Source organism: Polyodon spathula, chromosome 14 (assembly GCF_017654505.1).
Source record: "Polyodon spathula isolate WHYD16114869_AA chromosome 14, ASM1765450v1, whole genome shotgun sequence".
Lineage (NCBI taxonomy): Eukaryota > Metazoa > Chordata > Actinopteri > Acipenseriformes > Polyodontidae > Polyodon > Polyodon spathula.
Window position 1 is genome coordinate 23688894 of NC_054547.1, and position 60948 is coordinate 23749841.

General features: G+C 38.6%; 1 protein-coding gene across 3 annotated transcripts; it reads left to right on the top strand.

Annotated features, from left to right (window-relative positions):
• Positions 1-12033: 12033 nt before the first annotated feature.
• Positions 12034-57352, top strand: LOC121327198 (protein IWS1 homolog). 3 transcript variants are annotated; one of them, XM_041271074.1, is made up of 17 exons: positions 12034-12448; positions 15442-15551; positions 18329-18529; positions 18608-18935; positions 19669-19728; positions 20237-20399; positions 20623-20683; positions 27037-27152; positions 34662-34806; positions 37620-37702; positions 37879-38008; positions 41193-41310; positions 43835-43946; positions 45122-45178; positions 50309-50420; positions 55256-55424; positions 56899-56987. In XM_041271074.1, the coding sequence occupies exons 1-16, from the start codon at positions 12409-12411 to the stop codon at positions 55382-55384; spliced, it is 1965 nt and encodes a 654-aa protein (XP_041127008.1). In that variant the 5' UTR covers positions 12034-12408; the 3' UTR covers positions 55385-55424; positions 56899-56987. The 3 variants fall into 3 exon arrangements, with proteins under 3 accessions (XP_041127008.1, XP_041127006.1, XP_041127007.1); XM_041271072.1 differs by having other exon boundaries at positions 18329-18935; XM_041271073.1 differs by lacking the exon at positions 55256-55424 and having other exon boundaries at positions 18329-18935; positions 56899-57352.
• The last annotated feature ends 3596 nt before the right edge of the window (positions 57353-60948 follow it).

The following is a 60948-nucleotide window of genomic DNA, read 5'->3' on the forward strand; positions in this document are numbered from 1 at the left end:
CTCTGTGGCGTTCTCGGTGGACCATTTTTGATGAAACTGGCTACTCGCGCCCCAGGTTGAAATTTGCAGTCAATTGATCTGCAGTTGCTCGTCTGTTTTGCCTTGCACTTTGAATTAACGGATATCATGATCCTGAAGTATTCTCTTCCGCCCACTGTTGTCCTTTGCTGATGATGTCTTTCCCTCAGAGTTCCATGCCAACATCACCTTAGACACTGTTGCTCGTGAAACATCAGCAAGCTGTCTTGGTCACTGAAGCTCCAGCCAAACGCGCCCCAACAATCACCCCTCTTTCAAAGTCACTGAGGTCTCCTCTTGCAACCAGGCCTGTCCAGCATTTTTATACATGACCCTAAGCATGCTGGAATGTTATTTGCTTAATTATGCATGAGCCACAATTGTGTGGAAGCCCTTGCGCTTTCAATATACTTGGTGTCCTTCATTTACCCAGGTGTTTCCATTTTTTTGTCCACTACCTGTAGGTTTTGTTTTTCAAAAGCACAACTTGTTTTTTAACATGTTTTGCCATAGTTATTGTTCTGGATTTTTAAATTATTTTACATAGCATTTTTAGTTTTAATTTAATTTAACTAGTTTAACAGTAGTTTTCCATGCACAGTAATTGGCTGAACTCTAGCCCCTCCTCCTTCCCTGTGTGCCTTCTGAGCCGGCAAATTGAGGCTTGTTTAATTTTTTTTTTTTATCGACTCGCTTAAAATGGGAAAACCTGGTGGGGAGCACGACAGACGAATTTGAAATGGCAGAAATGACAAAATGACTGCTTCCTAACGCAATTTGTCAAGGCATTGAATAAAGGGGAGGCATGCCTTGATTTGGTATTTTCAAATAACAAAGACAGAATAACAAACTCAGATCACAACATGATCTTATTTTAAGTGCTAGTTAAAACCCGAAAAATAACAACTAAAGCTAATGTTTATAATTTTAAAAAGGCAAACTATGAGGAAATGAGACCAACAGAAGCAGACTGGAGTAAAATACTGAAAACATCCACAGAAAAAGGATGGCCATTTTTCAAAAATGTAGTACTAGAGGCGCAAAACAATTACATACCAAAGTAGACAAGTCAAAGTCTAAAACAAAATGGCCAAAATGGTTTAACAGATCAATTAAAAAAAAAAAAATGTAAAAACGCATTTTACAGAGACCAAGAACAAAGTACATGGAAAGAGTACTTGCAACTGCAAACACAAGTCAAAAGGAAATTAGAAAGACCAAGAGAGATAGAAATCAGCAATGCCAAGGGGTCTAAAACCAACTCCAAAAAGGTTTTTTCCAATATTAATAATATTAATATTAATAATACATTCAAGGAGGAAGTAAAATGTCTAAGAGATACAAATGGCAAAATCATATATGAAAAAAAAAAAATATATATATATATATATATATATATATATACACACACACACACACACACACACACACACACACACACACACACAAACACACTCTACCGGTCAGTTTTAGAACACCTCCAATTTTTCAGTTTGTATTGAAATTTACGCAGTTTAATGTCTCAATGTACTGTGAAATTAAAGCATAGAACAAATAAACAATTGGAGATAAAAAAAAAAGAAATCATGGAATCATTTTGTTTAACAAAATTTAATCTAAATTTTTGACTCAAAGTAGCCACCTTTTGCAGATATAACAGCTGAACACACTTGTGGCATTCTTTCTACAATGGAAATCAAATATTGTTCAGAAAGTTCTTCCCAACACTGTTGCAGAAGTTCCCACAAATGTATTGCACTTCTTTCCCTGTCCAGTTCATCCCAAACCAGCTCAATGGGGTTTAAGTCTGGAGACTGCTAGCCATTGCATGATTTGAAGCCTACCGTCTTGTTCTTTTCTTCTAAGGTAGTTCTGACATAGCCTGGAGGTATGTTTTGGGTCATTATCTTGCTGTAGGATGAACCCCTGACCAACTAGATGTATACCAGAGGGTATTGCATGGCGCTGCAAAATGTTGTAGCCGTTTTGGTTCAGGGTGCCACTCACTCTGTGTAAGTTGCCGACTCTGGATCCAGCAAAAGAGCACCTGACCATCACGCTTCCTCTTCCACGTTTGACAGTTGGTGTCACACACCGAAGAACCATCCTTTCGCCTACTCGATGGCATACAAAAACCCTGCGTGATGAACCGAACATTTCAGATTTTGATTCATCGGTCCACAAGACCTTCTTCCAGTCTTCAGTAGTCCACTGGCAGTGCTTCATGGCCCAGGCAAGCCTCTTTTTCTTATTTTGCCATCTTAGCAATGGCTTTCTTACTGCCACTTGACCTGTCAAACCTGCAGCTCAAAGTCTTCTCTTCACAGTTGAAACTGAGACTTGCTTACTTCGACTACTGTTTAGCTGTTGTCCTGTGAGCCACCTATCACGCAAGCTGTTGACTCTCAAAAACTTGTCTTCTGATTCTGTTGTGGCTTTGGGTCTGCCAGACCTCTTCCTGTCAGAGTTTCCTCCATTTTCCAAGTGCCTTTTGATGGTGTTGGAAACTGTATTCCCTGACACCTTGGCTTTCTTTGCAATTTCTCTAAAGGAAAGATCTACACTTTTAAGGGTTATAATGGTCTGTCTGTCTTCCTTTGTTAAATGCCTTTTTCTCACCATTATGATAGCAATATACTACTTCCTGCAGTACAATACTGTCCAAATAATGCTTAACAGGATGTAGTAACACAGTCTGTTCCAATACTGCTTTTATACAGACAGAGGGTTTGTAAGTAATCAACAAAAGTTGGGACAGCTGTAGGAATTGTTAGCATCAACTTTCAAGGCTTAACTTACTTCCATTGCTGCAGAACAGCTGTAAGTTGTTAACCCATTACTTGTTCCCTGAAAAAGGCCTTTTTGTATAACTCTGAAATGTACATTATTTTTCAGTTTTTGGTAACCTAAACTTTTTTTTAACCTCTGGCAGTTTACCGCTTACCTTTGTACCATTTCAGGTTATTCACTGGACTTGAACTGCTTAAATTTCAATAAAAACTGGAAAAATGGGGGTGTTCTAAAACTTTTGACCAGTAATGTGTGTGTGTGTGTGTGTGTATATATATATATATATATATATATATATATATATATATATATATATATATATATATATATTGTGATGATGTGTATATACCAAACGTCAATTTGGAGGCTTTTGGACCCTGGGGATAGCCACACACATTGTATGATGACAAATGTAACAATTGCTTAATTGTATAGTTAATGTAACAATTGCTTAATTGTATAGTTAATGGGCAAATGCTGATCAGATGCGAGTGATCAAGTTGGGGTTAAAAAGGTTTTCAGTTGGTGTGTTCAGGGGAGAGAGAGAAAAGAAACTGAACAGTGGAAAGGTGTGTCGGACAAATAGAGTTGTCTGTTAACGAAACAAAGGTACGGGTTCTGACAAAAGTGCTTGAATGTGATTTGGATTAGGTGATTTATGGAATTAATTTAAACAGGGGAACAGGCTTACCCTGCCCTGCATTAGATAGAACTACTATTAACCAGTTTAGTTAGCGCCTAAAGAAGGGCTAGGTTTTGTTTTGTGTTTTTGTTTGTTTGAAACATCAGTTTGCTAATAAACGTACGCCACGGCGTTTAAAGAGCACTTCCATTGTATCGTGTGTAATTAAAGAGACAGACACCTGTTTGAAAGAACAACACGGACTCCGGCTGAAAAGGTCAGAATACATCACAATATATATTCAGTTAACATAAATAACTACTTAAGCCTATTAATTAGAAAATAACATTTTTTTTCTGTTTTCATAGGTATATTATGACCGTATCTCAGATGGGGGTGCGTGGTAGTCGTGGTAGATTCTTTGGAAAGGGGTACGGGGCCCTAAAAGGTTTGAAAACCACTGTCTTAAAATGACAGCAGCAGTTGTTGTGTATCGCTGCTGCTGTGCTGACGAGACTGATTTTTAAAGCCATTCCAGATTGATCAACAAGTGAATTACTTAATTCGCAGGTAACCTGGTTAAAGAGAGGGGTGATTAGCAGTGGCAAACGGTGTAACTACTCGAAATACTACACGTGAATATTACGAAATCAAATCAACAAACCAGGGCACAAAGCAAACGTGAATAAAATAATAAACATGTCCTTTCATATACTAAAACGAGTACAACATACATAGAAGTGCTCAAAAGAAAATGTGATTAAATAAATAAACTTGCAAATAATAATAAAGAAAACAAACAACTATGACTACTAAAGTGTAGCCTTACAAATGCATTCATTAAAATTATTCACTATAATATCAGTGACCCTATTTTTCTAAAACAAAAAAAAATCCTCTCTGAGGAAGAGACTTTTTTCAAAGACTAAAAGTAAAAATCTAAATGTAATGTACCCACCACAATATGGCCTAGAGATAGTGACGTTGATGTCCAAAGAATATTGTGGCAACATATCCCATTTGCTGAGCTGACAGAAACCCTCCATTTCAGGGTTGCACAATAACATTTTGTCGGATCCATAATTAATAATTAAACATTATGCTTCTGTGGCAAGATTTATTTAATTGAGCTTCAAGCAAAAAGAAGCACACAAAAATCATATACATTTTTTAATTATATCCAATGTGCTACTGAAGGGAAAATCCCTATTTTAAGTGGTACCTACTGGTAATGTTCAACGGAATAATAAGTCAGGTTGTTACTGTCTTTCTTTTTATAAGAGGAACCAAATGTTAGGGGAAAAAAAACAAAATGATGGTGTTGAGCTTCTCGACCCTGATAAAGAACAGAGTCTGCTTCTGCTGATGTCAAACGTTCTTAGACTGGCTGAAAAAGCTCTCGAACATCTACTTAAATTGCTCCACGAACATTTCCCATGATTAGCTCTGACAACACAATATCCTTTTCAAAAAGCCTATGGAGAGTTTTGACATTATGAACCTAATTTTTACTGTTCATTTAGTTCAAACTACTTGGGAACCAGGCAAAATTGTCCAACACAATGCAGTGCATGTACATCTGATTTTGATGCAGATTTAAATTTGAATAGTGCCTGTTTTTCTTGTGATGAGTGTATCCTCTCAGATTAAAAGAGCTTCTGGAGTATCATAATTTCAATCTGTCCAAAAAAAAGTCAGACTGGAGGGTGTATGTAGTGATATACAATATGGAGAAGAGTACCAGAAGATTGATCGAAGTGGAGAGTTAGAGGAGGATGATCTGACCGTGCTCTGGAACTCTGATGGAATTCCAGTTTTCAGAAGTTCAAAATACCAGATTTGGCCAAAACAGTGTCTACATGTTGTCTCTCTTTGTGACCAAGGCTTTGTCATTGGAAACAAAAGACACACAAAGTAGGGAACATCTTTCAAAAGTGTATTTACTGGTTTGTAGTTCTGATTTTGTTGCCCGGCCACTTATCAGAAGGTGTGTATGGCTGTGATGTTTGTAGCATATCCTTATAGCAGACCAGAGCCTGCCCATAGAACGGAGGAAGAGCATTATAACATACAGAGAGAGGCAGTGTTTGGGGTTCAGAGTCCATTTCCATCTCCTTTAATAAAGCTTGACAAGTTCCAGGTGATTAATGGCTTTGTACCAGAGTATCAGCATAGTTTCTGCCTAGGTATAACTAGACCACTAGCTGGTTCATGGTTTGATTCTTGTGGTCATGAAAATGGGTGGTACACAGGAACTAAAATTCAACTGATTGACCAGAAGTTGACAAAGATTCAGCCGCCTGTAGAGGTGACTAGAACACCACGATCATTACTGGATTGAAAAAAACTCTGAATGGAGGGATTTCCTTTTGTTTTATGCATTGTGTGTGTTAGATTGTGTTTTGCAAATAAATAAATAAATACATCTGGAATGTTTTTCTTGTAGTTTATGGTATCTATGTTCTTCAAGAAAATGTAAAACTGTGTGATGTGGACTTGGCCGAATTAGCGCTAAAGTCTGATTACAAATTCATGGAAATGAACATGTGACACTTAATCTTCACTTGTTAACACTGTTAGAAACTGGGGACCTCTTTGGGCAACCTCAATATTTTCATTTGAATAATTTAACGGAACACTTTGTAAGTACTTCAGTGGTATATGCATGTCCCAGCATAGATTGTTGAGGGATTCTTAACGCGGAGAAGTTAACCACAGAAGGATAAAAAAAGCATAATGAATGAGGATGGGTAACAGTTCTACTGTGAACTACAGAACAACAATACAGAAACTGCCAATTCTGAACATTTAAATGAAACTGTAAGAGTCTTTGGTCCTCCTGCAGCACAACACAATATTTCTGTCCTGCATAAACTTGCAATTGAGCAATCACTGGGTGTAAGGTCAGACAGTTACTGATATTACAATTGGTTCATCATGAATGGCATGCTGTTTCATTCCTACCAGAGGATCAGAATAAAAGAAACAGCTTGATTGTAGAGTTAAATGATGGAATGATTTGCAAAATTAAAGGCCTTGTAACTTTCAAACCTCCATGACAATTCAGCAGCTGGTCACTGTAGGAGAATATGTAGAGATTCACAATAAAATGTATATATACATTGCAGTTTATCCATACAAATGCATACAAATTGAATTAACTGAGAAAACTCTTGTAATTCCACTTCCAAATCCATTTAGTTAGTTAACCCATTAAGTTTTCCAGCATGCATATTAAACAGCAAGCAGTTGAAGGGTTGAAGAGCATAAACAGCATCATTTTACCAGGCAAACTGAAACTCTGGTGCTTTCAGTTTGGTCTACTGCCAAGACTGCTTTAGCCACTGACTGTGTATGAGGTTTCCTTAACAACAGTCGAGAAGCTGGAAGCTTTAATCAGTTCATATGTCAGAAAATGGTTGGGAGTTCCACACTGCCTCTGCAGAGTAGGACTTTATGGCAAAGGAATACTGCAGCTACCAGTCTCAGCTCTAACCGAGGAGTTTAAGTGCACCAATGCCAGATGCTGTGATGCCAGAATCACTGTCGAGTCCTCTTGGATGTGTCGAAGGCTAGTCGACGAAACACAGAGGATGGAAGGTGCCCACTTGAAGACCGCAATGGGTTGATCCCCAGAGCCAGCATCGCAGCCATTGTGTGTGCCAATGCGCTGGGGAGGCAAAATAAGCTGATCCCTGGAGCCAGCATTACACTTCAGCCATCAACACCAGACAGAAGGATATCTATCATCAGATGGAAAGCAACGCAAATGGATGGGGAGATGCAGATGGATCACATTAGTTTACTGTAAAGCTACATCTTAGTTGGCACTTTTATTGGCAAGAGCAGAGTTCAAATCAGCATGAAGTTTTAACATCTACTCTTATGTAATTGAAATAATTATTAACAGAATAAATAACTGAAGTAACCATTACAACTTTTTCTTTTTTTTTTTAAACTTATGGCCTGCCACATTATTAGTTTATAACTCATTTTTCTTCCTCTTAGCATGATTGCAATACACGTCGGGCAAAATATTTTGGCATAGCTTGGTTTACTTTCTATGGTTATTGTTGCCATAACAACTGTGTATGCCATTTTTCTTCCAAACTGGAAACTAAGGTATATTATGATCAGACCAAGTCGTGATTAGATTTTGCACCAATTTGACCTCTAAACAAATGGCAGCCATTTTTTAAATGTGTTTGTTTTGTGCTCGCTGCCTCCGCTGTGTCATCTTATAATGCTTATAACTTAAAAATAACAGCTTTTTAAAAGGGTAATATTTTAGATGGGTTTTTTATATAAATGTAATGCATCTGTGGAAGGGTGGTGGGTACTTCACTGACATAGGAGACATACAGCTGTACTTGGAAACACCACACAGATGCCCAGTTTTATTTGCAGGGTGTTTTTTTTTTTTTTTTTTTTTTTTTTTTTACTTCTTAGCCCACAGAGGGCGCCGTTGACCATGGTCTGCCTACCAACGATGATAAAAACAGAACCACGGAAATACCACAGGTGGTACAGGTCAAGTGCAGATGCACTTACAGGTGCTCAAAACAATAATCCAAAAAACAAAGATGAAAAGAAAACACAATAATCAAAACTACAAACAAAAGGTGCTGCACTCAGAGTTACTCCAGCTGTTGCTACCCGCACGGCCCGGGTCTCCTGTTCTCAGCCTTTTATAAACACACAGGGGTCTGCCCATGGTTTTTTCACTTGCATTCCCGGTTTGTCTCTGAGCTGGCCGTTCTCGGCCCGAGCTTCCGTACCCCTGGTACGTCCTAGGACAGACCTGAGGAAACAGTAGAGGGAAAGCCCACACACTTCTCTGTGTCACTGCCATAACCCACAGGCAGATATTGGACGACTACTGCCCTCTTCCTGCAGGACTATGAATACACCAGCAGAGTCTCCCCCTTTTGCAGCGCCCTAGTGTCTTTAGTTTATGAACAGCTGTACAACATTTTTTGCAGTTCATTTGCAGGTGTTGAGCACAACTGTTAGATGAACATGTCTAACTTTTGGAAACATTAATAGTGTAGCGTTGTCGGTTAACGCAGGCAGGCGCATCACACAGGGAGATGCAATCCACACACAGGCATAGGGCGGGAGCAAACCTGAACCTGCACTAAAGCATCGTGCCAATACCGCAGGGGTGCACCAGTTCCACCACTACCTGTGCGGCCTCCCTTTCATCACCGTCCGCACTGACTGTGCAGCCCTTCAGTGATTACTGACCTTCCGGGAGACGGCGCTCTTGTACAGCAGTACTGGTGCTATGCTGGAGTTGCAAAAGATTCCAGGTTTGCTCCCACCCTCCGCCTGTGCGTGAATTATCTCGGAGGAGTTTGGTGATAAAATGAGTGATCAGGAGAGGATTTATCTGTATGCATGTCTATAAAAAGGTATGTGAAATACAGCGAACAAGGGGTGGGGTTTGGCTGGAGATGCAGTACAGATTTCCTTTTGATATGTAGGGCCTTTTGAAACTATTTCACTCTGGTGGGGGAAAAAAAAAATGTAAAATAAACAGCGCAGGTGAAAATAAAATTGGATCCAACGCACTTGACAAGCGCTGAATAAAAGGACCGCTAAAGGGTTAACCGTTTAAAGTTTGGCCTGTCTAAGCCCAGAATTACAGCGTGTGGCAACCTTTCCACCACCCCCACTATGAGGTGGCTTTCTATCAGTACTATCGATACATATGCTTTTAGGGTAGGGTATGTCACCATATTTCTATGAATATAGGAAATCACCACCTGGCCTTGTGGCTGCCACAACACACCGCTATAGAGGGCTGATTGAATTAAGATCTGTGCACACCCTGAGTTCACTAAAGCCTGGGTACTCGCCTTACCAACCATCACATCAATACTACAAGACCCCCCCCCCCCAGCTGAAGGAGAGGTGGTGGGACCTGCTGCTTGGTGGGGAAGGAGAACTCAGTAGTCCTGTTCGACTGGAGACCAGGGAGTCCTCGTAGTCTTCCACCAGTTTGACTGTGGCCTCTAGGGTGTCGGGGTTGTGGCGTCGAATCCATCCTTGGCTCTTGGCACCAACCACATGGCAAAACTGCTCCAACTCAATGGCTTCAGCTATTTGCACTCCTGTTTTGTGGGCGGGCTGAGCCAGTGAACCATGTGGTCACACAGTTGTTGAGCAATCACCCTGGGGCGGGTCCCCCAAAAACGCACCTGATGTGTTTCCACTGTGATGTTCAGGGGTTGGAGCGTTGCCCTGACAAGGTCGTACTGGTTAGCCTCCTCATTAGTCACTGCCTGACAGGTGGCGTTGTCTTCCCCACTTTAACAGGAGTCCAGCTGACTGGCCCAGCATTCATTAGGCCATAACGTGGTGGTAGACCGCCACTCAAAGGCAACCAAATACCCCTCCGGGTCATCCTCTGCTGTTATTTTCTGCTCCCCTGCTTTAGAGGGTGCCATCACAGGTCCTGCTAGTGACTGGGGTGTGTTTAGGAGTCCAACCCTCTCAATCAGCGCTGTGTATCATTCCTCTTTCCATCACTCCTTCTCCTCCTGTCCGAGCCAGTGCGTGCGACAGCACTGTTAATGCAGTGACATCCATATCCGTGTTTTGACACCATGTGTGAACAGGTAGATTGCAGTGCGCAGGTGTAGATGGTGCCGTGCTCAGGAACAACACAAGACAGTTAAAGTTGAACGAAACAGCTCCTTTATTTGGCGGTGTTGTGGGCTCGCAATTCTACACAATGTGTATTGCAAAGGTATTACCAAGGGGTACAGTCCCAAAAAACAAATAAAACAAACAAACATGGTCACAAGTCCAGAACGAGTGCTTATCAGTGTATGCGGTGAAGTACAGTGAATGGTGAACAGTGGTGAAGTGTTGTCCGAGTGTAGAGCTGGCCTCGTAACGACAGCTCCCAGTGATTAACCGTCTAACAATAACAAACAAGTAACAATTAGACAGACAGAATACAGCACGTAAACTCTCAGTTCACTTTTACTCCTTCCTGGTTCTTTTGTAAAACCATAACAAAAGGACCAGCTCGCTTCGTCACTTCCCCCGAAATACCCTTAGTCACGCCCCCTTCATCAGGAAGTGCAATCACATATCCTCCAATCCATGACTGACACATCACCTACCGTATTTAAAGCGATGACTTCTGGTATTGTGACTCCACCCCCTTCCTGGATGGCCAGATTCCAACTGACCCTGGAATGAACTGCCAAACCATCCAGCGCAGGGCACACTGTTCCTGTGATCCAGTGCCCACACAGGTCGGGACTAGGATTCATTTGCTCACACAAATGTATTTCTGTACAAGTTAAAATACCACGTTTGAAATGAAATAAAACTAGGAATCTAAAGATCAATTACAAATGACAGCATGCTAGTTGTTCTTGTATCATTCATTGTTCATTTTAAAATATAAAAATGCAGTCATGGTTTTATAATTGAATTAAGAGGATAGTGGTTTTTATTATATATTTTAAACTTTTGGTTGAATATTTTATTAAATGTTGTACATTTTAGTTAGAGAACCTATATAAATATTTTGTCAAAAACACTGCACACTAAAAGGATGGGTTTTCTGATTATATGGGTTGTTTTACCTACATAACAAAGACACCAAGCATACTGCATCTAAAGTAAAAAAAAAACATATTTAAGTGTATCAACAGCACAGTGTTAATATTATGAAAGTATACAAATTATACTTTCAGTGTATTAAGTACACTAGTAGTAATTCAATATAAAGTATATTATGCAAGTATAATAAAAGTACACTTAGTACATTAAAGTATAATTTAAGTATATTAAGAAGTATACCAAGTACTATTTTTTCACAAGGGTATGGCTGAATGGAAGCGTGTGAATGCCTCTGACATCGCACAGCAGTTATGGCTGTGGCGTTTTCTTATTCTTTATGCAGTCAATTATTTGTGACACAGCTGGTAGACTTGGAATTTAAAGTAAAAATGTTCAGCTGAACATCGCAAACCACTTGTTAAAGCATATCGCCAATAAACTAAAAAACAGCTAAAATTAAAAATAAACAGTTAAAAAAAATTGAACCAAATGTTCTAGGAATGCAGCTATTTTGATTACTATATACGTGTCTTCAATTGAAAACAGAAATTGCATAAATGTAGTCAAAAAATACCAAAAAGTACAAGAAATCAAAATCGAGTGTCTGTGGAATTAACAGGATACAAAGGAGATTAATTACATGAAGACAAACAAGTGATGTGTGTGGCATGCAGGAAGAACTATCGTATACAAGAGGTCCATTATAATATCTGATGATAATAAATTAAGTCGCTCACGAAAATAACAGCTAGAAAGACTCAGCAGTTACAGCAGCAGACAACACAGAATTGACCGGTATAGCTAAATGCGGAAGTATGACGTGCACGTAGCCAATTGTGCTTTGCTGGTGGTGACGTGAGTCTGAAAAAAAAAAGTTTCACAAAATCTTACATATAGACGATCTTTGGTTTCTCGTTAATAATAAAGCCAGAAACTTTCTGGCGTTTGTACGAGTACGCATGCGGACCCCTAATATACGTCATCTGTCTGTGCGCCTCGAGTATGGTTTGAATACAGCGCATGTGCAATATGAGGTCAATCCGTCGCCATTTTTGGAAGAGTGAGGAAGCGAGTTGGGGAACTCGCCTTTTAAACTTGGGGAGATCTGGAAAATAAGGAACAGTCCTTCTCAAACACACAGTGCTCGATCACTGCGTTTAATACTAATCGGTCATAACTACAAGCGAGAAACGACCAAAGGTTAAGACTCTGCAACGTGGCCTAATACCTAACCCTGGTTATTGTGGGCTTGCGTTAGAACTGACTATCGAGTGGGGAGCAGAACCCCGCGGCCCTGTCGGATCCAAATACATACCCCCAAAATAGTCCACACTTGTGCGGTGTCCGGGGTGGCAACAGTAACGAGCATAAAACACACAAGGAATACAACAACTATGGATGGAGAAGAGGACGAATTCTCCGGAAACCATTCAGGTAATTACGTTGGTCAAACAGGCATGTTTCTTAACATTAACCTAGCATCATCATCATCATCATCATCATCATAATAAACGTTCGGTTAAAAAGAAAGGCTGTGAATAAGTCAGTGTTTACTGTACCAGTGCAATTGTTTGCGTCAAACCAACAAAACTTGTGACTTTTAAAGTACATATTGTTGTTTAATTTGATATAGGTATTCATTAAGTCTACACTACCAATTTTAGGTAATTTATATTAGTAATCAGATTTGCGTGAAGTTTAAGGTTGTAGTTATGGATAACAGCTAGTTAACAGATCCCCTTCCCTTTTGACCGAAGCTTTTCCATGATTAAAGTTACACACTTAAGCAGTATCATTCGGATGTTATTTCATGGGTAGTAACAGTGACGAAAGCATCTGACAAATAGTCAGGTGCGTCTTATTCACATAAACAGGATTGAACTGCTATGCAATGGTAGCCTCATTTCCACCCCATCACTGAACACTGAAACAAGTCCTCCAATCCTGAATCTCTTGATATCAGTGACAGTGTTCACTGTGACGCTACATAAGTTTATACAGTTCCTCCACGCTACATAAATACTTAACCCATGTTTCTTTGCGCCTTACACCGGAATGAGACTTTTGAAACCTCGTGATTTTACATAGTCTAATAAACTGTATCTTCTCTGTTCTTACTGGTACCTTAACATGACAAACATCTTTCAAAACGCTTTGGAATTTTACTTTACATAGATCTGAATATTTAAAATTACCCAGTATTAATTTTATTGTTCGTTACCAATTTCATTTAAATTAATGGTGAAACATTAAGAAAAGCTAAATTACATCGGATCAGATCATTAAGGCCGTTCGATTACTTTAAATTACCATTAATTAATTTCAATTATAAAATCACTAACTTCAATTACGTGCATTTGTTCATTCAGAAAGCAGTTTTTACTGGTACTTCTATTGTTAAGTAGCACTCAGATTTGAGGTTTTCTTATGTTGCAAGTTTTTAAAAGCGTTAAGCCAGCTTTGATCAAGTTAATGTTTCTTCTGATTAAGTTGCATATTTAACACTTGTAAAATAGGCAGCGTTTTACGGTGTTAAATGCTTGTGCTGTAAACGACCCTACTCTTGATTGTTTAATATATTCTGAACCTACCATTTTAACATTCAGCAGTTTGTTGGATTAATATTCATTGTTTGTGAAATTAAACTAAGTTTAATGTCCACTGCAATTTAAAAGTTTTAATTAAACTTAACTTCTAATGTGGTGTTACAGCAGCAGGTGTAGATGAAGCTCAGTGACCATACAAACACCTGCCTAATACAAACAACTGTCTAATCTTTTCTAGGATCAGCCAACATTGAATCAAGTTTGCAAGCATGTATTAAAATAGCAGAACAAAAAGCTTCAATAAGTTACCACAATATTGAAGTTCTGTAGTTACTGTTTTTTTTTTTTGTTCAAATTTTAGTAATTCCTTCCAACACCATTCCCCTAGGTCAGTTTGATTTACAGTGCATTTCCATGAAGACTCATTACATTTGTGTTTTAAACTCCCCAAACTTTTCTTGTAGACCTGTTTCCATCTAGTTCATTTGTGTCTTTTTACCTGATTTGAATCCCCCTTAAGTCACAAACTTCTCTTCCCCAGCACCTGCTTCCATCTTACGTGATCTCCAGTCCATTGTATCTGGGTTTCTGAGATGGGGGGGCTTATAAAATGTCCCATCTTCCAATAGCAGACAAGCCTGGAGCTATCAGTGGAAAGTCACATTCAAATAGGAGGCCATGTGATTGCAATGTGAGATAGTCGTCTTTGTGCTTAGATAGTAACGAGGCACTTAGTTGAAACTTTTCCACTTATGTGCCACATGCTCTCTTATGCTCAATGTGGAAGTTAATTGTTATTCAGACTTTACATTTAGCCATACAGCTAAAATTAACGTACATGTGCACTAGCAGCTTTCACTTTATATGTAATCTACTTCCATTGGAAACCTGGATTAGGGATTATTGAACTTTATACCATGATTATACTTTTTAAATTTTTTTTTTTATAAGCTGAATACAGTGTTACTGCAGCGTATGAATGTATAATACAATTAGACTGTAGAAAGAATAAAATAATATAAGAGACATAAACCTTTTATTTTCCTGGTACCCCCGTTGTTCTGTTTTGCTTTTCTAAATTGAAATTATTTAATCAACAAGTTTCAAAGCAACTGAGGTGTTTGGCAGCATGTTTCAATACTTTCTGATAAGTCTAATTTAAAATGTCATGTAGCAATGGGCTGCAGCTCCCCTTGAAATTACTACCAAACACCCTTTCTCTAGTTTTGCAGCTTTGTTTGGTTTACTGCTTATTCCAGTTTCACAATGGTTCAGGACCTCAACTAAAATCTTATTTAATTTCAATACTTCTGCATTTTGCTTTTTTAGTATGTGCAGCATTATTGGATAGTTCATGAAATGTGAATTAGATCTGTAGTATTTTAACAGACGTGACAGACTCAACAACATTATTATTATTATTATTATTATTATTTTAACTCAAATCTCTAGTTTCATCGATCTCTGTTTGCGTATGAAACGGTTTTACAAAACCTAAAAAGACACGGTTATCTCTACTGTGGGCTGTCAGAATCAATCAGGTAAGTCTTGTCATAACTTTCTATTTACTATATTGAACTTATTAGCGGATGTTAATATGAACCGTCTACATGCAGAAAAGTGCATAATGAGCTCTTGAAAATGCAGCCGGCCAAGTGTTTAGACATACAGTTAAAAAGCATTCTCACAAAATGCCCTTTTCGGTTCGGTTTTATGTTTTGTCTGTCGTTTGGTTTGGAATTCTGTGAAAATGTCAGTTTCGGTTTGGGAAACTCCTAAACGTTGCATCTCTCCTGAGGAGAATTTGAATTGAATAGATGACCCTGGTTTGTGAAAGCTCAGTTGCACTAACCAGAAGTTTTCTGCTCCCACTTTGTTCAGATGATGGTGCCACTCCAGTGCAGGATGAACACGAAGGCTCTGATGCAGAAGAAGGTAGCCCTGCACAGCGCTCGGGCTCAGAGGCAGGCAGTGTAGGACTGCACTCGGAGGTAATCCTTCCCTTTCTCTGGTGGTTCCTGTGGCCCTTGGAGGTGGGAGGCATCAGCTCCTCTCACACATTAGCATTAAAGTGGTTGTAGCTAACAAAAGAATTCCCTGCTGTAAACTCTACCTGTTATGTACTTCTATTTGTTATGTAGGTTTCAAAGGTGCAGCTTTGAGTGAATCACAATTTACAGTATAGTAAAGCTGGTACTACACTTAAATAAATCTGTTTGCAAGTCATGCTTTCAGTTTGTGTTGGATTTCCTTGGTCATTCACTTGGAGAATGAAATTGTCCCCATGCTTTCAATGGCTTCTTTCCTGCCAGCCAGCCAACCAGCTGCTTGCCCTATTGACTGACATGCTCTCAGCCAGTAACATGACCCAGAAGACATGAACTATGTAGCAAACAGAAGTGCAGAGCTAGACAGATTTATGTAGCATTAGCTGCAATTGCTTTAATCTTAGGTTAACTGAGTTTGCTGCAGGTAAGATAGCCCAGGGTTAGTGTTAGTCACGTACTGTCAAACCTGTGACCCGAGTATCAGATTCTTTGGGTCATGTTTCTAATGCCTGAGTGTGCCTGCCATCAGCGTTCCCTCTAAGGCTAAAATGCGCACATTTTTTTTTTTTTTTTTTTACAGTAACTGACAACAAACTTCGCACTCAGTTCATTAACTTTCGCAAGTTATCATGAATATCAAATCTACTGGTACAGGGTGGGCAAAGCAGGCGTCTGGTGATTTTCTCCTGCAGCTCGGTGGTGCTCATGAACTTTACAGTTTAACTCGTCGTATAATAGAATACTAAAATCAGTGACACACAATCTTCCTGCATTATTTAGTATTATAGTAGTATTATAAACACAGGTAAACAAATAAAAATGACAATACTCACACTTTGACGACGTTTGTTTTATTTCCCTTTTAAAAAATGACCATTTTAGAAGCCATCTCAAGCATTTTGAAACTGATAAAAATGTAATCACATTGGTTGAAAAATACACATTTAAGTGTATAGTAATTGAAGAAGACAGACCTTGTCCAGTATTTATTTTTGCGAGTTTATTGATCACGTGACTTCACTGTCTCTGTTGAAATAACATGGCGGCTGCACCAGTGAAGAAAAAAAAAAAGCAATGTTTTACTAAGACAGAGCTAAAAGAAATCTGAATATCTGTATGAGGATGATGCAGTAGTATTCATAAAGTTTTGCAATAATTCATGCGCTCATGTATGAGTCGGTACATTAAATATCATAATGCCAGTCATAAACACGTAAAGAATAAGAAAGCAAATAAGATGGCAACAATGGCAAAGCACTGCATTCTATTCTGAAAAACTAAGACTGAAGGTACTGCACGCAAGGTGGCGCTTTCCCAAAGTAAACTAAATTCATTGCGTATTTCATTATTGTTTAGTTTATTTCTTTCCAAGCTTTTTTTTTGCCTTTTAATGAACCTGTAATTAATAATTTTAAACCATGGCCATTTCTTAATTGAATTATGTTTTCTGACAACGAAAAGCTGAAAACTATTTTTCTAGCTGTACAATCCTTAAAGGAATTGATCACTTTACTGTGTAAATGATGTAGTCACTACACTACACACCATTGGTTTCATAATACATAGCAATGAACCTGTTTTAGAGCAACGAATCATTCAACACGCCTTATATTTTTCATATTTTACCCTGGTTATTATTACAATGCCAGTAAAATGCTAAACTTAATTTGTGGAGTACTGTACATAGGATTACTCTCGCATGACATTGCTGGATTGTTACTAAACTGTTAATTTTTTTATTTTTATTGTAAATGCCAGCAATAAGCTAAACAAGTGTTTTTGAAAATGCCTTTATTTGTAACTATTGTGTTAGTGAAAGACTGTAAATATGATTCTCACAACTCTGCTGGACATTTGGTTTTATGAACTATTTTAATATAGCTCTTAGATTTTCCTGTTTTATTTTAATGCCAGCAATGAGCCAAGTGATGTCTATAAACATTGACAGGTTTGAAGTGTCTTCAGGTGCTTTACTATCTGTTACAGCAACAAGAGTCTGATTGGGGGAAAAAAAGTGATATTTATTAAATGTACTTATTTTAACTACCAACATTATATTTATGTTCAATTGCCATAGTTCATTATTAATGCCTTGATAACCAAATGGAATTGGCCATTTTTGAAAAACAGAATTTGGTATTCCCAAGAATGGAAAAATTAGTAGCCCCTAAAGATGATTACAATTGAGGGCAGTGTAGATGCTGGTGTTATGCAGTAGTGCAAAGCAATTTTATGCATGCCACCAGTTAAGCATGCAGTCTATAGCTATGGTAACAACAGACAGGTCTGCATAGGATCAGAGGATCATTAAAAATCAGAGGCAGAGCCACAATAAATGTCTTGTTTAAATTTAAAGTAAATTGTAAAATTGTTGAGATACTTTGTTGGAATATTGTTTCAAAATTGTATAATGCAGCAAAAATATATTAAAAGGGTTAATGCGTGGCCGAAGGTTTCTCACTTAATTTACCCTTTCCCAGTCAAAACGGCAAGTTTCTCAGTATCTAAAAAGCTTAGCGGGAATGCTGCCTGCCATGCATCTCTAGTCATGCATCTCTAGTGTTGTCCATCTGGTTGTTTGGGACTGGTTTACCTCTTACATCATCTTTCTGCACTAGAAGGACTTCTTTGACCTCAGAACTAATTATTATTTATGTATTATTTAATTCTTAGCAGACACCCTTACAGTATTCCGCTTATTTCATTTTTTGTTTTGTCAGGAAGAGAAAAGCGATGGAGAAGATGACGGTCCCACAAGTAGCAGGCATAACAACAGGATGGCCAGTGATTCAGAAAATGAAGATGCCCCCAGACAGCGAGACAGTGACTCTGGAAAGGAGAGTGCTCCCAAACCTCATGACAAGGACTCTGTAATTGAGGAGGAGCCCAAAAATCAGGACAGTGATTCGGAAAATGAGGAGGCTCCCAAAAATCAGGACAGTGACTCAGAAAAGGAGAATGCTCCTAAGCCTTATGGCAGCGACTCGGAAAGTGAGGAGGCTCCCAAAAATCAGGACAGTGACTCGGAAAACGAAGCCGCTCCCAAAAGTAAAGACAGTGACTCGGAAAATGAGGAGATCCCCAAAAGCAAAGGGAGCGATTCTGAAAATGAGGACACCTCGAAACGCAAGCGCAGGATAGAATCTGATGATGAGGCAGACAGTGACAAAGAGAACGGCAGAGAGCAGAAGAGAGTGGTGAGTTCAGACAGCGAGGACGAGGCAAAGCCATCACAAGTTGACAGCAGTGATATCGAGGAGGGTGAGGCACCCAAGCGCCGCAAACTGGCTGACAGTGATGAGGAGGATGAGGAAGGGAAAAAAACAGGTAAGGAAACCACTTCTTTCATCTCGTTAACAGAAGTAAATTTGTTACTGTTTTGCTACTGGAATTTTATGTTTATTTTTGCTTTGGCTCCTGTGCAGTCCATTTCTCTTGACTCATAGTTAACATAAAGGCTGTTAAAAAAAATTTAAAAATAACTACATAAATACAAAAATTAAGTGGTTGTAGCTTACAAAATAATTCCATACATCTTACAAATGAATTTAATAAGTTATGCACTTAAATTTGCTTTATAGGTCTCAAACAAGTTTTGAAATGCATGTTGTTCATGTTATATCATGATATTAAGTACTGCATTAGGCTAAAATAGTTCTCAGTTGGCGGTGTCTTCTTAGTCATGTTACTGGCAGAAAGCATGTCTGTCAATAGAAGAAGCAGCTAATTGGTTAATAACAGGAACAAAAGGGAGGGGCCATTTTCCAGGTAAGATGACCCAAGAAGTGCTCATTGTTGGTTTTATGTATGCTTTTGCAATCTGTGCCAGGATAAGAATGCCCTGATCTCTACATCAGAACATTTTAATAGTCAAACAGTATCTAATTCCTGACACTCAGATTAGTCAGATGCAGTCACAGAAGTAATTGCTGCTATAAGTTTTGGGTGAAGCTTATGGCAGTGCTATTTGTGTGTTTGTAGCAAGTTTCCCCAAATGGTATTACTTTCTCCAAGCACTTCCCCTGTTGTGAAGAGAACCGTGCTGTGGTTGTCATTTCAGTAAAGCGGAAGAAGGTGATCCTGTCTGACAGCGAGGATGAAGAGAAGGAAGAAATGTCCTGTAAGTATTCAGTGGACCCAATCTGAATGAGAAATCAATCAGAACATTCTGCCATTATATACCATTAAACAATACACTAGATTATTTGATCTTCGCTTTTAATATTTAAGAAATGCAAAGGAAACTCATCTTGAATGGAAACTATGCAACATGTCATGAGCCCCTAAATCAAATGTTGATGGAGAAAGCCTAATTATGGACAATTCCCTAAGAGAGACATTGCAGTGTCCTGAAACTTGCTAGAAGTGAGAGAGAGAAAGGAGGTAGGAGAGCAGGGATTGTTGAGCTAAATCAGCATGCAACTCCTGAGGTTATAACCCACATATCTGCTGTTCTCTTAAAGCAGGATCTGCAAGTCAAAGAGAATGTATTCTGCTGTCACCTAACTAAAGGGATTTGCAGGTTGGGGCGTAGTATCTCGTGAAACCCGTAAACATCATTTTTCAAATTTGAATGAGGCACGACTTCTTTCAGTCTGTAATGTAGCGTTTGTGTTGATCCACCCCAGCTGTGAAGAAGAGCCGCATCTTGTCGGATGGAGAGGAATCCGACACCAATCGGAAGCTCAAGGCACTGGGTTCAGACAGCGAGGATGAAGAGGACAAGCAAGGATCCACGAAGGACGGGAAAACACTCTTCGGGAGTGACAGTGAGTCCGACAATGAAGAGGAGTGAGTACCTGGCTGTTTTCATATTAATCGCAGTTTCAAAATTATGCCGCATTGCTAAGCAGTTGCTGAGCTTTATCTAGGAAAGTACTTCTCCAGAATTTGGAATTATACTTGTTACATACACATGTAGTTGGCTTGCCTTATTGGTGGAATAATTATAGTACTACCAGCCTATACACAAACAATTTAAATGAAAATGTTTATTTTTTTATTTTTTCTTCAGAAAAATGATTGCTGACATTTTTGGGGAGTCTGGAGAAGAAGATGAGGAAGAGGAATTTACAGTACGTAAAATTTAATATTTTGACATTTCAATGCAGCCATATATGTTCATGCATAATAATACTGTAGCTGTTTGGCTAGCTGTCTGTTAGTGGGCTCTATTCTCAAACATTAGATTTTTTAGGAGAATTGATTCTCCACTGTAATATGAAATTCAAATGGAGTCTGCTCCACCAGTTCTTGAGGCTGTATTCAGATGTATTCTCCAACATGAGAATCTCTTTTTACTTGCATTAATTCAAATTGTGCATTTGTTGTTCCCAATTTACATAAACAAAGAAAAACAATTAAATATGGGTTACCATAGCCACTTAGTAAACAGTTTGGGCTCTGCCAAAATAAAATCATCAGATGTTCAAAAGCGCTTTTATAATATTGGCAAACAGTTAAGACAAAGCCAACATCAGATGGAAGGGGTTATTCCACAGTCCCCACTAGGGGTGCTAGATTTCGTTCATTTTATTAAATGATTAAACTTAAAAAAATATTTAGCTTAAACATTAAAATATATACATTTATAGATAGTGTTACTTATTTTACAACAAAAAGCTTTCTATAAATTGCCACATATGTGTATAAATAGGTCTTCTGATTTTCTGTGTTTTACCACAGCTTTTCTACTCTCCTTAAGTGCGTTGATACCAGTTAAGCCATTCGTGTATCACAGCTGAGAAACGTGTTAACAGTAAAGTTGATGTAATTTACAGGTGTTTTTTTTTTTTTTTCTTTGAAACAACTAAATGGGCTTTTAAATTGTAATTCTTACTTTCTCATTGAAATACAGAAGCAACTCATCTATTAATGTAAATACAGTTACGAATAACTATTGTAATAAAGTGTGTTCAGCAAAGTACTTTATTTTTCATTATAGCTTTAATAAAGATTAGCTGCTTGTTGAGAACTTGTTTATATGTTCTGCTTGTAAATGAAAAAAGAAGGCTTGGTCTGTTTAAAAGCCCATTAAGTTGTTTGACAGAAAATAAAACGAAATCAAATAAATTATTAAATTAAGCCCTGTATATAAATAAATGTGTAAAAACAGTGAAGCACTCCGGGGTACAATAATGGTCTGTTTTGATTGGAGGGCATTAGTTGCATTATTTTTTTTTTTAAATTTGGAATTGCCAATTATTTTTTTTATTTTCTCCCCCCTGTGGTAATCCCAATTATTGTTTATTTCAACACGGCTCACCGCTGTCTCGGGAGGGGTGAAGACGGACACACGTGTCCTCTGAAACATATGGCGTCAGCCATCTGCTGCTTTTCACTCTGCAGGTCCGCCATGCAGCCATCTCAATTACAGTGTGGGCAACTGACAGGCTGGCCCGCAGGCGCCCGTCCAGTCTACAGGGGTCACTGGTGCGCGGTGAGCGGAGGACACCCTGGCTGACCTAAACCCCCCACCTCCAGGCTATAGGGTGCTTGCTGCACTCCACATGGAGTGCCTTTACTGGATGTGCCACTCGCGAGCCCCTAATTGCATTATTACAGAAATGTTACGCAGTATAATTATTCAAACAGTGCTAAAATCCAAATCGCTAATATAGCCTACTTACTGTATATAAAAGACAGTAACTAGTTCTGTTTACACTAAACTGATTTTATTTGTGACATTTGCAGGATCAGTATTCAGTTAAAAAAAAAAAAAAAAAAATAGATTAATAGACTAATAGATTGCTACTGCTGCCACTCAGACAAGTACAAAGAGACCAAAAAATAAACATAAAATCTTTTCTTAAACAACACTGCATTCTGTTATCTGGCTTAACAAAAGACATCATCTTGTTGAATCCGGTATCCTCAGTAATCAACAGTGTAATATTTTCAGCCGGAGTACGCATTTCATAGTAGTGTACTTGCATTGCTGTTAGTCAGGGCCCCACTTCCTCTGCGTTCGGTCCAGCACCAGTAATAGAAGCAGACATTGTATGTACAGTATACTTTATTTTCATGTACATTAACTGTTTCAGGACCAAGCATTTTTCAGTGAGATGCTCCCCCAGGACCAGGTGTTTTTTGGCTGTAATTGACTATGTCTATAAAAGTTCAACATTTTTTTACAGTAGCATCTTGCCAATGGTGCTTTTTTTTTCAGAACACTCTGGGGAACATTTAAAGTACTTCAGAACTTCATATAAACTTTGCTTTTTTTCAACACAGTATATATATAAGTAATTTTTATTATGCATTCTACTTAGATGCATGAATAAAAAGTGGTATTCTATAACCTGAGGGGCCTTACAATAAATTTTGTTGAAAAATATTGATGTTTGGGCAGATTACAAGACATTGTTTCACCTGAGTGATTGCAATGACATAATACACATTTATTCTTAGGGTCTTTTATAAGCAATAATGGACACTACTCTCGATGTATTTTCTCAAAATATATATTTATAAATAAAATAAGTAACTCATTTCATTATCAGTAATATGGAAAAAAAAAAAAAAAAACCCTAATACATTTAGTTCATTAAATAGTATATGATATCCACGTGTTTATTGATATTTATAAATCCCCTTTTTTATTAGCTCTAAACAAGTTTCTGTGATGTTCTGTTCTGCTTTTGTCTCTGCCGAATCTCTAAATGCCCCTCTCAGTGACGTCACACGAGAAAAAAAAACTACCAAGAAGCGAACATCAGTCCCTCCCCTATTGCAAAGTATGGTGGACCTGTAAGTGGTCAAATCAAAGTGGTTTTCTTATCATGTTTACACGATCAAGGTCCTAGAAGATCACTTCAGTATGACCGTGTTAACATAATCCCGGTCCTTAAACATTGTTCCCATGCTGTTGTCACTAAGCTCTGCAGAGCACAGTCTACATTTGACTTTTTGCAGTATGCCCAGACAGGGCTTCACTTATTTCAAGCTCGGAAGATGACACTGCTAGTCATGTGAGCAAAAGCATGCTGGCCATTGGGAGGTGAATATAACCTCTTGAGCATCTGTTATTTGCAGACACCCTCTTGTTCTTAATATTTGACCTGCATATCTCTGACAGTTTAAACGATTCAGAAACATTAAAAACGTTTACTAATGTTTTAAATGATTAACACCCCTTGTCCCCACTGAATAAAGAACAACAACAACATATCCTATTTACATTTGACCAGTGAGCTCTAGAAAGTTTACCAGGTGAATTAGAAACATTGGTGGTGCCTGAGACAGGCATTTTTCTATTTGTCTATTTAAATACATAGGGCATCATTTAAGTTATGTTTTTGTTTACAATATATATATTTAATTTAATGATAGAATGGAAAGCATTGCAAATGAGGAAGCAGAAGTTTCTTCAGCATGTGAAGATGCCCAAACGAATAGTACAAAAATACGACATAATTTATATTGTCACACAAAAATACGACAATTTATTATTGTTCCACAGCTGTATCTGCTCTTCCTGCCTCATGTTAGGGGGTCTCAGAATTATTCTGGTACCGTCTGTTGCCCCTGGACAAGTAATTCAGTCTTTTAAAAATAACGCCAGTTTGCTGGCAGCCAATAACACAAGTGAAGGATGAGATATCTGCTATGCGTAAAGAGTTAGCGGAATTCCACAAAGACATCTGTGGAGAGCTGAGTACCTTAAACAACATTGTTTGTAAATTTACTGAATTCTGTATGGCTAACAATAGTAGAGAGGACAGGGCTGGGAAAAGTCCATTGAAACGTTGGAGTTCTTAAGGCTCTACCACTGCAGGCATTATCCGCAAAACATGCTGGAGGGCTGGAATGGGCACCACTACAAGTACAGACACTGCAGCCGCCAGCAGCGCAGCCAGATTATGATATTATATAATATCAGCCGGCAGAAAAAAAGCCTAAATTAGACTTGTGAAAATATATATAAGCTATAGGCTTAACTTTTTTTTTTTTTTTTGTGTGTATGTAATCATTGTACAGTGAATATTAATTAAAATGCAATACAAAAAAAATAAACTTTTGAAATCAAATTATATTTTATATTTAAATTAACACTCGCATGGGGGAAAAAGTTTCTTAGAATTCTAGTCCTAACCCCACAAGCCACAGCTGGATGTCAGACTTCAGCCTTCATTATCACAGGTTTATTTTGTGAAGTTTGGGTTATGTATCATGGGGGAGTTAATGTATATTGGTATATGAGCACAGGGATGTGGGTTTGTGTGTGTGTGGAATAGTGGTGATAGGGAGGCAGTTAAAATCCTCCCTGTAAAAACACTTGGAATGTGGCTGGAGCCGTGAATTGAATAAATGATTACATGATTTATTAAGGTTCCAGCCACAGGTGTATAAATAGGGTGATCATAGGTGAGAAAGGGGTTATTGTGTTCGGAGGCAGAACAAAGGTCGGCAGGTAAAGAGAGGGTAAAAAAAAAATGCTGGTTTAACACCTGCACGATACTTGTTTGTTCGGTCACAGTGTCCGTTTGTTTTGTTTGTCTGCTTTGGCCATTGTTTTGTTTTGGAGTTCAGTGTTTGTTCCTGTTTTGTGCAAACCTTTTATTTGTGATGAATTAAGAAACTAGCGCATTTGCGTGTCGCACTGCAGTACTGGCCTTTTTGTTGTTGGTTATTTCTTCTGGGTCTGTCATCCACAAGCCAACTTGTCATAGTCCTGTACAGTATTAAAAATGAATCCCCCTGATTTTTCTATTTTTGTTTTGAAATTGTTAACTTTGGGGTTGTGTGTTTTATAATCAGTTTTTTTTTTTCTCGACCTTTTAAATGTAAAAGAATAAAATAGGATTTCAGTGCACACATTTGTATAAGTTTCAGGTTTTTTTACGTTTCTGTAGTTTATAAATATCTAGTAGCCTACATGTGTTAATGTTAATTTATTTAGTAACTTGTTCACAATGCGTTCATAAGGTTTTTGTTAGAGAAGAGAGCACAGTGCCTGTGTTATGATATGCTGAAATAAAGTTGCGGAAAGTAATCGGTCTGCATTCAGTTGTTTGATTTTCTACAACTTGTCATTCAAACCGGAGAGTAGTTGCTATTGTTGTGTGGTTACTGTATTGCCACTGACTGCAAAGGCTTTACTTTATGCACTATACTAAATGTAAATAGATAGGTAGATTGACTATATAGGATAGCGAGGAAGCACACTTTAGTCTGCATTGAAAGACAATATTCAGAGTGCGTATTAGAACACATTTTCTAAAAGGTAAATTACGTAAAGTAATGCTATTTTTGCATATTTTCAGGCGGATTGATTTGAAACAGAATAAATGGTTTGAAAGAACACATTTAAGGTCCTTTAACAGAGGTTAAGGACCTCATATTGACCAATCAGGTTAAAGGAAATCTCTGCTCCATTTTCTAATTGGCTTTAGAGTCTTTAGATAACCGGTGTCCTGGGGAATAAGTAGACCGGGGGGAAAAAGTGGATCAGCGTCTAGAATTAAGGGGAGGTTCCATTTTTTTCTAAGGTTTACACCTACTAGTATTACATCTGGGGAATTAGTAGTTCGAGCCCAGGGAATAAGTTGATCTGATATATTAACTAAAAATAAATCATTGAAAATGAATTTAATTGTCTGTTTGTTTAACAAACGTTATATCAACTCCAGATGTTTTTGTTACATATTTAACGTGTAAGCAGTACTGAGCGATTTATCAAAAAGTTAAAGCATGATTTTCAGTCATGGACAAAATTGAGCTCCATGGTGCGGTTACTAACTTGGGGCACGATGCACAGCAGTCACTGATGCACTTGTATTTATTATGCGCTTTGTTCTTTCATTTATTTTTACAGTCAGTACTCATTTTTATTTTCCAACATAACTCCTGTTCCTATTCAAACAAAAAAAAAGGAAACGCGTTTGCTAATTTAGCTATCATTTGTGTGTTTTTTTAAAAAAAAAAAATTTAAATTAGGATGTTAACGTTTCGCCTTTTGTAAGCTGTGAGAGTTAACGCTAGGCCTGCTGACAAAATAATAGACCTTGCAATACTACAATAATATTGTATGATTATATTTCATTAGAATATAGTACTAAGACATTTTAATTTTGATTAAAAAATGACACCATTTTCACGTGTAAAACCATTTTAATATTCATCACACATCAACTACATTTGATTAACAACGACATTTTTGCAGGCAGAAAAAAGCTGACAAGCGTTTGACACTAGAAAGTGGTGTGTGAACAAATTACCATATGATCTGGCAAATAAAATGAGCAGATAGAAAATGTTGATTCATGTAGTTAACCTCCTCTTTAATCAAACTGCTGCCACACTGCCTTTTGCCGTGCTGTGTTTGCGTGATCCACTTTTTCCCCGGTCTACTGATTCCTTATGACACCGGCACTGTGTCAAGGCAGAGTTTTGACAAACAAAATATAATGTGTCTGTTTTCTTGCAGGGGTTTAACCAAGAGGACCTGGAAGGAGAGAAGTCTAAAGCGGAGGCAGCATCAAGGCAGCAGCAGGCAGCAGACTCTGACTCTGATGATGGCGTTGAAAGGGGTGGTAGCAAAGAGTATGTACCCAATAGATGTGAGCTGCTAGGATCTTAACCCTTCACTGCCCTGGGTATGTTCCCAGACCTATTTAATGCCTATTTTCTCAGTCAAATAAATTGGACACTGGGCAACACAGGGTTAATAGTTTCCCTGCTGGAGCGTGATGCCTGTAATCATTTACGTCAGTATTCCCACTATAAGTTAATTGCATTTGCAGGGACTAGTTCAGGGGTACTCAAGGATTGTTTAAAAAAAAAAACAGTGAGAGTTTGAGGGCTGGACATACGCAAACATATTTGTCCAATTTGGCTATGGTCCTTTATAAATGCCGAGTACATTCAAGTAACTATGTACAAATGCTTCCCTGTTTTAATGGGATAGATGAGTTTTCTTTTTTCCTTCACAGTATTTGTGAACTGTGGCAATGTTTTACTTTCTGCCAGTCTTGATGTAGGTGTGAACCAGTAAAAGTACTGCGATGCATGGATTTCACTTGCTTCATTGAGGAAAAAACACTTTCACAGCAATATGAGGATCCGAATAATTCATGCTGGGTATTTCTGGTCAGGAATCTGAGACCAAAGCGCAAGGCTTGTTATGTCATTTCTCATTGCCTTTGAGTCGTGTAGCAGGTCAATCAGTTCCATTTGCACATCAGCTTTAGAGAAACTCAACACTTCACATGCTTCTGATACTTCTGTTCAGTTGGCTGTATAAGGATCATTGGTGTAGCAGGCACTAGGGTTTTAAAATCCTATATTTTATCGTTATTACAGTGCTGTCACGAAAAGAAGGAAAATGTTTTTCTTCCTCAAAACAAGAATGTTGTCAACCAAAAAAAAAGAATTGACCAATGAAAATGTAAGTCTCCGTGGTTCTGGACGGTAATCCCACCCTACATCAGACAACAGTTTGACCAATAAAAAAACGTGTGTGTAATCCGTGCAGCAGAAAGGCAGGTATGTATCTGAAGCAGTGATCTAATTGTGTCTGGAGTTACTACAAACCCCTGTTGGATGCACTTGAGACGAATCGACAACCATGTAGTTTTCCATGTTCACCAGTTTCTGCCAACAAGAACAGTGTTACTTCAATTATATCTGACTTTAATATTTAACAATGAAAAAGAGCTCATAGATAAATCTGGGTGCAGTACATCGTATGACACGTAATAAGGGTTAAAACTTGTATGTTGTCCCTGTCAAATTCATGAATAAAAAATTACCGACGGTACAAGTTATTTGATTAAGACCCTTTGTAATACTAAGCACAACTCCATTTAAATGACTCGAACAATGCAACATTTCTCGACGACTAAGGCCAAGGTTGAAATAAAAGTAGGGATGCACCGATTCCAAGTTTATGAGATACGTCCGAATACCGAATCTGCAAAAACTGCCAAGAAAACTGAAGGAAACTATTGAATGAAAAACAGACTGGCAGCTACTTACAAGGGATGCACACAATTTGTAGTTTTGAGCCTTTTAGGTAATAGTATTTTTATTACCAAATATACCTGAATAAGATTTTAGTTTGAAACTTACACAATTTACTGCTAGCCCCCTTCCCCCACAACAGAACTGTCAAAATACAGAACCGCTCACCTTTACAAGAAAGGAGAGCTGCATCTTTGCCATAACCCACTGTTTTCTTTAATGATGTTTCAACCTGTCACCTGATCTGAGAGCTATGAGGAAAAAATTACCGTGAAGAGTGAGCTGAATTTCCCTGTGAAATAAAACCCACGTTGATTTAAATCACCGTGTGTGTAACACACATCAAATAGGATATGAAATGGTTTAAAAATTATTAATAAAACACAGCAGTTCCCAAATGATTAAACTTCTATTGGTATATTGAAATAACATAAAAATTAATTTACTAAGGCATATTTTCAACAATGTCTTGCACATCTGACAGTTACAAGAATATATATATATATATATATATATATATATATATATATATATATATATATATATATATATATATATATATATATATATATAATCTACTTTTCTATTATCATTTTTTTTTTTTTTATCTCAGTATGATCTGTAGAACACGTTTGACAAACAAAGCACAAAAGTCTACAACAGTTTGCCGTTAGTATATATTACAGGTTTACAGCATAACTTTACTCCATGAAAAGTGTGATGTGAATGTACTTTTGCATACGGGGTATGTTTGCATTCAGCAGCTGCATGGCTGTTTAGTGCGTGCGCCACCAGTAATTTAGGGAGTCAAGAGCTGCGGCCAGAGTTCAAACGTGTTCTTGTTATTAAATACAACAGTTACGTTCAGTACCGGCTTCGAGTATTAAATGGGAGCGTCTGCTGGACGGATATAGTATTTGGATTTGGTTCGACGAATCCTAAGTTTTCGGCGGAATCTGCTCAAAAAGTAGATATTCAGGCCAAATCCGAATCCTGGATTTGGTGTATCCCTAAATAAAAGTGAACGATTTCTGACAGATCTGCTGTTCCTGTTTAACTGACTGTCCAGCTGTACCTGGTACGCTTTGGAACAGCTACTAAATGATTTCACTGAGTAATTACGGAAAATAATTTTATGTCAGAGCATTTTGTTTTAAGATTTTTTCTTTTTCCTGACAGCACCTTTTGTAATAACGAAAAAAATGTTTAGGTGGCAGCAATACGCTTCTCTAGTGACGCTATCAGTACTGAGAGAAATACCAGCGTGTTCTAAGAGTATTTTGAGAAAAGCATAACCCGTGACTTGAATATTTTGTTTCTGTGCAAATTAAAACTGTTTAATAACATAAAGTTTACAAACGAGACAAGGTCATTCGGCCCGTCTTGCTCGTTTGGTTGTTAGTAGACCATCCCAGATCCCAGAATCTTATCCAGCAACTTCTTGAAGGATCCCAGGGTGTCAGCTTCAAAAACATCTCAAGACAGTTAGATGATCTTGGTTAGCGGTTTGTAGATAACTTCTTTTGTTTCCGTGAGTACTATTGGGAGGATCTCATCCGACCCAGGGAATTTGTTTATTTTAAGAGCTCCTATTCCCTTTAACACTTTTGCCTCTTATGTTGGTTATTTAAAACTGGATAGGAACAGGTCGACCTGTGGGGCATGATGTCCATATCCTCCTTTTGTAAAAACTTGTGCAAATCATTATATATATATATAATATATATATATATATATATATATATATATATATATATATATATTACCACACACACACACACACACACACACTCTACTGGTCAAAAGTTTTAGAACACCCCCATTTTTCCAGTTTTTATTGAAATTTAAGCAGTTCAAGTCCAGTGAATAACCTTAAATGGCACAAAGGTAAGCGGTAAACTCCCAGAGGTTAAAAAAAAAGTTTAGGTTACCAAAAACTGAAAAATAATGTACATTTCAGAGTTGTACAAAAAGGCCTTTTTCAGGGAACAAGTAATGGGTTAACAACTTACAGCTGTTCTGCAGCAATGGAAGTAAATTAAGCCTTGAAAGTTGATGCTAACAATTCCTACAGGTGTCCCAACTTTTGTTGATTACTTACAAACCCTCTGTCTGTATAAAAGCAGTGTTGGAACAGACTGTATTACTACATCCTCTTAAGCATTATTTGGACAGTATTGTACTGCAGGAAGTAGTATATTGCTATCATAATAGCGAGAAAAAGGCAATTAACAAAGGAAGACAGACAGACCATTATAACCCTTAAAAGTGAAATTAGAGAAATTGCAAAGAAAGCCAAGGTGTCAGGGAGTACAGTTTCCAACACCATCAAAAGGCACTTGGAGTCTCAGTTTCAACTGTGAAGAGAAGACTTCGAGCTGCAGGTTTGACAGATCAAGTGGCAGTAAGAAAGCCATTGCTAAGATGGCAAAATAAGAAAAAGTCGCTTGCCTGGGCCATGAAGCACCGCCAGTGGACCACTGAAGACTGGAAGAAGGTCTTGTGGACCGATGAATCAAAATCTGAAATGTTCGGTTCATCACGCAGGGTTTTTGTACGCCATCGAGTAGGCGAAAGGATGGTTCTTTGGTGTGTGACACCAACTGTCAAACATGGAGGAGGAAGCGTGATGGTCAGGGGCTCTTTTGCTGGATCCAGAGTCGGCAACTTGCACAGAGTGAGTGGCATCCTGAACCAAAACGGCTACCACAGCATTTTGCAGCACCATGCAATACCCTCTGGTATACGCCTAGTTGGTCAGGGGTTCATCCTACAGCAAGATAATGACCCAAAACATACCTCCAGACTATGTCAGAACTACCTTAAAAGAAAAGAACAAGACGGTAGACTTGAAATCATGGAATGGCCAGCACAGTCTCCAGCCTTAAACCCCATCGAGCTGGTTTGGGATGAACTGGACAGGGAAAGAAGTGCAATACATTTGTGGGAACTTCTGCAACAGTGTTGGGAAGAACTTTCTGAACAATATTTTACTTCCATTGTAGAAAGAATGCCACAAGTGTGTTCAGCTGTTATATTTGCAAAAGGTGGCTACTTTGAGTCAAAAATTTAGATTAAATTTTGTTAAACAAAACGATTCCATGATTTCTCTTTTTTATCTCCAATTGTTTATTTGTTCTATCCTTTCATTTCAGAGTACATTGAGACATTAAACTGCATAAATTTCATTAAAAACTGGAAAAATGGAGGTGTTCTAAAACTGACTGGTAGAGTATATATATGTTATGATATATATAAAATTTTCTTTTTTATATATGATTTTGCCATTTGTATCTCTTAGACATTTTACTTCCTCCTTGAATGTTCTTTTGCTATTATAATATTGGAAAAAACTTTTTGGAATTGGTTTTAGCAATGTTCATTTCTATTTCTCTCTTGGCCTTTCTAACTTCCTTTTTGACTTGTGTTTGCAGTTCCAAGTACTCTTTCTTTCCTTTTTGTATTTTGTTCTTGGTCCCTTTTAAATGCTCTGTAAAAGGTCCTTTACATTTTTTTTTTAATTGATCTGTTAAACCATTTTGTTTTAGACTTTGATTTGTCTACTTTGGTATGAAATTGTTTTGCGCCTCTAGTACTACATTTTTGAAAAATGGCCATCCTTTTTCTGTGGATGTTTTCAGTATTTTACTCCAGTCCGCTTCTGTTGGTCTCATTTCTTCATAGTTTGTCTTTTTAAAATTGTAAACATTAGCTTTAGTTGTTATTTTTCGGGTTTTAACTAGCACTTAAAATAAGATCATGTTGTGATCTGAGTTTGTTATTCTGTCTTTGTTATTTGAAAATACTAAATCAAGGCATGCCTCCCCTCTAGTCGGTGCCTTGACAAATTGTGTTAGGAAGCAGTCATTTGTCATTTCCACCATTTCAAATTCGTCTGTCGTGCTCCCCACCGGGTTTTCCCATTTTATATGGGGGAAGTTTAAATCCTCCATTAGTATGGCTTCTCCTTTGCTATACTCATTTCCAATGTCATTGTATAACAGCATTATTTTGCCCGGTCTTAATTTGGCAGTGTATATCATGCCCCTGTTATGCCCTTTGAGTTTGTGTCCATTATTGTGACCCATGTTGATTCTGCATTGTTTTTTTCTTCCAGATATGACACCTGGGCTTCAAGACTATCTTTGATGTATAACGCTACCTCTCCGCCTCTTCTGTCCTGCCTGTCTTTCCTATACAGCGTATGCCCACTAATATTATATTCGTCTCCATCACTCTCGCGATAGATGTTACAGAAACTTTATCCATCGTAGTTACTTGTTGGTGCAGTAGCTTTAAGTTCTAACATTTTGCTTTTGAGACTTCTAGCATTTAGATAAATACATTTAATGGTTGTCTTACCTGAGTTATTGTCCTTGTTTTGATCTAGTCTCCCTTTTGTTTTTATGTTGATTTATCCCCCCTTCCTTTCTAGTTTAAATGCTTCTGAATCTCCTTGAATCCTTTTCCAAGTAGATTCCCTTTTTAAGTGAAGTCCATCCAGCCTATATAGATAGTCCTTGTTTTAGAATGTGGTCCAATGTTCAAGGAAGGTGAAGACTTCGTGGGTGCACCAGAATTTCAACCATGCATTTAGATTATTTATTTCCAGCTTTCCTTATGGTCCTTTGCAAGGAGCAGGCTGTATCCCACAAAATACCACGGTTTTGGTCTTGTCTTTTAATTTCCTTCCTAGCTCTCTGAATTTGTTTTGCAGGGATCTTGGTCTGTCTCTTCCAGTGTTTGTACCAATGTGGATGACTACTACCATGTCGTGTCCTGTTCGTTCTAGGAGCCTGTCCACGTTCTCGGTGATGTGCGTGACTAAGGCTCCTGGAAGGCAGCACACTGTTGTTGTAAGGGGGTCCAGACTGCGCACTGAACTTGCTGTGTTTCTTGGGGTCCCCTGACAATCATGACCTCCCTTCTTTTTGCTGCCTGGCCAGCACCGTTTATGGGGTCCTGGATGTTGTTCCTTTCGTTCTCTTGATGCTGGTTTTGATCATGTAAATTTTGAAGTGGGTCAAATTTGTTAAACATTTTGGTTTCTGGTGGTTGTGTTTGACTACCTTTCTTTTTTTTCCTGTCTCTGCCTATCTGAACCCAGCTGTATCGACACTCTTGTCTCCCTGGCAGCTTTCTGTCTGTTAGGGGTGCAAACTTCCACTATCGCCAAACAGGAAACGGCGCTGAAAAGATATTTGCCAGTGTATGCTTGACGTTTTAATTGCAATTATAATAGCTCATTTACTGGAGGACTTGTTTTGTGAAAATACTAACACCACACTAACGTAGATTTAAAAATCTGAATCTTACGTTTGCAGCAGTACAATTTACAAAAATGGACTGCAGCCCCCAATATACTCAGTATTTTTTGGCGTTTTAAATCTGACTACCATTAAAACTGTCATGTCATGTTTTACTGTTAAACACAAAGTATTACCCTAAATATTAATAGTTTTAAACGCGTGTAAAAAAGGAAGTCACTGACCAAGAAAATAAACATTGATTGCATGCAGAAGGCACGTATCTGAGAATGCCTGCAGCTGCTTAGACAATGTAATCGAATAGAACCGGCAGATAGATAATTTTAAAATAAATACATTTTTTTTCTCATTAAATTAGATCAGATTTTATGAGATTGTATTTATTATACTTGTTGGTAGTACAGTTTTCGTTACCGTACTATTCAGCTATTTGTACCAAATAGATATGAGTTGTCAATTTCAGTTGATGCTTTCAGCACAAACATGGAGAACTTCAGGTGAAGCTAATGTTTCAACAGTTTATGCACATTGACTACTGTGAGGAGAAAGCACACATCTCTGGAATGTAGAATAACAGGCACTTGCTGCTGATGGAGTTCCTTTTGTACTTTTGATTGCTTAGCTTGTAAATTATATGTATTTTTATGGACAGAATGTGAGATCTCCTGATTTTGTCTAGAATTAGCTTCCCAAAATGTTTTCCCTATGTCACTCAAGTTAACTTCAAATTATATTTTGTATCCCATAAAAACTGGACTGCAAAGAGAGCATACAATGCCAGGGAGTCCTGTGTAACGGGTTGTTTCCTCTCCTGCATCTCCAGCTTCATGTCTGACTTTGACGTGATGCTGGCGAAGAAGAAAGCCCTGGGAGGGAAGCGGCGACGGAACCGTGATGGTGGCACGTTCATCAGTGACGCGGATGACGTGGTCAGCGCCATGATCGCCAAGATGACAGAAGCAGCCGAGGTGAGCTGCACCCAAATACAGTGGCAGAATACATTTGATTACAGTGCCGTGAAAAAGTATTTGCCCCCTGTCTGATTTTCTGCATTTTTGCATATTTGACACTGAATGTTATCAGATTATCAACCAAAATCTAATATTAGATAAAAGGGACCTTGAGTGAAGAAATAACACAATTGATACATATTTCATTTATTTATTAAAGAAAGTTATGCAACACCCAATGCCCCTGTGTGAAAAAGTAATCGCCCCCTTAGACTCAATAACTGGTTACGCCACCTTTAGCAGCAATAACTGCAACCAAACACCTCCTGTATTTATTGATCAGTCTCTTACAGCTCCATGGAGGAATTTTAGTCCACTCCTTAATGCAGAACTGCTTCAACTCAGTGACATTTGTGGATTTTTGAGCATAAACTGCTCGTTTCAGATCCTGCCACAACATCTCAATGGGGTTTAGGTCTGGACTTTGACTAGGACATTCCAAATTTCTTGTTCTTCAACCATTCTGATGTAGACTTGCTTGTGTGTTTTGGATCATTGTCTTGCTGCATGATCCAGCTGCGCTTCAGCTTCAGCTAATTGACGGATGGCCTGACATTCTCCTGTAGAATTCTCTGATACAGAGCAGAATTCATGGTTCCTTCAATGATGGCAAGTCGTCCAGGTCCTTGAAAGCAAAGCATCCCCAAATCATGACACTACCACCACCATGCTTGACCATGGTATGAGGATTTTACCGTGGAATGCAGTGTTTGGTTTTTGCCAGACATAACGGGGCCCATGTTGGCCAAAAAGTTTCACTTTTGACTCATCTGTCCATATAACATTGTTCCAGAACTCATGAGGATCATCCAGGTCCTATTTGGCAAACTTGAGACGAGCAGTCATGTTCTTCTTAGTGAACAGTGGTTTCAGCCTTACTACTCTGCCGTTAATCCCGTTTTTGCCCCGTGTCTTTCTGATGATGGAATCATGAACACTGACCTCAGCCTTGGTGAGAGAGGCCTGCAGATCCTTGGATGATGTTCTAGGGTTCTTTGTGACTTCCTGGACGATTTTAGGCCTTACTCATGGACAGTTTTTGGCAGGACGGCCACTCGTGGGAAGATTCACTACTGTCCCAAACTTTCTTCATTTGGACAATATGGCTCTGACTGTGGTTTGGTGGAGCCCCAGAGCCTTAGAAATGGCTTTGTAACCCTTTTTCTAGTATTCAGGAATTTCTTTTGATTGTGGCATGATGTGCCTCTAGAACCTGTGTGCTGACAACACTCTGATGGTAAGGGCCAAAGTTAGTCAGATTTATATTGGCCAGGGCTGGCCCAAATCAGGCCTGATTGTTAACCAAAGTATTCAAACAGCTGACCCTAATTATCCCTTTAATTGGGTTGAGTTAACTAGTGGGGCAATAACTTTTTCACACCTAAGGATTGCATGTTTGATTACTTTGCACACCAAACAAATGAAAGAAGCACCAAACTTTGGTGTAATTTTTTCTCTCCGTCTCTATCTATATACTACTACAATCCACAAAAAGATCAGACCAAGTTCAATGTGAAAAATGTGCAAAAATGCAGAAAATCAGACAGGGGGCAAATACTTTTTCACAGCACTGTACGTATGAAATCCACACTCCCAAATAGTAGATCTAGTGAATCTCTAACCCTTCCAGCAGTTGAAGACATTATGAAAAAGACTTTTAATCAAAACGTTTGAATTTAGGTTTCTTTTAGTATTTCTGAATTCACGGGAGAATGCTGCGTCTCTAAACATACAGTTTATTGCAAATTTGATCATAGATTATGAAAATCTCACTACGTTCGAAAGTGATTGAGAACAGCCAGACTCTCGATCAATTTAAAAACATGACAATGGCTATTTAACTCTTCCAGCACTGAACAGAAACATTACTTTAGGATAACCAGTTAAATAGCTTTGGTGTTTAATACTGAAAAAAATATTTAACCCTTAGCAGTCCATTTATTCGGCACCTGTGAGGCGCGTCAGGTCCAATTTATTTTCACATGCTGTTTATTTTACATGTTTTAAAAGTGTTTTTTTCACCCCTTGTTTGCTGTATTTGTCACATACCTCTTCATAGACGTGCATACTAATAAATCCTCTCCTGAGCACTCGTTTTTATCACCAAACTCCTCAATGTGATCCAAGTCATTATTTTATTACTATAACATCTCAAAAAGATCTGCAGATGTCTGATATTCTTTGAGCGCTGGATGCAAAAGCAGCTACTTTTTTTTTTTTTATTATTTTTTTTTTTTATGTCCATGGGCCTGACATTGGACCAGAAAGGGACAATTGTAATGTCGGACCTGGTCCAACATAGGACCGCAAAGGTTTAAAAGGGCATAGAATACTTGATTAAGTTTGTTGGGTAGTTTTTAGTTTGCACCGTTAAAAACTTTACTAAACAGGTAACACAATCAAACAGTAATAATGAAAATACTAGCTGAAACATTACTTGAACTGCTGATGGCAGTTGTAGATTATAAGACTGTCCTTTCAGTCCACCCTTGTCAATTTGCTGCCAGAGTGCATTTATTACTAACTGTAATCCGTACCACATACACGGACTGGACACTTCATTGCAGTCAACAAACAATTACACTGTGAATGATTTTATATCTGTTAATTTAACTGCCATTTGTAGAGTAGATTTGCCATTTAGGTTATATTTAAGAACAGTAGTTCTCCTTGCCCTGTCCATTTTTCTTCCCAGTTGTTTAATTGGCTTGTCAATGTTCTGGAGGTCTGTTGTGTTGTGTGTTAATAATTTAATCTTGCCATCTCTGCAGGAGGACCGGACTCTGAATGGCCAGAAGAAGCCAGCACTGAAGAAACTTACATTGCTGCCCACTGTCGTCATGCACCTGAAGAAGTGAGTCTCTCCTTATCAGCATCAAAGCAGAGACCAGCCATAGTTTAGAAAACAGACCGACAGACCTTTCCCTATACCCGTCGCTGCCAAATATTCATCTGAACTGTGGTTTGTGGATTAGAAATGTAGGCTGTGTGCTGAGTTTGTTATTAAACGTAATGGTTTCTCCTCTCCAGGCAAGATTTAAAAGAGTCATTCATTGACAGCGGTGTGATGAGTGCTATTAAAGAATGGATTGGCCCTCTCCCAGACAAGAGCTTACCAGCGCTGAAGATCCGAGAGGAGCTGCTCAAGATCTTGCAGGAGGTGAGGTTGGGGCATTCCATTCTGTGAATACAGGCTGGGAATAACCCTTAGAAATGAAGGCAATGCCAGGAAAACCTGGTTATTGAGAAGGTCAGGTATTTAGCTCATGAGGGAGGGCGTATCATTACAGCGCTAGGACATTAGAGCACTGACCATTACAGTGACTACCCATCGCAGCGCTATGACATTACCGCACCCAACTACAATTCAATTCCCAGAAGACACTGTGAAGTTCAAATGCATCACTTACTAGGAACTCCCCCCGCCCATTTCAGCATGCAGGTTTTAATATGACCTTGCAGTGTCAGTAAGACTTGTATTGAACAATTGCAAAGCAGTTGCATTCCAGGTTTTACTACAGCCCCCTATCCCATTTCTCAGAATGTCCATTTCTCATGCAAGAAATAAACCCTGATGGTTGTTACCACTATTGTGGCCCCAAAACTCCCTTTGGTGTGTTTCTTTTGTCCACCACTGCCACTATGTAGAAATATTTGTTTGTCTATTTGGCAGGGCACCTAAAAATTTAATCTGTAAGCAGCTGGAGAATAGATTTATACCGTGTCTGTGTGCGTATACAGTGGTCGTCCAAAGTTTACAAACCCTAATTTATTGACGTGTAAAATTTTATGTTGAATACATGTATATAACACTTTCCTATAAACACCCATATTTGTTCATAGTAAATATATGTAGATGGTACATTGCTAAAATCCCCCGATAACTGTTTTCTAATATAAAAAAGTTCCTACACAACCGTCAGTTAGCTTGTTAGTTATGTACTGGTTTGCTTATGGTGTGTTCTTGTAGCCCTGAATAAATATATTTTCAAAGAAATAAGAAATGACCATTTAATGTGTGTAACTGAAGAATACATAGGATACCTTTGACAAACAACGGTGGGTATTGGCCAATTGCAATATTCGCTGAGCCCTTGAGGGTGGAAGACTCACTCTGAAAAGAGAATGACAACCATTACCGAACAGGAAGAGCCTCTCTGACCGTCAGTCACTGCCCTATCAGGGCCCTGCTGTGAGGGGGAAGTCCCTCCCACCTCCTGTTGAAGAGGGATGTCCTCACAGTAGCACATCGCCATTTTCTTTCGAAAACAGAGGTCAGCTGGGACACAACCTCAAAGGGTAATGGTTGTCATTCTCTTTACAGGGAATGTTCCCTTTCAATTTGAATGACAACCATTACCGAATGGGAAAGCTGTACCAACGCTGTCGTGGCTCCAGATTACTGACAGTACAGCCCCACGGCGATAGCAGCAGTGCCCACATGACGCCTAAGGGCATGCCGCCTGCAAGACTCTAGAGCCCAGAGAGGGTCTTGTTCAGTTTGTCACATCAAGGCGGTAAAAACTCACAAATGTCTGACTATCTATCCATGTAGCAGCATTGCATAACTCATCTAAGGAGTCGCCATGAATGAAAGCCCCACGAAGTTGCCTGGCCACTGGTGGAATGGGCCATAATGTCCCCTGGTAACGGGGAGTCCGTCTGTTTATATGCCAAGCGTATCGCATCTGTCACCCAGTGCACTAGACGTTGCTTAGATAGGGCCTGATCTCTAGAGCGGGACCCGTAGCAGCCAAACAGTTGGTTGGACTCCAGGACGCCATCCTATCCAAATAAGAGCGCAGAGCCTGAACTGGGCATAGCATGTGTTGTCTACAGTCCTCCTCTGACTCGTGCGGGGAAAGTTTCTCTAAAAGTTTCCAAAACCACTGATGAGGATACCACCTTTGGCAAAAGGGATGGATTTGTTCTTAATGTTACCCGTGAGTCACTTCCTGTGAAAGCCATACATGTGTCATCGATGGACAGCACACGAAGCTCACTTACTCGTCTGGCAGACGCAATGGCTATTAAAAATGCCACTTTCAGTGAAACAGCGCTGTTCCCGCTGACACCATGGGCTCAAAAGTGAACTGCCCTGATGGAATGCAAGTTTCTGTGTGTCCACGACAGGGGTCTGTGCGCTGCGTGGTGAAGGTCCGGTGAGCTCAGGCCACCTTGGTGATTCATGTAGGCTACCACTGTGGTATTGTCCATCTGAACCAGCATGTTTGTGCGCCAGTGGCTAGCGAAAATGGGATAACTCCAGGCTCACTGCTTGCAGCTCTTGCACATTTATATGTGCTTGCTGCCAATGTCCCTTTCGCTGACCTCTTATTCCTCTCCCGTTCCAGACTGCTCCCCAGCCCAGACAATTAGCGGATGTAAATATCTCTGCTGTATTTGTAAGGGTCTTTTAATAGACCCTTTTATTAGAAATAGTTTGTAGACCCTGATTTTAGCAGAAGAGAAAACAAAAATAACAATAATAATAAAACCACTTGCCCAGCAAGTACATGAAGGGGAATTATCTGACTACAACATTTTAATTTCAAACAACAAAAGTGAACTTGCTCTGGATTAAAGCGTCATGCTAGAAAAAAAAAAAAAAATAGTTGGTTCAGGAGGGATATTTGCTCTTATTAGGACTGAAGTCATTGTATTTTGTATCTTGCTCTTAATTTACTGTAATTCTTCATGTATTTTTTGTATACAATTCTGTAAGTCTGCAGGTTTACTGCATGCAAGGGTGTTTTTTGTAAACAGTTTTAAGCAGTGATGAGCGCATTACAGGAATGTTGTGGTAATATTAATCTATTTAAGTACTTGTATGTATAATTATTTTCGCTTTGTCATTGCAGTATGGTTGTGACATGATTCTATGTTTTGCTTAAAGGTACAGTTCATTTGAGACCACTGTTTCTATAATTGCTAAGGCTATCTGAATTTCACTTAAGATTACGGTAATGTATAAAGTTTGATACAGTGAAATAACAGCACTTAAGTGTGTGTTGAATTTCATTGATGTTTAAAATATACAAGGCTTTTGGTCAGTTGTTGAATACATGTTAATAAATGTAAAAAATGGTGACGTATGTTGCCTTTTATTTGCATTTTGATAGTGTACAGTACCAAACGATCACATTAAGAATTATGAAACGCTGAAAAAAAATAAAAACCAAAAACTGAGAACCAGAAGTATAATCCATAGTAGGTCACAAAACTCACGAGAGCATCTTGTAAGTCCCATTATGTCCTCAACTTGCTAAACTAAAAACCCTTAAATCGGCAAAGTGATAGCATGCAAACCCCGTTAACCCTGTCTTCTCCTGCTTGTACCCCAGCTACCCAGTGTGAGCCAGGAGACCCTGAAGCACAGTGGGATTGGCCGGGCTGTCATGTACCTGTACAAGCACCCCAAGGAATCCCGGAGCAATAAAGACCTGGCGGGGAAGCTCATCAGTAAGGACTGCTTCTGCATTCTCATTTTAAGTGTTGGCTAAATCGTTCTTGAACGAAGTGAAGCCCTTCATTTAATGATCATTCGATCTTATTATACAACGTGCAAGTAGCCCATTAGGATCATAACACATTGTGATCAGCCCTATACCCCGGTACTAATAGACCACTTTTTTTTTTCCCCTCTCTGAGTGGTTGGATAATTATGCCAATAAGCACTGAATTATATGACTTTGGTCTACTTGCTGGGTCATAATTTAATAGTTTAAAAAAAATTGTTAGTGATAACTGAAGTATGCATGCTTTGTGTAGGGCTGTGTTTGAAGGTTCGTTCGCTAGACAGGAATTCGAAGGTAGTTTTAAACGTTTGACAATGTGTTAATACTGTAAATCGCACATAAATGTCATTCATATGCAAAATTGGATCTTTTGATTTGTTATGCATACAGTTGTATTAAAATCCACTACCAATTCATTATACTTAGCAACTCTAGATGGCATCGCTGCCGTGTATGGAGCAGGGTATACTATGCCAAAGCACTAGGGAGGGTACCATAGGCGGTTTCAGAGGACACACCATTTCCTGAGTCGCCGGGGGGTTGCATCGGTGAAAAGGGATTAATAACACAATTGACCATTCTAAAGTGGAGAGAAAAAATCATTGCCAATGACCTAAATTGACCTAAAAAAAAAAAAAAATTTGAAAAAGGAATTAAACCTGTGTGGTGGTCTGTCACTCCATAAACAGAGCTGACGTAACCCGCAGTGCTAGCGTTGTCAGTGACCAAGCATTTAATGCCACTCATGTATTTTTGTTGATAATGAAAAGATACAGAAAAGGAGGCAAAGACAACGTTCACTATCCACGCATTACTACCACAGACCTGGAGAAGCTAATACAAAAATACATTATTAGCATTTTGAAATGTTTGGTCACTAGCAGGCTATCATTGCGGTTTATGTCAGCAGTTGAGGCCAGCACGGGGGTAACATAATGCAATAATTTGAGTACTCTTGACCAGCCAAATTATGCAGTGAAGTATAGAATTCTTGATTTTCAAGACACTGATTTAAGTCGATTTTACCATTTTGTTTCATCTAGTCAATAAAAACACCAGCTGCCCACGCATTTTTGTTTTTTTTGTTTTTCAATGGAGGTTTTGCTTCATGTAATTCTAGTGACACACAGAATTTCACTCATTTCTAAAAACTTTAAAATGCCTCACAACAATGTGTATTTATTGGGAGTTTAATATGTTATATATTGATGGTTTATTAATCGAACTGTGCTTCTATGCCTACTATTTAACTGCACAGTAAAAAAAATCCCCAACAGCCAATCAGCATGCAGCATTTATACATTCCGTTATATAAATATTTATAGCTGGTGATTCGTAGCTCTGACTGTGCTGGTACCTCATGGATGTAACTTCACAGATTATTAATTCACATAAATCAAGTTCTGCTGTAATTATCTTTTTTTTTTTTCCTGTCGTTAAGTTTGTGTTAATAAAGTTTCCAATCTTAAATTAACTCTGCTCACCGAAACAGGCTAACCCATCACATTAAAACAAAGATAGGTATGTCTACAGTTATTCTTAATATTATAGTGATTTTTTTTTTTCATTATGTGCTTATTTTTCAGTCAGCTGTACTGTGGTGTGTGGTCTGCCAAGATCCCCCCCCCCCAAAAAATTCAGGTGGTCCTCGAACAAAAAATGTTTGAGAACCACTGCAATAAGCTATACAGTGTGGTAGCTCCCTCTAGTGGTCTGGATATATTTTAACATAGGCACATATTAACTGTCTCTACTATAAAATACCTGTCTACCTTTCGTGCCACCATTTGAAAGGGAGTTACACCTGTGCTTTTGCAGAGATGATTTACCAGTTTTGTCTGTCGAGTTTTACAAGCACTGAATCCAGTCACATGTTCATTATTTTCACCCGCTATGATTCCACACTTCTGATTTACCTCTTGAACTATTATCCACTACATGGTGTAAACCCTGCACTATCTTTTGTTTCATATTGTCTACAGGCATTCTTAATATCACCAAGCACACTTGATAAAAGGATCTTGCAACGTATCAAACAAGTGGCAAAACAAACAGATAACACTGCTTAGTCAGCTGACTCCTCCCTAATCACCTCCTGCTTTGGTGCAGGAAGTACATTTACCTTCTAATGCGTTATTTGGGAAAGGGGTACAGATGAGTATGCTGAAAGGACAGATAACGTTTTTGGTGATTCAAACTCAGACCCGGGTTTAGGTAATGTCAGTTAGAGGAAATTGTCAGCAGTCCTCTGCAATATTTGGTGTTTTTTTTTTTCTTTTTCTATCTTGCAACATGTTCTTAAATGATGAATATAACTTCCCAGTGCCTCATTTGTGGTTGGAATTGGTTGCATTACATTTCATCCTTAGCTATTGTTATAGTGGTTTACAGGAATGTCTTTATTTCATTCATTCTGTCTTGTAAATGAAATGGACTCCTGTTAATGTCTGTGTCCATGTTTCTGACAGATGAGTGGTCTCGGCCCATATTTGGCTTGACGTCGAACTACAAGGCGATGACGCGAGAGGAGAGGCAGCAGAGAGATTTGGACCAGCAGATGCCAACACGTCGAAGACTGAGGTGCAGGATCAGGCCTTTACTTAAAACAACAGACCATTTACACACTACAACATGGGTTTCAATTCAGCAACAGCACTGCACCAAGCTTTTTGTCCATACTGTTTATATGACACTGATCTTATTATCCCACAAGTTACTTCCAATGAGAATATTTAAGTGCCTGTATGTAGGCAGTTCATTAAAGCCCCTTATCCAATTGTGATGAAGCTTGGAGTGTATTTAACTCAGTTCAGTCCTAGAGTGAGAATAAAATGAACAAATTCTAACATCACCATGAAACACTGCAGAATTAGGTGTGTATTGAGTGAAATATTTGTCCTGTGAGGACAAATACCAGGTGTGGAGAAAATAGTGCAAAATATGAACCTGGATTCGTAATGAGCATCTGAGAAGGGTCCTCTGGATGTGCCACCACTTGCCTTTCTAGCCCTCCCCTCTTCTCTCATCTACCTTTCTCTCTTCCTTTCACACTGATTCTCTCTCTACTCAACTCCTCTACACAACTCTTCTCAGAGACCAGCCTAAGGTGGAGAGCTCGGAAGATGTTGTACCGGATGTATTCTCTCAGCCTGCCAGGTTTCCTCCCCAGTGAATGCACGATGCAAACTGGAGTTTGGGGCATCTTGCTTGTTTGTTTTGAGTAACAGATGTTATTTTTGTAACATATGCCTCAGTTCTTCAGTTAGTTCAATTATTACAGTTCAGTCTGTACTACAGGTTAAGTTGACGGTGGTATTCTGGCATGGTTTTGCAGTGTGTGTTGCATCCTTTAGTGTGATAGATCATGCATGTGTTTGGCATAACTTATCTAGTTAGTCAGTACGTTGCCTACTTTTAGTCGTTTAGCCATTAGTAAAAAAAAAAAAAAAAAAAAAAACAGGTTAGCCCCAACGCCAGACTTTGCCGGTATTAATAGATACATCAAGATGAAAGAACAGCATCACTGAAGTATAAAGTGCAATACGGTTTTGATTCATACCTGGTAAATGAGACTTAGAAAAACTGCTTTCCTGAACATATTCATTCAAAGGTACTGAATATATTTGAGCAAACCTAACCAATTCAAACTGGCTTCCTTCTGGTCAAACCACACATCCTCCCTTCATTATTTCTCTTTTCCTGTCAGCCAGGCTGCAGTGGTTTATGATCTAACTTGTCTGTTTGTCTCTTTGCAGCTCTGGTGGACAGACTCCTCGCAGGGACCTGGATAAGGTGCTCACAGGAGAAGAGAAGTAAGTATCGTCAGACAAACCAGCCCTTGTGAATTACACTCTAAATCTAGCTTTCCACTATAGCAGTAGAAGTTACTCTCATGGACAGAAAAAATGTCTCCTATTTTGATGTGTCTCAGCATTAGGTAGCTTTACAACATAACTAATGAAATGCTCAGTCTTGTACAGACGTATGGAATGTGCGTAGATGCATATATTAGTACAGTGCTCCCCTTTATACAGCAACTTGCTGTTATAAGGCTGCAAGGCTGTGGCTCCCATTTGCCCCATAATGCCATTCCACTAGCACTGTCATTCTCATAAGGCAGAAACAAATAGCACAGTCTCCCAACTGGCTCCCAGCTATAGTTTTAAAAGGGGAGCACCATATTTTAGTTTACTGATGTGCTGTTTTGAGTGGCATTATCTTCCCTAAACCTGTATACAGATCTGCTGTGTTCAAACAGTGAAACAGAGCTGTTCATGCTGTGGTTCAAAGACCCATTTACACCCAATCCAAACACATGTGCCACTACAGTGGCTTTCAAAAGTATTCACCCCCCCCTTGGACTTTTCCACATTATATTGTGTTACAACATGGATTTAATTAGAGTTTTTGCCACTGATCAACACAAAAAAAAGTCCATAATGTCAAAGTGAAAAGTAAAATCTACAAATTGATCTAAATTAATTACAAATATAAAACAGAAAATAACTGATTGCATAAGTATTCATCCCCTTTGCAATGCACACCTAAATAAGCTCTGGTGCAACCAATTGTCTTTAGAAGTCACATAATTAGTTGAACGGAGTCCACAGGTGTGCAATTAAGGTGTTTCACATGATTTCAGGTTAAATACACCTGTCTCTGGGAGGTCCCACAGTTGATTAGTACATTTCCTAACAAAAACTACATCGTGAAGACGAAGGAACATTCAAAGCAAATCCGGAATAAGGTTCTTCAAAAGCACCAATCGGGTAGGATGTAAGAACAACCAAGGCATTGAATATCCCCCGGAGCACAGTAAAGTCCATTATTAAGAAATGGAGAGAATATGGCACAACTGTGAATCTGTCTAGAACAGGCCATCCTCCAAAGTGTCCTGGTGAGAAGGGCACTAGTCAGGGAGGCCACCAAGAGGCCTATGGCAACTCTAAAGGAGTTGCAGCCTTCTGCATATGGCAACAATAGCCCAGGTGCTTCATAAAACTGGCCTTTATGGGAGAGTGGCAAAAAGAAAGCCATTGTTGAAAAAAACTTTCAGCAAATCTTGGCTAAAGTTTGCCAGAAGGCATGTGGGAGACTCCGAGACCAAGTGGAAGAAGATTCTATGATCTGATGAGACCAAAATAGAGCTTTTTGGCATCAGTCCTGGAGGAAAACCTGCTGACGTCTGCAAGAAACCTGGGATTTGGGAGAAGATTCATCTTCCAGCAGGACAAAGACCCCAAACATACAGCAAAAGCCACACGGGAGTGGCTTAAAAACAAAAAGGTCAGTGTCCTGGAGTGGCCCAGTCAAAGGCAGGACCTTAATCCAATTGAGAATATGTGGAAAGAGTTGAAAATTGCTGTTCACCAAAGGTCCCCATCCAAATTGACGGAGCTTGAGCAATTTTGCAAAGAAGAATGTGCAAAAATAGCAGTGTCCAGATGTGCAAAGCTGGTAGAGACTTATCCAAATATATTATGACTGTAATTGCTGCCAAAGGTGCCTCTACCAAATGACTGACTAAAGGACTTATGCAATCCAGTTATTTTCTGTTTTGTATTTTAGACCAATTTGTAGATTTTATTTTTCACTTTGACATTATGGACTTTTTTTTGTGTTGATCAGTGGCAAAAACTCCTAAATAAATCAATTTTGATTCCATGTTGTAACACAATAAAATGTGGAAAAGTTCAAGGGGGTGAATACTTTTGAGAGCCACTGTATATTTACTCTGTTGGAGTGGAACTTTCCTGTTAAGGGTTAGTGTGGTTGGGAAAACTGTAAACATTTCTGCAATGAAGCCTGTTATAACAAGTAAAAACTCTTTCCCTTACTGTTGTCGATTTGTATATATTAAATAACAAGCAGCATAACACTTGACAGTCTAAATTGGTTATTGTCTTCAGAATAAAGTTAAATATACTGAACAAAAATATAAACGCAACATGCAACAATTTCAAAGATGTTACTGAGTTACAGTTCATATAAGGAAATCAGTTGACTGAAATAAATTCATTATGCCCTAATCTATGGATTTCACATGACTGGGCATACAGATATGCATCTGTTGGTCACAGATACCTTAAAAAAAAAAAAAAAAAAAAAAAAAGGTAGGGGCGTGGATCAGAAAACCAGTCAGTATCTGGTGTGACCATGTCACAAAGACGGCTGAAGTGGGCGGCGTCAGAACCAGGAAAGGAATACACACAGACGGGACGGATGAAGTGAAATGATGAGACGCTTGCTTGCGTCGTTTTATTGTAAATAAAAGGGTTTTAAACAGACAAAAGGCAGGACACAGCACATTCGCCAAAATAAATAGATAAACAAAAAAAACGGACTATACTTAACAAAACGGTGCACAGACAGACACACTGACAAACATGGTGAGTTTTAAATAAACAAGTATCGCACTGGTCCCACCAGCACGCAGTAGCAATTGTTATTAAATTTCTCCTCCTCTCTCCCGTTCTCCACTCACCGAACACCCAACCCCGAGTGGGTGAAAACATGCTGCTGTTCTGCAGCTGTACCAAGACTCGATTGCTAACACCGTGTAACAATTATTATTTTTTTTGTTCCTGGGTAGTAAGTGTTATTTCCTAATTGTTTATGCCTCAAAAGTATAGAAAATGGCTATTATTCCCCACAAACTTTGCTTTTGTGACCAGGACAGGTAAATTTCAAAATATCACTATTTCCAATGAGAAAACATGCGAATTTGTGTCTTTTCGTTCACATAGTCAGAAAAAAACAACATATGAATCCAAATTAACATGTATTTATATTAAAGTAATACAAAAATGACTACAAAAGATTTGGAAGTGAGTAGTTTTGAGATTTATGATTATACTGTAAATTTAATGTTAACTTAGATTCATATGTTGTTTTTTTCTGACTATGTGAACGAAGACACAAATTTGCATGTTTTCTCATTGGAAATAGTGATATTTTGAAATTTACCTATTTCCAATGAGAAAACATGCGAATTTGTTCTTTTCAGTCAGAAAAAAACAACATATGAATCCAAATTAACATGTAAATTTACAGTATAATCATAAATCTCGGAAAACTACTCACTTCTAAATCTTTTGTAGTCATTTTTAATATAATATATTAATTATAATGTAGTCATTTTTAATAGTCATTTTTAATATAAATACATGTTAATTTGGATTCATATGTTTTTTTTTTTCTGACTTTATGTGAACGAAAAGACACACATTTGCCCGTTTTCTCATTGGAAATAGTGATATTTAGAAATTTACGTGTCCTGGTTACAAAAGCAAAGTTTATGGGGAATAAAAGCCATTTTCTGTACTTTTGAGGCATAAGCAATTAGGAAATAACACTTACTACCCAGGAACAAAAATTGTGTTACATAGTGTAATCAATCATTCAATTGGAGTCTCGGTACAACTGCACGTGAATTAATAAAGTGCAATTCCCCGTGCTCACATATTATTGCTTTTTACTTGCACGTGAAGTGCTGTGCAATCCTCGTGCCTAAATACAAATATACATTTTAAACACTCGTGTTACACAGACCCGTTTATATCTCGTGTACCAATGACTATGGGGGCCGTGCATTATCATGCTGAAACATGAGGTGATAGTGGCGGATGAATGGCACGACAATGGGCCTCAGGAGCTGATCATGGTATCTCTGTGCATTCAAATTGCCATTGCTAAAATACAATTGTGTTCGTTGTCCGTAGCTTATGCCTGCCCATACCATAACCCCACCGCCACCATGGGGCACTCTGTTCACAACGTTGACATCGCAAAGTGCTCGCCCACACGACGCCATACATGCTGTCTGCCATCTGCCCAGTACAATTGAAACTGGGATTCATCTGTGAAGAGCTCACTTCTCCAGCGTGCCAGTGGCCATCGAAGGTGAGCATTTGCCCACTGAAGTTGGTTACAACGGCAAACTGCAGTCAGGTCAAGACCCTGGTGAGGATGACAAGCACGCAGATGAGCTTCTCTGAGACGGTTTCTGACAATTTGTGCAGAAATTCTTTGGTTGTTCAAACCCACAGTTTCATCAGCTGTCTGAGTGGCTGGTCTCAGACGATCCCACAGGTGAAGTAGCCGTATCTTGAGGTCCTGGGCTGGCATGGTTGCACGTGGTCTATGGTTGTGAGGCCGGTTGGACGTAATGCCAAATTCTCTAAAACGATGTTGGAGGCGGCTTATGGTAGAGAAATGAACATTCAGTTTTCTTGCAACAGCTCTGTTGGACATTCCTGCAGTCAGCATGCCAGTTGCACGCTCCCTAAAAACTTGAGACATCTGTGGCATTATGTTGTGTGACAAAACTGCACATTTTAGAGTGGCTTTTTATTTTCCCTAGTACAAGGTGCACCTGTGTAATGATCATGCTGTTTAATCCGCTTCCTGATATGCCACACCTGTCAGGTGGATGGATTATCTTGGCAAAGGCGAAATGCTCACTAACAGGGATGTAAACAAATTTGTGCACAAAATTTGAGAGAAATAAGCTTTTTGTGCATATGGAGAATTTCTGGGATCTTATTTCAGCTCATGAAACATGGGACCAACACTTTACATGTTGTGTTTTATATTTTTGTTCAGTGTATGTCTTTCTGTAAAAGGCAACACTGCAATGGGTTTTCAAAGTTTTTTTTTTTTTTTTTTAATAAACTGATGGTGTTAAATGTAGCGCATTTAAAGGCACTTCTATCTAGTGTTAGCAGTGTAACTTTAAGTGTGGTTTTTTTTTTTTTTTTTTTTTTTTGGTAACCTGCATTTTGAACCTAAACATTCCAATAGTAAATACTTTAGTTTTTCCCCCCAGTAATTTTGTCCAGAAGCACATGACTGTTGCCTTGGGGCAGCTATGATTGTGCTGGACAGCAGCTTGCTGCTGAAAGTAGCCAGATTGACGTCCTAAGCTTTGTGCTTGCTTTCAGGGCCCTGAGGCCAGGAGAGCCGGGGTTCTGTGCCCGTGCCAGGGTGCCCATGCCTTCCAACAAGGACTACGTTGTGCGGCCAAGGTGGAACGTTGATACAGAAGCTAACCGGGTGAGTTTGAGGCTTTCCAAAACCCAGAAATCAACACCCTGCTTCCCCAGTCCCACTCAGTGGTTTAGAGCCTTAAGCCTTGTCAGCCCCACAGAGTCTCTGAAATCTAGAAAAGTTTTACAATGTTAAAATTACAAAAGTTCACGTTCTTTTTCATCCACTTACTGCTGATTACTGACTTTATTGGGAAGGGGGGGGGGGTGGGGGGGTTTGTGCCACTGACACAAATAACAGGGGGGGGGGGGTCATTTCCAATAAAATGCAAATTAACCATTATACACAAGTGACACGTGTTGGTTGGTGTTTTTCACCGGGGAATTCATGATGACATTAAATACGAAATTAGTTTTTTAGTTTTTTCATAAGTTTTCAGAAGTTGCCGGTTCGAGTCTGGGCTATTCCACAGCCGACCGTGGATGGGAGTTCCCAGGAGGCAGCGCTCAATTGGCTGAGCGTCTGGGGAGGGGGAGGGTCTAGGTCGGCCAGGGTGTCCTTTGCTGACCGCGCACCAGCGACCCCTGTAGTCTGGCCAGGTGCCTGCGGGCTTGCCTGTTAGCTGCCTGGGAGCTGCGTTGTCCTCCCATGCTGTAGTTCCTGGGTGGCTGCATGGTGAATCTGCAGTGTATAAAGAAGCAGTCGGCTGACGGCACACGTTTCGGAGGACAACATGTGTTCTTCGCCGCTCCCGAGTCAGCACAGGGGTGGTAACGGTGAGTTGAGCTTAAATAATAATTGGCCTTTTCAAAATTGATAGAAAATAAAAAATAATTGGCAATGACTAAATTAAAAAAAAAAAAAAAAAAAAAAAAATGTCATGGTAATTTCTTAAGCCTGGTAAGCCAAGGGGCCACTAGTCTACATGTTGCTGGAAAAATGTAGAAAGCAATACTTTTTTTGTAGAAGGTGACACGCAAGCTTCAAGTTTTCAGGCAACTTTATTGCAAGCAACTGTATCAAAGGACTGTTAAATTTAGAAACAACATTACGTCCAAGAGTAAATCAGCCAATGAAAGTGATGTAAAGTCATGTGACTAGCAGCTACGCTGGCAAAAAAGAAAAATGACTTAGAAAATGAATGTGAAGCCGGTGTGGGATATGCAGTGGATTGGCTGGTGCGAAAGAACTGAGACAAGGTTGGCAGTTTGACTGGCTGGTTTTGAGGCAGGGCATTGTTTGGATCCAGCTTATAACAGAATTGTGAACCAATCTTGTCTGTCTTGTTGATTTACTGTCCAGTAGCTGAGCCTTCATTAGTGTCCTGCCACAGACATGATTTCCTTGTCTCTAGACCAGCGTCAGAAATGATCAATGTTTATGTAGCGTTTTATGTTATAAGACTAATTGTAGATTAGAATTAAGGGAAAAAGCTGGTACTTTTAAAATGCAATTCAGTTAAGCACTTCAACGTTCCAGCAGGCATCTATGCAAAATAGAAGCCCGCTAGATCTGGAAGCCGATTTGGCTGTTAACACTCAATCGTTTTCTAAATATATATATATACAGTGATTTGCAGAAGTATTCACCCCCTATCAGTGTCACATTTTGTTGAAGTACAAATAATGTATACACATTATTTGTATACGTTTTTTTTTTATTCAAAGCTGTAGTGGTTAAACTGAACACTCTTATATGAGGAGGTTAAATGTCAGCAAAATTTGCGAATGAAATGTACTAGTTGCATAAGTCCGCCCCTTAAGTCTCGGTACTTGGTAGAAGCATCTTTTGCAGCAATTACTGCTATGAGTCTTTTTGGATAGGTCTCTACTAGCTTTGCACAGTAGGATGGCGAAATTTTTGCCCATTCACGGGAAAATTGCTCCAGTTCTGATAAGTGTGATGGGGATTGTCGAATCTTCAAGTCTCGTCGTAAATTTTCGATTGGATTCAAGTCAGGATTTTGACTGGGGCATTCAAGAATATTAATTCTCCTCTTGTTCAACCACTCCAGTGTAGCTTTGGCATCTTTGGGTCATTGTCCTGCTGAAATGTGAATCTCCTCCCCAGTTTCAGAGTCTTGGCTGACTCAAACAGGTTTTCCTCAAGAATTTGCCTGTGCTTTGCACCATCCATTCTCCCCTCTATCCTGACAAGCTTCCCAGTCCCTGCTGAAGAGAAGCATCCCCATAACATGATGCTGCCCCCACCATGCTTGACAGCTGGGATGGTGTTGACTGGGTGATGTGCGGTGTTGGGCTTGCACCAAAGGTAACGCTAGGAATTTAGACCGAAAAGTTCAATTTTTTTTGGCTTCTTTCTTGCCACCCATCCATACAGGCCAGCTTTGTGTAGGGACCAGCTTACAGCTTACAGCTTACAGCTTATTGTTGATGTGTGAACACTGACTCCCGTCTCAGACACAGAACTTTGCAGATCTCTCAAGGTCATTGCTGGCTTGAGAGTGACATCCCGAACCAGTTTCGTGCTTGCCCGGCTGCTCATTTTGGCAGGGCGACCTGATCTGGGTAGTGTCTGGGTGGTGTGATGCATCTTCCACTTCTTAATGATGGACTTGTTGAAATTTTCTTGTACCCTTCTCCTTCTGTGTGCCTCTCTACCACTTTATACCTGACTTGTTTTGAAAGCTCCCTGGTCTTCATGGTTGCTTTGTTGGATCACAGTGTGAGTTGCAGCTTTATATACCTGAGGGAAATTATCTAAAGTTAGTTAAACCACTTTGAGTACACACAGGCTGAAACCATTTTACTGATTTTTGACCTTTCAAACAAATCATTTTGCACCAGAGCTGATTTGGAGCTGCATTAGCAAATGGGTTGAATACTTATGCAACTGTGATTAATCTATTTTTCTTTGTAAGTCCTACTTATTTATATTCTACATGCATTTTTTAACTGTCATTGTGGAGTAGTTTGTGTAGATTCGACATGTAAAGTCTAATTTGAAAGCGTTGTGGAGTACGCTCAGGTGCCAACAACAGCAAACGTGTGTGTGTGTGTGTGTGTGTGTGTGTGTGTGCAGTTGTAGTCAAAGGTTTACATACCCTGATGGAAATGTATAATTTAGACATTACTCGAAAACCAATAATTATAGGAAATCTTTTCTAGCAAAAGTTTTGCTTTTGTGGATGAGGAAAGAAAGTTACAAGAAATAGTTTGCAAAAAAAAATAATACATTGATCCCACTGTCCAAAGGAGAAAAAAAACAAGGTTTAAAAACTACGTAAACACTATAGCCTATTCATATGGAAATAATTATAATTAATTTATTATTTTTTTATTTTGCTGTTGGGGTTACAATTTATGAATTATGTGGCCCAGCTTCTAGCGAATGCAGCAGGCCCTGCCAATGCCGCAGCTGCAGAGATGAATTTCACTTTTGCTGTCATTTTAATAAAAACTGTACATGACTTTCCATAGCCACTTACACTTAGATTTGCATTATCTTCAGTGAATTCAACTGTTGTCATTTTTCCAAACAGTACATTAGGTAGCTACCCTTTCCTGTAACGGAACTTTCCACAGAGACACATTCTCCGGTTGATCATTTTATTTTGCATCGCCATACTTGAGTATGTAGAATATCTCTTTCATACACGTATGCAGATTTATTATTAATTGATTTATCACATCGCCACGTTTCGTCCACCTGGCTTCACTTACATACATTACCAAGCTCTACCTATTTCACGGCCTAAAAAAACGTGACACAGACCATAAATGTTTTTCTTCACCGTGAAAACGTGTATTTTGTGTACTTTTTACCCTGCACTGTAAACAGTGAAGTTATGTGTACCAGTCCAGGTTCCTGATGGGATAATAAGCTTGCTTCAATTTCAAAAAGAAAACTGGACAGGATTTATTGATTGACACTTGAGAGCAGCCAATAACCACTGTGGGCTCTGCTCACTGATTGGTAGATATAGGCATCCAGGGTGGGTTTGGTATCTATGAGAGCTCAAGAGAGTGTCTAAAATGAATTAAAAAAAAAAAAAAAAAAAACCCTACAGTAATTTTGAATTCTACAAGGTGGTGGTGTACTAGTCTGTACAACCTGCAGTCTTCATTGGATCACATACATCGAACTACGATCCAGCGGCATTTATATTCAGACATCAATCAAAAACGAAAGGTGAAAAAACGAAAAATTATGAAACCGCAGCACTTGACAACGTAGTAATGTTAGATATTACTAGTTTAGCTTGACAGACAGCTACAGTTGGGACTGATTTAAAACAAAATATGTATAAAATGTAATAAAGCAGGTTACTCTTGATCTCTGCATCATTATCCTGTATTTGTTCCCAGGCACACAATCTCAATGAGTTTTAGAAGCAACACAAAATTACGTTCTTGACAGTAAGTTAATATATACAATATAAGTTTTTCATTTCATAGAGTATTCAATTTCATTCAAATATTATCGATTTGTTATCGTGGGGTCCCAATCGATAGATAATGATTTATTATTGTTACAAGCATATATATATAGGGGTATACCTGCTCCCCCAGTTTAATCAAGGCTCTTGGGCTTGTAACTGGTTTACTTTAGAAGGCCAGTGCCTTACTTAACAGTAGTTCTGTTAAAAATAAACTTTGTAATACATTTAATAACATAGTTAATAAAATACACATAAATAAAATCCTATTTATTGCATGAACTGCCTACAGTGTCTTGTGTAATTAAGCCGAGATGCCAATAGATTTGCACTTTTCTAGTTTGCTACCTACATTCCCCATGCATGTTTTAGAAGAAATAGCATTTGAATCCATTACTTTCTAGACCAGTGGCAAGTGGGCTACAATGCCCAGATCTGGAGGACAAAAGGTAGGAGATACAGCTGCCAATGACTGACCTCTAACTGGGTTGGTTTTCAATAGGCTGTGTCTTCAAAGAAAGGCCTCAGTCGTTTGGAGAAGCACAAGAGACGCATTGCTGAGCAGAGGAAGCGGCAAAAACTACAGGGAGCTGTCAAGATCAGTGTGGAGGGGAACCGAATGCCACTGTAGCACACTGTGGCAAGGGCAAAGGGCATCCCGACCAGGGGATGTAAGTGGAACCTGCCCCTTCCTGGCACAGGAGCTTGACATTGTGAGACACAGCTTGCAGTGTGATAGAACTCCTGCTTTCCCTAATCCCTTGCTTCTGGTGTTCAGAAACAAATGCCAACAACCCGTCTTAATCAGTATCAACACATTTCTTTGGTTCAAGAAAGTAAGCTGTTGAGCGTGTTCCCACCCATTTCCCTTGCTAAGTAGTGCTAAAGGCAGGCAAAAAGTAGCCAGCCAAATTTTACAGCTAAAGTCTCATTACTTAAGTCCTGGCTAATCTTGGGCTTTGGCACTATTGCTCTGCACTTTAGCAAACAACAAAACACTGTTTTCTAGTTGTCAGCCTTTATTGAAATGCAGTGTAGTGACTGGAACAATGTGTTTGGTATAGATCTGCCTTGTCTTGCTCAAAGTAGTTGCCATTGAGTTTGCAGCTGTCTATTTGTGCAGTACCACCTATTGTGTGCAATTGCAGCAAGTTATTTGCTGATATACACATGTTACTAATATAACAGGCATACTATACAAAGGACAGTGTTTTACTGCAGTTATTTACTACAGATTGTGTTTTCCAGTTCAGAGACCCCTATCTTTGGAGATGTGTATGGTATAACATGGCTTGGGTGCTACTGCTCCGAGATGCTTGTCTGTGTGAAGATCTCATTCGTGCTCCCTGTAAAGCCTACATTACCTCTCTATATAGTAACTGTACAGCAGTGCGGTGTTGGATTGTTTTTGCTGTGTTGAACTGCATGCTGATTTTTGGTGGTCTAACAGCATCAGGTAGCCTGGTCCCCTTGGAGAGGGGATAGTAGGATTTCCCTCCTCTTCTGGACAGATTGTCGGTCTGCCCTGATGATTGTTGCCCAAAAGCTTGGTGATGAGAGGCACCAGCAGGTGAGCAGGATTTCCAGTCCAGGATCTCTTAATTCCACTTCATACGCCCATCCATGAGGGCCATTTTTGACTGGGCATGCGAATGCGTGGTGATCCAAGGGAGACCTGCTCAACAGAGTTACATTTCTCGACTCCTGCCGGTGGGGTTGCACGACCGTCTCATGGTGGGTGCAAGTAAGAATTGGCCTTTAGTCCTCAATTAGGTAGACCAACTACTAATGTGTCAGTCAAATCATGCATGCCTTGTGCTTCATTTGTGAACTTACTGTTCTGTAGCATTTGCTGCTTGTGCATTCATTTTTAAAATGTCTTGGAATTTTTATGTTAATGAATTGCAATTGCACTCTGTCCTTCTGAAACCACACACTTCACAATGATTTCACAATCGTGTGATGTGCGTTAAGTCGAGTACCAGTTTCTGAGACCCTGTTATTTTACTATTTAGCAAGTTGACAGTTTGGTGCTAGCTCAAGTCTGTAACCAGGTTATCTCCAGCGCCTGTGAAGTTGCGGTTTTGAACCCTTGTTATTTTGCCTTTTGTCTTCTCTTGTTAATTATCTGCTTCTCATTTGCAGGGGCCAACCAAGAAAGGGGTAACTCGCGTGGACAAGCAGATGCGACGTTTTGCAGACATCAAGAGGCTGACCAAGCCTGCGCATGCTGTGAAAATCAGTGTGGAGGGAAATCGGATGCCTTTGTGATTCACTTTTAAAACCATGTTTCTTTTTTTTTTTTTTTTTTTTTTTTTTTATATATATATAAACAGTCACTGCATCCAGAACCCATCTGCTATTACCACCCCCTCTCTGCCCTTGGACTCTGTTTGCTTTATAGACCTGTTTTTATTTAGTTTGGATGTATAACACTGTTCAGCATCATAGGATTGTTTGCTTTGGGAGGCAAATCTCTTGCTCTGAATTCCTATAAGGTCTGTCTTGGTCATATCACTGTTGTATTTAAACCGAAGTCGCTTTGTACAGAAACAAAGTTGTTACTTTGGTTTATTAATAAACGTGATGTCTCACATTAGTTCTGTATTGTTCATTTGTTCAGTAATTTAGAGGCGTGTAGGGGAAAGGGAAGTAAGTGCAGTTTGGAGACAGATTTCAATTTTAGCCTGGGGTGAGGACCCAGGTCGAGCCATCAGAAGAACTTCTGAAGGTTAAAATCACGATTCAGCAGGTTAAGATGTTCTAGTAAATTCACCCCCAGCCACCACGAATATATTTTATACATAAAATACACATTTTAAGGACCCAGTGATTCTGCATTGGCTAATTCCATACATTCTTCACTCTTTTAACATTTGTTTTAGGCTAAATACATTGTTCCCTCAACCTATCTTCACAACTCTCCTAGCTTTTTAAAGTAATTGTAGCTAGTGAAATAGTTCCCCACATTTTCTGTGTTGTCCACATTCTTTCACTATATAGGTCTCAGATGTGCAGTTTTGAAGAAAATACGTTTTGTTTTAGCAATTGTGTTTGGATTTTAAATCATCATATCAGGTAATACACTAGGTTGCAAGCCATGCTTTTAGACTTTTGACCCTGGTGGGATGAATTGTCCAAGAAAGTAAAGCCGTTGTCACAGGAAATAAGTTAGCGTTTGCCTTTTTTGAGCCTTTCTACTCATGCACGAATCTTGGAACTTAAAGGCAGAGGAACTTCTCTGCGGAGATTAATCCAAAATTACAGGACGCCATTTGTATTTTGTTGAGAATCGAAAACTGATATTGCATTGCAGACAGTAATTTTGGTTTAAACGTAATTTGATTTATTGAAGTGTATTGCAGATAGTATTTTTTTGTTTAAAAGGTGACATTTATCGTAATTACGTATATTTACGTTTAATTTTTATTAAATAAATTTTCTTCTGGAAATTGCACGCTGTATTTTAGTATTTAACAAATATTTTAAAAACATTTTGTGGTATAATTTGTGTCTATGCATAGTTACAATCACTACTTGCCAAATGTGTATTTCCTTTAAAAAATGTTGTTCGTGGACATACTTTGGCGTAAGCAAGTAAGTGTTTATGTGTAAGCTCCCTCAGTTATATTATTTAAGGTAAATTGCTTGGTGACTGAACCTTTTCAATAAATTGAGTGGGAAAGTGGGTACAAACATTTCATGTAGAAAATACGTGGGATATCTAAACCTGTTTTAATATAGAAAACGTACACATTTTTAGTGGAAGATGGTGTTTTAAGGTGTATAATTTGAGAAACACATAAAACGATTGGCTTCCTATACATAACAGTTCAATTGTTTATATCGGTGGTTTCCAAACTTTTTAGGCACTGTACCCCTTTCCAATAATCTAGTCTACCGCGTACCCCCTTCTGAGATAGGGTCATAATATACCTATGAAAAGAGGTAAAACAAGGTATTTTCTAATTACCGGTACTAGATTAAGCACTGTAAATGGATAACTAATGATCAAAATGAAAAAAATAAAATTAGTTGTTTTATTGTTTTAATATGTAAAATTATTTCAAAATCCAGACTCCGTAAGTATGCTGAAAAACATAAGGTTCCAATTTAAAACAAAATCAAAAAGCAATTTTCAACATTCATTTCTTCCAACAAATGGTGATGTGTAGAGAGAAAACAGATTTTTTTTAAAAAGCTACAAATACAGGCTTTTTTTGGTTTTGTTTATTAATCTAAATTTTTTTTTTTTTTTTATAGTTGAACACTGAGACAATGTAAAATGTGTGTCGTGTGTGGTATTGAATACAGCCAGAATAAACACATTGTTTTGAAGTCAATATTTCTAAAAGAATTTGTTGAAAGTAGAAAGGGGATATTTATATCAGGCAGTCAAAAAAGACTTGGCAAAATACTTCCATGTTAAAGTGTTTAGTGCAGTAAGCTGTTTGCGTTAATCAGCTGTAAGACTATTAAAGCATGTTGATGGCCACTTGCTGTATGATATGAACACACTAGGACTGGAGTAGGGAGTCCAATTCCAGACACTTCCCAATCACAGGATTTAGGTATTTATTTTGTTTTTAATCCCGTGATTTCAATTTTTGTAGTAATAATAACAAAAATAATATCGAGTTTGTACTTTTTTTAAGTCACTACCGGTGTGGAGGCACAGGGTAATGCATTCACAGGACAAAGTTCTTGAATGAATGAAGTAAATTAGCCATGTGTGTGCTCAACGCTCACACACTGTCTGCAGCCAGCTAGGTGTTTATAGAGTTAACCTTGCCCAACACAAGGAAATATGCACCAGTATGGTTGTGGTTTTATTTGAAAGGTGATTCGATTGCAAAGTCCTAAAGTACTATAACTGGTATATAAAAAAAATAATAATAATAATAAAAGCGTTGTGTACCATTACAAGATTTTTCTCGCATACCCCCTGACGAGAGCTTGAACCCCAGTTTGAAAAACGCTGGTTTATATGAACATCTGTGATCCTAGTTGACATGGTGGATGTACTCACACAGCACCAAATACTGTACTAATAATTCAGATAGCTCTCCAATTTAATGCAGTACCCTGTGCAAATCTCTGATCCTCACTTCTACTCCAGTCATTATATTTCAGGAATGATAAAAAAATCATACCACAGGTTATACTTTTTGCTTATAGATTTTTGTGTGAAACTCTGTATGAGAACTTGCTCTTAACGTTATCTGATTTGTTTTAATTGTTGTGTTTTACACCCGATCTCATGAATCAAATATAAAGATATCGTACAGCATTCATTGCATACCATACAGTAATACTTGTCAATATACATTTCTCAATAACAAAGATATTTAAAAAGACACTTATTAAAATAAAGCAATATACACAATACATGTACACAATTCAAAATATACAATAGAAAACAATATATACAATAAAACAAGTGTAAGGGTCGGTATAGGAAGGGAAGGATATATTTACAGAAGGTGTGGTTTAATTCCATGCTGGAGGTTTTACCAGTGTCATTGATAAGGACACCACCCCCCCCTAAAAAGCCCAACCTGATCACATTTAATTTCAGGGTGCTGAATTGAATCCCCCTCGAAACCCTTACTAAATCCGAAATGACATTGTTCACCCAGTTACATGCTTTCTTTATTTTTGGCGATGCCTTTACATCTTTTCAAAGATGTCGCTTGGTGATGCACAAGAAAATTATTTTTGCATTTGGAAATCGCTCATGCAAATTTGTTAAATCTTTTTTTTTTTTTTTTTCTAACTAATCCACACTTTTCAATGCCTCCAGCATGAATCACCAGGATATCAGGTTTGGAAGAAGGAGAATTAAAAAAATAAATCATAAAAAAAAGCCACCTAATCCCCTCTGTCTACTGTGCTCAAGCTATCAGACACTTGTCTTATATAGTTTCCTTGTTTCAAGCCGTGAAATACACTTTCATACATTTTCAAAAAGAATGAAAAATGCAATATTTAATAAGTATGAAAGAAATCTCAGTTTATTGCAACATAGTCAAGGGACAATTTTATGTTTAAATTATTATTAAAGATTATTGATAATTGTTGCTGCTTACTATTAATGTATTTGACCAAAACTGTGTGTGTGAGTTTTTTTTTTTTTTTTTTTTTAAAACACTGAAACTCAAAATCAATTATTGTAAGGTGACATTGGTTTTATGT

Bases quoted from the DNA above. Each gene is read 5' to 3' on its own strand.
- LOC121327198 (XM_041271072.1), top strand. From the start codon at position 12,409: ATGGATGGAGAAGAGGACGAATTCTCCGGAAACCATTCAG. The intron at 41,311-43,834 runs GTAAGGACTGCT...TGTTTCTGACAG, and splicing joins CCTGGCGGGGAAGCTCATCA to ATGAGTGGTCTCGGCCCATA. The intron at 50,421-55,255 runs GTGAGTTTGAGG...GGTTTTCAATAG, and splicing joins TTGATACAGAAGCTAACCGG to GCTGTGTCTTCAAAGAAAGG.